The sequence below is a fragment of the Clupea harengus genome, chromosome 19, assembly GCF_900700415.2.
Source record: "Clupea harengus chromosome 19, Ch_v2.0.2, whole genome shotgun sequence".
NCBI classification, from domain to species: domain Eukaryota; kingdom Metazoa; phylum Chordata; class Actinopteri; order Clupeiformes; family Clupeidae; genus Clupea; species Clupea harengus.
Window position 1 is genome coordinate 21,516,039 of NC_045170.1, and position 70,067 is coordinate 21,586,105.

Genomic DNA, 70,067 nt, shown 5'->3' on the forward strand with positions numbered 1-70,067 from the left:
AAGGACACACATTTTTGAGCGCGAGTATCATGGCTGAAATCAACCCTCCGGGCTCTAACTGCTCTCTGTGATTTCTCGAGTGCAAGTGAAACGAGGTGACTAAACGGCCGACATTCAGGTGTGTGTGAGCACGAATGTGTGAGTGTGTGTCCAGCAGCAAGCAGGTGCAGAGCAATGTCAGTAAACACAGCTGAAAGGTCAAATGGATTCAGTTTCTGGAAAGGGGGATGGTTAACATATCCCATGTGTGAAAACACTTTAGCTTTTGGTGGGGGTATATTCAGTATAATTGTTTTTCAATGATGTATTTCCTTACAATTATGTATTTCCTTACAGTGGTAAACTGTGCAATATAAAGCAAAAAAAAACAGACCTGACTTTTGAAAGAAAGGTGTGTTCACTAATTCCCATGGATACATTTGAGATTATATTCATAATCAGACACAAGCATAAGACTCACATATCAAACGTGGATTTTTTTTAGGAAAAAAAATGTTTATTGTGAAATATGAACCCTGGTTCCTCTTTGACAACTGCAAAGAAAAAAAAAAAGAACTAACTAGAAAAAAAACAAGTTAAAACTAACAATAATTACAATCCACTCTATCCATCCATCCTGCGTAATTCTTTCAAAAACTCAGAAAGCTGGCCACATCTGCCTACCACACAAATAACATCTGATGCACTCTGAGGAAGGGGGAAAAAACAAAAGCAAAAAACACAGAAATGAGAAAACAAAATGTCATCATGGAGGCCATGTCCTATAACACATCTCACATAAATTATTTGACTGGAGGCAGAGGAACCACCAATAAGAGTCAGTGCTTGTGCGCGCCTGATGAACGTTTGTGTATTTGTTTGTTTGTGTGTGTTTGTTTGTGAGAAGGGGGAAAGAGGGGGGGGGGGGGCGGGGTTGGGGAAGAGTATGAACACGTTGCCATTTCAGATGTACCCCACACTTCTGGACGTCACGGTTAGAGACGCCTGCTCAACCTGCAGAAATAGACGCTGCAACGGAGCCAAGAACCAATACACAGCCTCTGCCTTCTAGTCTGAACACACACACACCGTAACCCTTTGATGCACCCCAGGGCTTCCACTGACTGCATTAAGGCAAGTTAGACTGGGCGGTTGAGCAGTGAACTGTGAGAGTCAAAGGATGCACATACAACCACCTAGGAGGGGAGACCCAGAATGCATCTGTGTTCTGACTTGACTACAGTAACAAGAGACACAAGACAGACGCATGTCACCCTGGCGTCAGCCGCTTTTACCGGTGACCTTGGCGGCTCTACTCGTGTTGACCGTGAAGAGCTGGGGAAAGCTACAGAAGACAATCGAGCTCAAACTCGGCGACTTTTAAAAGTCACATTATGAAAAGGGGGAGGGGTGACATTAAAAAAAAAAAAAAGAGAGAAAGGCTTGCACTAAAAATGCAACATCCTGGTTTAAAACAAAAGGGGTTTGCAATGATCACAGACTTAAAAGCAAATGGGATATCCTCTCCCCTCCTCACACAATGTGTGTGTGTGTGTGTGTGTGTGTGTGTGTGTGTGTACACAACGTGTATGAGCGTATGTGCATGTGACAGAGAAGAGAACTTTTTTTTGTTTTTCTAAAGCCGTCCGTCCTTTTTTTGTATATAGAACACACACTCTTTATAATTCAAGGTCTTCTCTCAAGGTCACTAAATCTAAAACAAAACACTTCTTATCTGCCCCAGCAATGGTGGGTGTGTGTGTGTGTTGTGTGGTAACTGAGGTACACCACCACTCCCCCACCTCCCCATCATCATCATCCTCCTCTTCCTCCTCCTCCACCTATAATTATCCCCCACCCAGCCCCCACCCACTCGCCCCCTCTCCTCCAACCCTCCTTCTCCTCTCGGGGTCCTAGCGGATGGCTTTGACTGGACTCTTGAAGCTGGAGGCAGCCTGCAGCTGCAGCTGGTAGGCCATGGGATGGATCTTGAAGCCATAGAGCCTGGGTGGGAGCAATACAAGACATACACGTCAATACAAGAGAGTGAGTGTGTTTGTACTCATATTATTTCATCCGGTCTCTCACACAAAGTTTTTGACACATTAATCATAAACTAATGATGACACTGGATTCTCACAGCAGACAAGGTTGTAAACTTGACCAATGGCAAGAACTGCTGGAAGCTCTGTAAGCATACAACCAGTCAGTGGGGATTGAGCAGTTCTTACACTTGTTTAGGTTGTTCTCATTTCTGTTCAGTTTTCCACAGACATAAATAATTGCACGCCTCAAGTTCTCGTGGAGCTAAAAAGGCAGCGGTCACACTTCGTTTGTTAAAAAAGTGCAGCAGATTTGGTATAGAAATGGACTGGAAAGGGCACTAAACTCTGCAAAACTGAGGTGCAATATTTACATCCTCTGAGAGGTACCAAAAACTACATATACATAGATTCAATCAAACACACACACACACACACACACACACACACACACACACACTAACCTGGGCACAAACTGGTTTGCAGGTCTCTTGGGACGGTACTCGGGGTGCACCATGAACAGCATGTGGGGGAAGCCTGTGCCGAAGTAGGCCCCATCCGTGTGGTGGTGCCGAGAGGACTTGGGCGTGTACACATCCATGCACTTGGGACAGTAGAGCTTCACCATGGCTTCTCCAGGGATGTCAGAAAGGCCTGGAAGACGGAAGATCAATCAGTGCACTCATACACACCTAGTGCACAGCATATAGGGCTAGAAAAATCAACATAATGTATTTGATTATCTCACAAATCACAGGTGGAGATAATCATGGGGATGAAACCGGTTACAGAGGCCTGAGATATATACTTACAGGAATTCATACACAAACAACCAAAAAGATTGCAGGTTCACTATAATGCTAACACCAGTTTTGAGGGAACGTTGCATTTGTTTCTCTTTAGTTTACAGAAGAAACAAACGTGTGTCAACATTCCAGAAGAGAACCTGACTGACGGATGGACAAGGAATGTGTGCTGCCTTCACCTATGTAAGCTTTTACAAATGCCTTCCTCAGTACCTCAAGCAAGGGCAATAAACACGTACTTGGGGACATACAACTTTAATCAATCACATGCAGAAGCTGATGTGGCTGGCTGACACCTACCGTTTTATGTCTGGGTCCCACCCCCCCCCCCCCCACCACACCCATTTTCTTTTCTTAATTGAAAGACTGTAAAATGAAGCTAAACTTTTTAGCATGTGTCCGCCCCAACAACCTCGTCAAGAGTATTTGAGTAGTGAAAACTCACCAATGGGCAGCATGGGCTGGTTCTCACAGTAGACTCTGGGGCAGTAGCCAAAGTCGCCCTGCTGGTACTTCTCCAGCTATGAGCACAAAGGAAATATGGAGGAAAGTTAACACTCAGGGAGGGCAGTTTCCATCACACATCTTTCAAATCTGTGTTGCGTCACAAAAGCATTGAGGAAGAGTAAGGATGAACAATCTTGAGGGATAAATATGTGGGAGTCAAAGAAAGACAGAATATAGTTATGAGAGAGAGAGAGAAAGAGAGAGGAGAGAGAGAGAGAGAGAGATCAAAGGGAAGCCCTACCATCTGGGCAATGCCACGGTTGGTGAGGATGTAGCGGGCATGGATCAGCCCGTAGAGCATCTCAGCTGCCTGCTCGATCAGGTCACTCTGGTTAGGGTTATCTTCAAGCTCCTCATCTGCGACAGGGGTAAGGAGAGAAACAATGTTTCTATCCGTCTAATTTGGGGATACTGTAGACTAAACAACAGCCTACAAGGTGTTTCTGTAATTGAACAGCACACTACGAACGTGAGATCTTCAAAAATTCAGAACTTTAATATGAAACACACACAAGGAGAGACGATACACGTCAAACAACACAAAGTGAATGGACAAACCATTGGCCTGGTCTCATCAGAAAACACTCACAGGGTCAAAGTAATACAGTATGCCTCTAATTGCACTTACCTGGCTCCAGGTCCAAAATCATATCAAGAGCCTGCCTATAATGTGGAACCTGTTCATTGAGTCCTGTTAAGTTGAACTTATCCTGAATGTAGTCTTCATCAACCTGTGTGAGGGGGAAGAGAGACAGTCAGATACCACTTCCATATTCTCTGATTCTGAGAATAAGGATAGAAAGAACACACTTATACCCTGAATAGATTCACTGTAATTAGTGAAACGTGGCGTAATGCTAGTAAGTTAAATTACTGCATTTAAAACATATTTCACAAACGTCGGGTAACGTTAGAATTCACAAATGCTGTGGTACACAGGTATCGACTGGCTGCCACAATATCCGCAAGCGTTCACGGTTAACGTTAATGCTATTGGTGACACTTACCTCACAAAAGAATTCGTTTCCCCGTAGTCCACAGAACCAGGAGATCCATGACACTTCCTCTGAACTACTCATCTTGGAAAACTGATAAGAGGAAAGACATACAGCATAGAGTAAATGCACCTGGAACAGACATCAAGACTAGTCGCACAAATGCCATTAGTAGCTAACTAACGTTACGTTCCCTATGAAAGGGGATTACCTGTTACTGGTGTTCCCCAACTAAGCGTTGAAAGGTAGATTCATTTAAATCAAGTAGAAGGAACAATGAATAAGCTAATCGATACAAAAATCAACTTATTCGACTAGTAAAATTAGCCATCGTTAGTGAACATTTAACCTGAGCAAGCTAGCTAGCTAGCTAAGTGAGCCTCGCTAGCTGTAGCGAAAAGCTTAAGCAATAGCTACTTATGATGTCACTTTGAGGTAGATGTAATAGCCACTAAATAACCACAGGATGCCATCTAAACCACATCGACAAAAGGCAAAGTATCAACTGCAACCTGTGAAAATAGCAACGGTGGACTTTACAATGGGATGTTCAATTTATACGCCCTAACCTGCCCTACTGAGTTAGCTGGATAGCTAAATATTCAATATGGCGAACAGTGTGAAGTAGGCCGCAATATATTTGTCCGCCGGTTTGATCAATTTTACTATACTGCTGAAAAATAATGCGTTTGGGAAATATTTATATTTACTATTAAATATACTACCCTAGACAATTCGATTGAAAAAATAATAATCCAAGTCCTACCTCCCGGTTCTCCCGGTATCCGTTTGCTGTAACAAGCTAGTAAAAGTGATTGGCGATTTTCGCCTTTAGCGACAGGATGACGCAAAAAGTGTGGGACTCGACACTCTCCTTTGTGGAACTATGGGAGTTGTAGTTTATAGAATAGAATAGACTTTATTTGTCATTGTGCATTAGATACACAACGAAATGTGTTTGTGCAACCACTAAAAAAAGTGCAGTTGTGCTGGGTGGAGGGTATGAGGGTTGTGTGATTGTTTAGTTCTGTGATGGCCCTTGGGATGAAACTGTTCTGCAGTATAGAGGTGCGGGCTGTAGTGGCCCGGTAGCGCCTGCCAGAGGGTAGCAGGGTGAAGAGATGGTTTGCGGGGTGAGTCTCATCCTTCAAAATGCCACATGCTCGGCGGAGGCAGCGTGTCCTAAAGATGTCGTCCAGGGGAGGCAGTGGAAGTCCAATTATTCTCTCCGAAGACCTTATGACCTGACTGAGGGATTTCCTGTCCTTGTCTGTGCAGTTGACATACCATGCAGTGATACAGTATGTGAGGACACTTTCAATGCAACAGTGGTAAAAAGACTTAAGCAGCTCGGGAGACAGGTTGTTTCTCTTCAGTATTCTCAAGAAGTAGAGCCGCTGCTGTGCTTTCTTGACTGTGGCGGTTGTGTTCATCACCCATTTTAGGTCCTCTGAGAGCATAACCCCCAGGAACTTAAAGCAGGAGGTCCTCTCCACTTCCTCACCATTGATGATGAGGCGTTGCGAGGGTTTGCCTTTTGCCGTCTGAAGTCAACTATGATTTCTTTTGTCTTTTTGACATTCAGCGTCAGGTTGTTTTGCTTACACCATCCTGTCAGTCTGTCAACTTCGTCTCTGTAGGCACTTTCATTTCCGTTGGTGATTTGTCCGACCACAGTCGTGTCATCTGCTAATTTGATTACTGTATTTGAAGTATGGGTGTTGGTGCAGTCATATGTGTAGACGGAGTAGAGCAGGGGACTCAATACACAGCCTTGTGGAGCTCCGGTGCTGAGGGACAGGCTCGAGGATTGGTGAGGACCCAGTCTCACTGTCTGGGGGCGATCTGTTAGGAAATCCTTAATCCACATACACAGACTGTAGCTGAGGCCCAGATCAAGGAGTTTGGTGATCAGCCGGTTGGGGACGATGGTATTAAAAGCCGAGCTGTAATCTATGAAGAGTAGTCTCACGTATGTCTCCTTCTTGTCCAGGTGTGTCAGCGTTGTATGGAGGGCTGTGACGATAGCATCCTCAGTGGACCTGTTTTCCCTGTAAGCATACTGATGCTGGTCCAGGGAGCGAGGGAGGGCAGCCTTAACGCGCTTCGCCACCAGCCTCTCAAAGCACTTGGCGATGATGGGAGTGAGCGCCACAAGCCTATAATCATTTAAAGTGCTGATGTTGCTTTGCTTGGGCACAGGAATAATAGTTGCTGTTTATATCATAATGTAACTTCTAGCCAACCCAGTTCCAACGATGAATTGTAATATCTTTACCTAAAGTGTCAAAGTATTCAACCATTCTATTTTTTCTACTAAAATCAATAATAAATCCATTAAAAACTGCCTGCATGTATATTCAACCCATATACATTAAGACTTGGTGCCTTACCTCAATAACTGCCTTGAATCTAATTGAAGGGAGAAATTACCAGCTTTGCACATTGTTGTTGCGGTGTTTCCCCCCATTCTTCTTGGTAGAATTTATATAGATTTAGATATAGATAGCTATACATCTATAGTGGGATGACTCTTCTGGACTGTGGTACCACAGATTCTTAGTAGGATTTTGATCAGGAATTTGACTGGGCCAAAGCTCGATTTGGTTTCATCTGACCAGAAAAACCCTCTCACATCTTAAGCAACCTCCATCCTTTAATGTTTTTCTTAAACAATAGATTCTTTTTCCACCTTTCCATAAAGGCCAGTTTTATAGAGAACTCTTTAGATTATTGACTCCTACACCTGCACTCCAATTCCAGCCACTAGACTTAGCAGATTTGTCAGGGTGATGGCTAGACTTTGGTGGCCTCCCTCATAAGTTTAAGTCTTCCTCTGATTCTTAGATTTGGTGGACAACCTTTTTTACTAAAAGTCTTAATGGTGTGACTTCAGCACTTTCTTCTAATGGATCTAATGCTGCTCGGTTGGACATCTAAACACTTACTTCCTTGAGTCTTTCCCTCACTTAAACCTTTGAATCACTCTCTTCAGTTTTCTCTGGTATTTCACAACCTTAGACAGTGATTTCTATATCCAGAAGATCTCTACTTTAACCACTGAGAGGCTCTACCTTATTATCGGTTATGGTGGCACCTCTGTATCATTTGATAATAGTTTCAAAATCTGAAACTCAAAATCACAGGGATTTGAATATTTATGCAAGTAGTATATTTCAGTTTTCTTCATTTATTTTGAATGTGTTACAGCCCTGCCTGGCCTCCTCTGATCCTACCCACTGAGTGTACCTATGCTCTCTCCCTCTCTCTCTGCTTCAGGTGGAATGATGTTCAGGTGTGTTCAGGGTTAATGTTCTGCCCGTCTCCTTTCTTCCGTCTGCATTTGGCTTTTTGTTGTCCGTTTTCCATGGCACAACTAGACATTGATTTTATGCTTCACTATACCAATGTTCTTTACATTCTTTATCCATTCTATGACTGATCAATGCAACCATACGTGTGGCCTTTCATGTTTGCCATTGCTCTGAGGTGAGTGTGCAACAAATGTTTGCAGAGAAATAACTAGTTTTGCCTTTGGAAATGTACTAGAACATACAGTGCCCTCCACAATTATTGGCACTGTCATGGTAAAAAGTGACCGGGTGCCAAAAAGACCCCGGGTGATGTAATATTGGCTTTCGAACGACTCTTGAGTGACAGTTGCTATACCAACGTTAGCATTACGTCAGACTACCTCATTAACGCGATTTACCCCAGAGCATCTCGCATTATACTTCGCTACCTGAGACCAGCTTGCCTGTATTTTACCTGCAATAAACCAAGCAAAATAACCATGTGCTTGATGTTTGACTGTGTTAGGAAAGTTGTTGTCTCACAAGTTTGTTATAGTGTCAAAGTAAGTACATTTCAACCGGTTTCGCCGCTAGCATCTCGTTAGCGATTAGCAATTCCTCCGTTAGATGGGGCACATTATTTTGCTTAGTGTATAGCTAGCAAGCTAGTATGAACTCTCCCAAGTCTTTCTAAATAGGCCAATATCAACAAATAATGGTAGATCTTAAATTATTTAAGATGTTAGCAAATGAAATGGCTGGCTTGCTAAAAAGGTAGATGAACAAGCACCGTATATTATTTAAGATGTTAGCAAATTAACTGGCTGGCTTGCTAAAAAGGTAGATGAACAAGCACCGTATAGTATTTAAGATGTTAGCAAATTAACTTGCTGGCTTGCTTAAAAGGTAGATGAACAAGCACCATATATTATTTAAGATGTTATTAAATTAACTGGCTAGCTTGCTTAAAAGGTCTATGAACAAGCACCGTACCGTATATTATTTAAGATGTGAGCAAATTAACTGGCTGGCCTGCTAAAAAGGTAGATGAACAAGCACCGTATATTATTTAAGATGTTAGCAAATTAACTGGCTGGCTTGCTAAAACGGTAGATAAACAAGCACCGTATATCAGTATATTTTCTCCTTGTTATAAAAACGAATTTCTACTCTAAACAATTTCAATTGAAATGCAAATGATGATGTAAACGGCTAAAATGGAACACTTTATTTACCGGGTAAAAATGTGTTTAGCCACAATATATAGCGATTAAAAAAGTAGTATTGACTGCAAATGTTGATGTACATGATACCGGCAGGTGTAGCTAAAACGGAATACTTAATAGTTTTAGGCACAATATTAAGTGACTAACAAGTAGCTGATGGCTTTCGAACGACTCTTGAGACTGACCAAAAAGTGCCCGGGTTATGTAGTGTCCGGGTTACGTAATGCTGGTGTGGGTTTTATACCTGCTAGGGTGCTCATATCTACTAGGGTACGTCATAGAGTCTGTCGCGTTAGTATAGCAACTGTCACTCAAGAGCCGTTCGAAAGCCATCACCCGGGCTCTTTTTGGCACCCGGTCACTTTTTGCCATGACAGCACCCCTATAGGCCGTAAGGTGAACACTGTTTTCGTTTCAACCCGCTCCACAGTCGCGCATCTACACAATCTTTAGCTCATAAAAAAGAACGAGTCGTGCTTAGCTACCAAAAAAAAGTTCGTCGCTGACTTTCCAGTCAATTTTTGGTGCGTGTATGTTTTATGCCGAACTAGTTTCTTCAGAGCGCACAAGGATCTTGGTCGCGAGTGCTGGCACTTTTCGACACGTGATCGTTCTACACCAATGAGGTAGCTGCTTTTTGTCAACAGAATGGCAAGATGGCGGCTCCCGTGGTTAGATTCAACGTTACCGATCAAGAGGAAAACACCCGAACATCCTCAAAAGTGGGCTAAATGGATTCTAAATAGTGCTGTATACATAGCCGCGTCCAAGAAGAACAATGAGGCAAATATACGATAATGTTATGCTTATGTTAAGTAATTTAGATCAAGTTTGACATACCTGGGAATACACCTTACTGACGATCTAACATGGACTGTGAACACCCAGCACACACTGAAGAAATCAAGGCAAAGACTGTACTTCCTACGTCAGCTGAGGAAGTTCAGAGCATCAGCACCCATCAGCTGTGTGTCCTGACAGCATCATCACTTGGTATGGGAACTGTACAGCCTGTGACAGCAGTACCGCATCATCAGAGCACCTCTCCCTACAGACCTACAAGAGAAGACTACGTACCAGGGCCCAAAGTATTGTAAAAGACTCCTAACATCCTGACCATGGACTTTTCTAAACACTGAGGTCAGGCAAACATCTCTGCTGCTACAAGACCAGAACAGAGAGACTGAGAAGGAGCTTCTTTCCTCAAGCATTCCGTATCCTGAACACACACAATGACTATATAAACAGCAATTACACTTTTTTTCACACTTGCACATGGACTGTACACACACTGCACTTTATACTCCCTCTTGCTATTTATGAAAAATATTTCTTGATCTTTCTTTCTTCACACTCGCACAGAAAAAGCTTAACACCAAACGAAATTTCACTACATGCTTTACGTAAGTATTTCTATGTATGTGACAAAAAAACCTCCTTCCTTGTATCAATAAAAGGCAGTAATTGTACTTATACCAATGACCATTTGTTCGTTCGTTCATTCATTCATTCACAAATGAAAACAACACTGATGAACCATAAAAACAATCTTTATGAAAAATATGAAATATGATATATAAAACTGTACAAAACTAAATAAGAAATAACAGATTAAGGACACTCAGTCCTCACTGTCAGTGTCAGGACGGTTATCTTCCAGTTCCTCAGTTTCTTTTGTGTTGGCACAATTACAGCAACGACATAAGTCTGTGCAACACAATCCTGCAGAAAAACAGGAACATCTGCCTGTCTCACAGGCACCTTTGCAGCCGCAGTCAGTGGCCGGGTTTCTGGTCATCCAGGTGATGTGCAAGGTCCCATCCTCTATTTGCCAACCATATCCAGCAGGTGATGGAGCACTTATATTTAGTTTGAGACAGGACCTCATTATTGCAGCCTAGTAGTTTCCCCTTTTGCAATGCTGATGGAGGGCATCAGCAGTAGGGGGAATGCATAATTCTGGCAAGGCTGATGATGCTATACAGAAAGCCTTGTACCTAGCTTCATTTACATTATCGGCAGCTGGCTGATCATATAAGTGGCATACATACTGGCAAAGAAGTGCAAATGTTGACTGCTCCAAGTTAAAGTTAGTACCTAAACTTGTAAAAGCCTTTAGGTACTCATCTTTCTCACATGCAACAGAAAATGTCTTTCTTTTTCCTTTGCCTCCACTTGTGGAGTCACACCCAGAGAATGTGTGAATTCCGATCAAGGCTGAAAACACACTGGTTCCGAGAGCTGATGACACCTTGGTAATGTCAATGATACGTGTCCTGTTGCCAGTCCCTGTGAAAACATATAAACTGCATGGCAAATCTGTCTGCACACTTACAGCAATGACTGCCACATCAGTGTCAGAGTTCTTGATAATGACAGCTTTATGCTCCTGTGCAGCATGTTGTGCATGTAAAAACACCCTTGTGTCACATTCTTCATGATCACACTGCAGGTCTTCAACAACACAAACAGACTGTACACCCTCCTTAACAGTCACACAGTGACATTGATTTGTATGTGCAAGCAGAGGTTTTTGCCCACTATTGTAAGGTCTGCATTTTTCCATACAACATACAGGAATTCGGTATTTGTTCCTTCTGAGAGAAACTTTTTCCATTGGGTTGGGGTCCTCTGATCCGGGCCAAAGATTTGCATGCGTTGTGACCCTGCATCAGCTCTATACATGACCGTTCTAGGTTTTTGATACTGATGGGGGAAATCACGAGTCAGCCTCTTCTTCAACATATCCTGTCTGCAACACAACAAAACAGTGACAATTAAGAGTCACAGGAGTATCATGAAAAGCAGAGAGTGGTGGAGGTGGTACAAGACATTACAGGCTAGAACCTATCTGCCATACAGCACATTTAACACCAAAGATGCCCAAGAAAGGCACACAACGTCACAAACCTCACCACACACACACACACACACACACACACACACACACACACACACACACACACACACACACACACACACACACACACACCTTCTTTTTGTTGCCAAGTGGTACATGTCTGTGCAAACAGCAAGACTTAAAAACAGTTTCTCAGGCCTGTCACACACATGTTGTGTAAAGCTAGACTTGCACATGACAAATAATAAGACTTGAGAGAAAAATGCATTGCAGTTACCTGTAGTTTGAAGCTTCAAGACCTTCATTTGCTTTCACCAGTTCAATGAAGGCCTTCCTCAGCTGGCCCATTCTCTGCACCTCTTGGTTGACAAGCAGCCTTTGGCGAATGATCCTCTCACAGAATAACTTATAGCTGACATCAAACGTGGGCTCATTCCTAGAACACATATAAATGAGAAGGAAAGACATGAATAAGGGTTGTGATTGTGTGCACATACAACAGAATGCAGATTGAATGTTTACTTATATAATGTTAAGTTAGTAGCTCCTTGAAATGCAATTTAATAAATAACTTACTGTTCTTTCTCTGGTTTTTCAGGCCTCGTCAAAAACCTGGTGTACTGATTATAACAGCCTTTGTGGTACTGCACCTCCAGAGCCGAGCCACGTTTGTAGGCTTGTCCTGTATGTATTCCATCGTGTAGTGGTGGAATAATGTACCTCTTCGTGCTTGACTGAAGTAATATGCATAAAACAATGTTTGTTTTTTGATTTATTAAGACATTCCGGTGTATTTTCTTCGTCTTCCGTACTGCTCGATGAAGGCATGGTGGACGCCATCTTGCCATTCTGTTGACAAAAAGCAGCTACCTTATTGGTGTAGCATGATCACGTGTCGAAAAGTGCCAGCACTCGCGACCAAGATCCTTGTGCGCTCTGAAGAAACTAGTTCGGCATAAAACATACACGCACCAAAAATTGACTGGAAAGTCAGCGACGAACTTTTTTTTTGTAGCTAAGCACGACTCTTTCTTTTTTATGAACTAAATATTGTGTAGATGCACGCCTGTGGAGCGGGATTCGATTTCTAAAGGACTTTTCGTGGTTCACCTTGCGGCCTACTAGTGAATATGAGCAAAACAGGCTATAAAAAAATATGTCTTTGCTGTTTATCCTCTTGGTCTTTCACTCAAAATATTCACAAAAATCTTACCTTTTCATTGAAGTAAAACTATTGAAAGAAAAAAAAACTGTTGACATTAAATACATATTTTCCCCCAAAACATGTGTGCCACAATTATTGGCACCCCTTAATTTAATGTTTTGTGCAGCCTCCCTTTGCCAAGATAACAGCTCTGAGTCTTCTCCTATAATGCGTGATGAGGTTGGTGAACACATGGCACGGGATCTTAGACCATTCCTACATGCAGTATCTCTCCAGATCCTTCAGATTCTGAGGTCAACGTTTGTAGACTCGGCTTCAGCTCATCCCACAGATTTTCTATGGGGTTTAGGTCGGGGGACTGTGATGGCCATGGCAAAACCTTTATTCTGCGGTCGGTGAACCATTTTTGTGTTCATTTTGAGGTGTGCTTCGGATCATTGACCTGCTGGAAGGTCCAACCACAGCCCATTTTAAGCTTACTGGAGGGGGCTGTTAGGTTTTCATTTAATATCTGCTGGTATTTGATGGAGTCCATGATACCATGTATCCTAACAAGATGTCTAGGGCCTTTGGAAGAAAAACAGCCCCACAACATCAAAGATCCGCCACCATTCTTCACATTGGGTATGGGGGTCTTTTCTGTATGGCTATCTTTCTGTCTACGCCAAACCCACCTTTGATGTTTGTTGCCAAAAAGCTTTATTTTGGTCTCATCTGACCATATAACTCGGCCCCATTGAAAGTCTGACTTACATTTGGCAAACTGTAGGCGCTTTAGTTTGTAGTTGATTGACAGCAGAGGCTTTTTCTGGCAACCCTCCAAAACAACTTGATGTAGGTGGCGTCTGATGGTAGTTTTGGAGACTTTCTGACCCCAAGACTCAACTCACCTCTACAATTCTCCAGCTGTGATCCTTGGAGATTCTTTTGCCAGTCGAACCATCCTCCTCAGGGTGCGTGGGGTCAATGTACACACACGTCCTCTTCCAGGCTGATTCTTAACATCTCCTGTCACTTTAAACTTCTTAATTATTTCCATGATAGTGGAAATGGGTATTTTCAACTCCTTAGAGATTTTCTTGTGTCCATTTCTTGATTTGTGCAGCTCCACAACTTTCCGTCGCACATTGTCACTGTGTTCTTGGGTCTTTCCCATAGTGATGAATGACTAATAGAATTTGGCCTGAGTCACCTCATATTTGTTCGCCAGTGGAACAGGAAGTCGTGATTGACCTCTTAAGAGTTCCTTATCAAACAGGTGAACTTAAAAATGTAAAACATGACTGGAAATATACTTGTTAGATTTTAAATTATAAGATTTTTCTAGGGGTGCCAATAATTGTGGCACACATGTTTTGGGGAAACATATTTATTTAACGTCAACAGTTTTTTTTTCTTTCAATAAGTTTACTTCAATGAAAAGGTAAGATTTTTGTGAATATTTTGAGTGAAAGACCAAGAGGATAAACAGCAAAGACATATTTTTGTATAGCCTGTTTTGCTCATATTCACTAGGGGTGCCAATAATTGTGGAGGGCACTGTACATGCTTACAATAAAATACTGAGAATATGTGTACGTATGTTTTGTAATTGAGGAAATGGTGACTTTCAAGGGGGGTTGAAGACTTTTGCAAGGCACAGTACTTGTACAGATGTGTTTGGTTTATTCTTGCTTCCTCAGTCATTATTGAATGGCACCTCAGGTTTTTAACTGGTGGGCACATGGAAAAGGAAAAGCATCTGAATTTTGTTTCTTGAATAGAGCACCTTAGGTGTTGTCACTGTGCATCTGCAGCTGTGTACAAATGTTGCCGGCTAGATCTTACACTTCATTTTGTCATAGATATGTGAAAATGGACATTTATGCTTCCTGTGAAGAAATAAATAGAGAACCAATTGCAACAACTAATGCAAATATGTTTTCCTAAATGGGACCTTAATTAAATGGTGTGAAAATGACTACCTACAAATAATAGTATGTGTTTTTTGTAAGCTACAATAATGTATGATTTTCACCTTTTAAATTTATACGTCCCACAGCCCAAAAAAAAAAATGAACCAGACCAGTTCTTCCAGTAAAACAAAAATTTATTAACTTTTTTTCTCTGTATACTTTTATTATAATAAGACACTTCTCTGCTTGTACATTGCTCCCTTGAACTTAAAAAATGGCAACATTTGTATGTGGGAATGTAAGTTGGGGTAGACAAACTTAGATACATACCAATATACATACATGTGTGTATATTACGGTTCCAATAATAAACCAGTTATAACCTAACAGCGTCAACCACTCCAGGGTACCTTGGTAATGCTGGAAATATAGTACAATCTTCGAGTATTTCAAGGAATATATTTTAATTTTATTTTACTTTTTATTTAAACATGGGTACATACAATATGACCACGTCAATAGATAAAAGTTAACGAGGGATGAAGGAATCAGTTAAGAGCCCGCAAGTAATATGGCAACCAATGTATGACAGGCCCCGTAAGCTGCATCCATAGATGTGTTCATGCATGGTAAAACAGTGTTAAAAAGGAAAATAGATGCCCACTTCATTTTGTCTTTTATCCTTATTGTATAAAATGAGAGGGGGGTGGGGTGGGGGGGTCCTTGATGACCAACGATTGGCTAAGTTTTCCCACAGCAAGTACTTCATTTGGAGAAAAATATACACACATTTCAATGTATATGCGTGAATGTATGTAAGGTGAGTGGTACAATTGTATCCTAATATGGCAGAAACAAAAGAACGTATTAAACATGTGTGCATACAACCTCTGCCTCGACAAGGGGAAATGTCACACACGGCCAAGAAAACCGCACATGCGCACACTCATTCGTAAACCCTACTCGACGTCCTAGGAGCTCCCGTAAACATACAAACCCCAACTTACAGCAGTGAGATATTGATACAACGTTGAGGAACAAAGATAATGTAGGATTCTTAATTGTTTATGATGCCCTTTTAGATTTTGGAAATCCTCTTGGCTATGCCCTAAGGCGGAGTGAACTTGTGTTTGTGTGTATGTCAGTGTTTTGTCAACATTGGGGTTTCATCAACGTCCCTTGAACAGCTCTGTAACACTCACTGAAAAGTAATCAAAATATTATCAAAAAGAAAAAAACGGGTCAGTTTTAAGGGATATACATATAACCTTCACAGGAGGGCCCATGAAGTTGAGAATATGAAATATGGAACACTTGGGTTTTAAACAGAGCTGTTTGTTCACTCTGCAGACACTAATGGCAGCAGCCAAGCAGAGAGTTTCCTTTTGTATATATACACAACGGCAGAGCCAAAAACACTCGACAACAGCAACAGTGGCCTGCAGTCCTCCAGCCCCTGCAGAAAGGGGTTGACACCTGCTGCACTATCCAACATTGTGAGGGCATGCATTGGGGGGAGGGAGGGGAGGGGGGACCCAACCCCTAAAGAAACATCATAACAGTTTGCGTCATTCTAGGAGTGCTTACTATTCAGCTGTTATGGATAACAACAAATAACTCTGCAAGAATCTAATAACAATATTGACAGAAATACTTGAGACTCATTCTCCTAAGACAACAAAAAAAAAAGATCTGTGGCTGTTTCAAGAGACTGGAAAAAAACCCTGGAAAAACCTGCCTAGGAAAATGAGTCTGAAGAGAGGGGGAAAAACAAAACTCTTAAAGCCTTCTTACGCCATCAATTCAGTCACCTTTTGCATGCCATCGCTTGAGGACAAGACATTTCCTCTTTGAATGAAATTATAGTCAAACGTTCACGTGTCAAGAAAACTAGAATGGTACGCTGAGGCTGGAAAACAAACAAAAAAGAAACAGGAAAAAAAAAAAAAAGAAAACCAGCCTTCATCGGTCAAAACAGATGAGATAACACTGGAGGAGTCACCCCCCAAACCTTAAGAAGAGAAATCACACCATATATTTCTAGGGAAGAGCAGCGAGGGCGTTGACATCAGAGACAGAATCAGTGTGTGTGGGGAGTGAGCAGTAGTTCTCTGTGGGGTTGGTAGTCACAGTAAGTAATGATGTACTTGTCGAAAAAAATGAAGAAAAAAAAATGAAAGAAAAAAAAAAACCTTGAGAAAGAGCTGGGGTTGTATAAAAAGGTATTTTAATGAATGATCTGCCTTGCAGAAAAGAAGAGAAATAAGCACACAGCCCTAACTCCTAACGGTGGAAAGGAAATGAACATTGAACACAGGCGAAAAGAAAATAAGAAAAAAAAAGAATACCCCACAACACGAGGAGAAAGAAACAAAATATGGTACAAGTGTTCGCAATAAAACAGTAGCCTTTCCCAACCACTCTTGTAGAGAAAAAGAGAAGAATCGGCAGGTCTGCCACCCTCCCACCCCCCTCCCTGGTGGTAACAATACAAAAGTACATCATGGACTTTGGCCCTGTCTATGGGCATCTGAGCCAAGCCTCCCCCAGCCGCATCCACGTGCTCGGCACTCTCACTGGGTCAGGTCAATGCAATCTTGTGCTTGTAAATGCAAACGTGCGACTGTGGATCTCATTTGAACGTTTGTAGCGTCAATCAACAGATGCTTGAGTTTTAAAATGTCTGTAAAATCTAATCAATAGACAGGCTAGAGAGGTGGGTTTGGTGGGGGGGAAGGGGGAAGGGGTGGTAGCAGAGCGTGGATTTACAAAAGGTTTGAGACACAGCAGTGAGAGAGAAAGCAAGACAGAGAGAAGGGAGGGGGGCAAGAATGAATGCGTACACGGTCTCAGTCACTATGTATTGTACAATAATGTGCTAACATGTTAGGGTTGAGTAAAGAAAAAAAACAAAAGAAGAGTTGATGGAGAGAAGACAAGGACTGGAGGAAAGGAGGTGGGAAGGGGGAGAGACACAGGATTCATTTGAAATGTTTCCAAAAAAATTCTCCAAAACAAAACAACAACCAAAGACAAAATTACTTCCTGTTTTTAGGAGAGGGCCAGTTACCGCGCCTCTCACCGCGACTGCCTCCACCATTGCCGGGCCCTCCTCCCATGCCTCCCCCTCCTCCACCCCCCCCACCGGGTGGCCCTCTGGGGCCCCTTCCTCCGCCGCCACCGCCGCCGGCACTGACCCGCCGGTTCTGCCGCTCCATGCCGGGCCGCTGGCTGGAGAAGCTCCTCTTGTTCCCGGCCGCCTCTTTGGACGACAGGTCACGCTCACCGCCACCCCCTCCACCGCGCCCTGAGGGCTGGTGCTGATGATGGTGATGGTGGTGGTGGTGGTGGTGATGGGAGGGGTAGGATTTGCCACCGCCGCCCTCTCGCTCGCGGAACTCCGTGAAGTCACTGCTCTCTGAGGCGGTCTCCCATTCCTCATTGGCGTGATCCGAGTTCTGGTTGGAGACGTCGGGGGACTTGGCGCCCCCGGCTTGGTTGTGGTTGTGTCGGTGCTGCGGGTGGTTCTGAGATGCGTTGCTCTGGTTGTAGTGATGGTGGTGGTGGCTGTTCAAGTTCAGGCTGCCACCTCCACCCCCGACATGGCCGCCGCCGCTGCTGTTGTTGGTGGTGTTGGTTGCAGTAGAGTTGTTGTGGTTGGCGTTGGGCACGGTGGCGTTGGGGTTGCCAGTGCCATCCGTCTCCGCAGGTGAGGAGGAGCGATGTTGCGGGGCGCTGCCATTGATGCGTGCTGCGTTATCGCGCTCCTGCTTGAGCCGGCGGAAGCGGGGCGGCTTGTCCTGCTGATGCTGCGAGCGACCGTGGCGACGGCGCCGAGGGGGGCGCTCGAAGCTCCGTGGCGGGAACGAGCGGCCGTCCTGACCCGAGAGCGTCTGAGGTGGGGGCCCTGTGGAGTTGGAGGTGGGGTTGGCAGACGGGGGCTGGCCCACAACGCCTCCGTTCTCAGCAGTGCTCTGCGGAGGGGGCGCCGCTGTGGCAGGCGGTCCTGGCTGAGGGTTGGTGACCTGGCTCTGAGACTGGTTCTCGCCGCCGGCTTTCTCCTTCTTTTCTCCCCCACCGGTACGACCGGAGTCTTTAGGAGGCGAGGGGTTGGCGGGAGCCTGCTGCTTGCGGACAGTCGTCGAGGACTTGGCCGACCAGCTGTGGGAGGAAGCCGACCCAGAGCCCGAACGGTGACCTCCGGCCATGCTCCCTCCCCCGCCGCGATACATGCCTCCTCCGGCGCCGCCTCCTCCTCCTCCTCCCCGGCCCCTTCTGGAGGGCACTCCTCGAGGGGTGAAGACCCGGGCCTGCGAGCTCCTGGGTTGGCCAGAGGACGACTGCCCGCTCATGGTGGCGTTCTCGGGGCCGGTGCCATTCTTGGCGCTGGGCTTGCGCTGATGCTGCTGCTGCTGCTGCTCCTCCTTCTCCGAGTGCTCACTGCCGCCGCTCTCGCTGCCCGTTTCTGACCCTCGCTGCCTCCTCCGTTTGGGGATCTCCTCGTACTCCGAGCCTTCGCTGCGTGTCTCGCTGCGGTTGCGGGCACGGGCTGGGTTATGCTGCGAGCTACCCTGCCCGTGTCTGCCGCCGCCAGATGGCCCATCATTTTTGTTGTACTCCTGGTGGTAGCCACTGTTTGTGGACGCCCGGAAGTCACGGCTGCTCCGGCCGCCTGCTCTGCCTCTGCTGGTGCCGCCACCACCGCCACTGCTGCTGCCCGCGTAGGCGCCCCGGTACCCACGTCCACGTCCATAGAACTCACCTCGGGCGCGGGTCGCCCGGCTGCCCCTGGAGGCGGAGGGGTGGAACGTGGCGCCGCCACCGACTCCTTCGTGCGAGCGCTCACGATCCCTCCTCGAGGGAGGACCACCTTGGTTGGGAGCAGAGCCATCTGCATCTTTGGGCCCCTTGCCCCCAGGAGCTCGCTCCTTCCCGCCGTTCCTCTGCTTATTGGCTGGGACAGACTCGTCTTTGCCAGAGTTGGCGGAGGACGTCTGGGAGGCCGGGTCCTGCTTCGCTGAGGATGGGCCATCTTGCTCCTTCTCTTTGCCCAGTCCTCCAGCGGTCTTCTCTCCGCCTTCCCCTTCTCCTCCCTCCCTCTTCATCTCCTTCAGCACGGGCCTCTTGATCGGGCCTGCCCTCCTGTTAAGGTTGGCGCCCCCTTGCTGTGACTTGCCGTCGGCTGAAGGGTTTGCCGAGTCCTCTCCTCCCACGGTGGCGCCCGGTCCGGTGTTTCCCTTTCTACCGTGCGGGGGACCTCCGCCCGGGGTGCTGCCTCCTGGTCGCGGGCCCCACTGCGTTTCTGTCTTGTGGTCCCGCCCCCGCTGGCCGCCTTTGGGGTGTTGCTGCTGCTGCTGAGCATGCTGGGACTGAGAGAAGTGGGTGTTGGGGGGCATCTTATCCCCTTTTCTGCCGCCTCCACCACCGTGCCCGACAGTGGAGTCATGCTCCGGCTGTGGGGCCTGTGGATGCTGAGGCTGCTGCTTCCCGCTGCCATCCTCCCTAGCAGAGGTGGACGAGGAAGAGGAGGAACAGGAGGAGGAAAGGGATGGCTGGTGGAGCGAAGGCGAGGGGTCGCTCTTCTTGGGGTCTCCTCCGCGCTCGCGCTCACCGCGCCCGTTCTCCTGTTTGTGGGGGTACAGGGAGAAGTGAGGGTGGTGCCCGGGGTGGTGCTGCTGCTGCTGCTGCTGGAGGTGCCCACTGTTCTCCAGAGGAGACAGGTCTGCGCGGCCGTTGCGGTCATAGTGGGGGTGCGGAGCCCCCCAGATCTGACCCTGCTGCTGGCCTCCCCGGGGCCCCTCATCCTGATGGCCAAAGCCGTGCTGGGAGCCCCCACTGTTACCCCTCTGCTGCTGCTGCTGCTGATGGGCAGCCATTCTGGATCCACCGTCAGGGAAGCCACTGTAGTTTCCTCTACCTCCCATGAAGGGCTGATGATGGGGGCCCCCGACCTGGGTGCCCATGGGTGGTGGCGTCTGGTTGGATGAGCCAGAGGGAGAGTTGGGGGAAACTCCAGGCTGCTGCATGGGGCCTGTTCCACGAACGGGAGGAGTGTCACTCCTGTCAGAGAAGAGGACGACATATTTTCACTACTGTTCATCCAGCAAGAAACAAATCTATGTGATATGTCGCAAATTGAATCCAATATCTCGTATCAAGTAATGAAACATAACAATTGTAATTTAGACAGAATGGCATAATATTCGGTGGCTTCCACTTGAATTAAATAATTTCAAAAATGATGAATAGCCTAAAACAGAATCCATCTAATCTAGTCCTGGAATAGATATGGTAATGTAATACAAGTCCTTAACAACGTTAGGCTACAATGTCAAACAGCTCTAGTGCAAATACAACATAAACATATCAAGTTACACATCACAAAGCCTGGCCAAGCCAATCTGATGTATGCACCATATGTAATTGAATGTTAAAATATGAACATAAAAATAAGAAGTGATATTCTTTAAAATCCTGTTTCCTGTAAATGTTGTCATTGATCTTTCCGACTAGTGCATTAGTATGTTTAATTGTACCATATCGATGCATTATGTTTAAGTCAGTTTAAGGCTCTTACCTTGGGCCCTTGGCCATGTCATCCTCCTCCAGAGCCTGCTTCTGCCTCAGTGGGGAGCTCAGGCCCCTGCCTTCCACTCCGCCAGGGAACACCTCTGGCGCCCAGGCCAGTTTCGGATCCATGGGGGGCGTCCCGCGGTGAGGGTGTCCCCCATGCTGTTGCTGCTGCTGCTGTTGCTGCTGTTGTTGCTGCTGCTGCCGGTCAAACTGGTCTGACCCAGAACCTCCGGAGTCAGAGCGCTCTCGACCCATGAGCCCTGTAACAGGAGATCCCAATTACATGATGTTAGAATGCACGTCTCTAGCAGACAATCCCTTTGGGAGCCCATCAAAATAACTGGAAGCCAGCCAGGCATCTGTTCAGGGGTTCACTGATTTGTTGACACTTAAGTCTATGATTACAGAGCGTTATCGGGGTATCTGCTATATAGCAGGTATTAGACAGGGCTTAGTTTAAGTATTCCATAAAATTACCGCTCACTGCTGCTCTAACTGATGCATGAAAGCTTTGTTAACATTTCATGACAGTCATGAGTACAGCCCCCACATCCAACTGTGACAAATGCTAGCAGTATGGGCACAGATTTACATGATTTGTGGTGATACGTAGGTACATTTGGCACGCGATGGAGAACTTGGCACAACAGTGTCCACCCACCAGTTGGATGCATGTTGGGCGGGTAGTAGTCCATGGGTGGCGGGCGGCCCTGCATCATCCTGGGGTCCATGTAGGGCATCATTACCCAGCGGGGGTCAAAGTTCATGGGCAGGGGCGGCGGGCGGCCCATAGAGCCAGGCGGGTAGATCGGCGGGCCGGTCTGCTTGGGGCCGGTCTGCTGGGCGTTTCCTGGGGAGGGGCCCTGCGGGGCCTGCTGCTGGGACTGCATCTGGCCCTGGGCAGCCTGGTTGTGCTGGTGCTGCCACTGCTGCTGCTGCTTCAGGAGCTGCTCCTGGGAAGGAAACACACACAGGAAGCCGCAGATCAGAGCCCTGCTTTCATAACTGCCATCACCAAGGTTTTGGGGCAGAAACCATATCTGACAGCGTGTCCATTGTGCATAATTTAAAAGGGACTCGGAGCTCTGTTCATCTCCTACATGGTTCTCTCGTCTGTTTGCCAACAAGGTTATGTAACTCCCTGGGTGATGTCAGGAGATTAAAGCACACCGTTGCCAAAGCCATCTGTGATGCAGCAGCGACAACAGTGCAACAGAGCTTAAGGGATGATTTTCATCTCTGTTAAGGTAATAGATGTCTTCATCTGATCCCATCCATACAAATCCATTTTTGAAAGCCCTTCATCAGACTGAGACTAAATACAACTGTTTGTCATGAAACATATCTGTATTTAGGACTAAGAAGTAAATATCAATAATGCTTTCTGAAAACATCTGCTGCCTTTGGCCAAAATGTCTCACTGCTTCTCCACTCCATCTGAAAGTTCTACTCATGATGACTTATGAATAGTAAAACAGACACAAAAACAACTAAGAGATTGTTGGGGCAGCCCTGGTGCAAGCTGTACAGTTGGCATCCAATACACATATTGCCTCAGTGCCTATGGGAACCCCTGGTCATCTCCCAATCCCCCACTCTCACCCACTTATTTTCTGCCATTCTCTTCCTGTCTGAGTAGGGATACAAATCCCAGGGGTCCTGCAATTGTGCAATGGACGTACCTGCTGTTGCCGCTGGAAACGAGGTGGCAGCGACTTCTGGTATTTGGAGTAGCCTTGACCAGGGGGGCCGCTGGGCTGCCGACCCGCACCACCCCCGGCGCTCTCCGCCTTCCCAGAATCCTCTCCTCCTCCACCTCCACCTCTTCCACTGCGGACGTGAGGCACGGCCAGGGAGTCTTCTTTGCTGTCGCCAGGGCCTGCGGTCTCCAGAAGCTTCTGTGGCGGTAGCTGCTGCTGTTGCTGCTGCTGCTGGGGCTGCTGCTGCTGGGACACTGCAGGTGGAGGACTCTGCTGGCTCTCTGTAGAAGGCACAAGTGTCTATCATTATTATGTCTCCCATATTAATATTTTATAAATACTAGAACAGACCTCTTTTAAAAAAAAACTCTGCCAAGAACGGACAGATATTTTTTTTTTTATGTTTTATGTCGCACTTCTACCTCCTAGTGATCAACTTTCAAAACTAAAGTTATCAAAATTCTGACTGTACTTCAATGAACATGCTGTGCTGTGGTACACTGCCTGACCTGTGATGGAGTCGTAGCTGCTGTTGCTGCCAGCCCTCTGTCGGTGAATGGCGACAGTGGAGTTGGCCTGCACAGAGGACAGGGGGGCTTCCTCAAGATCCACGCAGGGCGAGGGGGGCTGGCTGACGTTGGGCGAGGAGGCCGAGGCCGAGAGTGAGGGGCTGGGGCTGCTGGCTGGGGCAGCAGGGGGTGGCGTGGCGCTGTCTGGCTTGGTGCTCTGCTGTTGCTGCTGCTGCTGCTGCTGCTGCTGCTTCTGGTCCAGCCGCTTGAGCTTCTCGGCGCATGCCGCTCGGCGCTCATCCTCCATGCGCCGCTCCTCTTCCTCCCGGCGGCGACGGGCGCGCTCCACGGCGGCAGAGATCTCCGTGGATGACTGCTTCCGCCGTTGGCGCCACGTCTCGTCCTCGTCTTCGCCTGCCGGCTGGGGGAGGAGGCCCCCGGAGGGGGGTGGAGGGGTGGGTCCACCGCCACTGCCGCTGCCACTCTGATGAGAACCCGAGGGCTTCTGGGATGCCAGAGGGCCAGTACCTGGAGGGCCCGTCTGATTGGACGAGCGGTCCTGCGTGTGACAAAGAGAGCACAGTTAAGGTCACAATGTCTCCTATGAAATCCAAGACAACCGAAGTCAAACAGCATTTGCAGTCATGCTGGATGGGAGAGTGGCTGGAGAAGATGGAGGACATGCTTCGGGAGTCAATGCTATGCGAGTCTGGACGCCAATCCCCATGTACCTGTCGGTAGTAGGAGTAAGGCCCCTGTCGGAGGAGAGGCCTTGGTGGGGGGGAGGGCTGCTCCCGAGGGCCACCCAGTCCAGACCTACGGCCCTGCACACAGGTACACAGTACCATCAGCCGCAGACAGGGGGCGCTGTGCTGTGCTGCTCTGCTGTTGTACCAGTAGAGAACACCTCGAGTCCTGCCTGCAGGGACTGCGTGCACTACTCATTGACCCACACCACTGATATATGCAGAGAGGGCATTGGGGGGGGGGGGGGGCCAAACTGGAACGGTCTCCACTCTTTTTTTAGTATTACATACACAGTCATTAAGCACACCAAAGCCAGTCAGTGCAGTTTAAGGGATTTTCAGAGGCGTTTCTGCTGTAAGAAAAGGAAGTCTTTGCACACACACATACAGTACCAGTCAAAAGTTTGGACACACCTTCATTTTTTTGGAGAAGTGTTTTCTTTACTTTTATTATTTTCTACATTGTAGATTAATACTGAAGACATTTAAACTACGAAAGAACACATATGGAATGATGTACTAAACAAAAAAAGTGTTATCTACCATCTAGAAAATAAAAAAAGTAAAGAACAAAACTTCTCAAAAAATGAGAAGGTGTGTCCAAACTTTTGACTGGTACTGTACGCGCAAACAAACAAGCCCACACACGCTGATACAAATTCCCGTGCATGCATACACACGCATACACACACAGACAAACAAACACACATGTGGTACCTGGTAGGGTCCGGCGCTGCCCTGTCCAGCCCAGCTGCCGCCTCCCTCCTCGGCCGAGCCTGGCTTGCTGGAGGGGGGTGTGGGGCTGTCGGCAGCGGCTGGTGTGTTGCGATGGGAGTCCCCTCCGCTGTCGGACGCTCGGGAGCGCGAGGTTGGGGCATGGCCATCCTGAGCACGCTGCTGTTGTGGCTCTCTGTAGGGAACGAACAAACAGCAGGGATGTCAGTGATCAAGACCATCAGGCCATATGTTCATCATATAACTTGTTTTCATATTCAGAATATATTAAATATCAGCAAACACAGGAGACAAAGTAACTTTGCCAGCATTAGGTTTTCAGCAAATGTCATCGAAGAATGTGGAGTGGAAAGATGTTTTCATCCAGTTACAAGTTAGTTACTGTGCACCGGAACGTAGCCAAAGCTTTGACAAAGTAACTAATTATACTGACGAAACTAGACAGCTACATTTCAATATTAACATTTGTAATTCAGTGTTTCCATCCAGTGGGTTGTCAGCACAGGCAAGGTACACATTCATCAGTTTGTGTATCTCTGGGAATGAAACTCATGACCCATGACCTTCGGGGTGTTACACCTGGCTCTACCAGTGCTCATAGGAGCACACAGCCACTGTGTCTCCCTCACATGTCCTCACCGAGTGCCATTCCTGCTGTCGCTCCTCTCCTCCTCCCCGTCCTCCTCTCCTTCATCGTCACTGAACTTCAGCTTGGCGGAGTAGTCAATCTCCTCGTGAGCCCCTGTGGACCGAAGCAGAAGCAGGAGTTAGGAGCGCCAGACGAACCCTTCACTGATCAACTGCCTGAGGATATTAAGCTACTCTCTCTCCCTTGCCCATTAAGACACACTGACTACTGCTCTCTCCCAACCACCATAGCATCCCAGGAGAAAAGCAGCTTACTCTCTACAACGGTGTACATTACAGTCTTAGTTGGCTTCCATTACACTCTCTGCATACATGATCACCTCAGGGAGTTTTGCAGCCCGGCTAGCAGGCATTTTTCCGCTAATTCATCAAACCTCTAGCCTGCAACAAAAAAAGCCTCTGTAGAACACCATGTGGAAAGCTGAGCTCATAGGGGTTGCATGGCAACATATGACACACAACTCGACTGTACAAAAAAAGCTGCAGCTTTCTGAGATATTACAAGAATTTAGTTGAACTAACTTTTGAGAAACGGAAATACAGTACAGCGAAGGGACATTTCTGTTTAGGATGTTAAGTTTCATGTTAAACATGGAAGGGGGTAAAACTGAGAACCTATTAGGACAAAGGGGATTGTTTTGTTTGATGAGTTTGAACCTGTTTATTCCGTGACTATTTAATAAACTGTGTGCATAATATGCATTCAAAGCACAAATGGCATCCACGGCAATATGCATCATGGGGTGTAAAAGAAAAACTTTACAAATACAGAAATATGGAGCATAACACCGCTCTGAACATTCTGTTTTTATAAAGAAAGCACACTTTCCACCAGAGGTAGAGATTATAACACCATGTACCGAAGGGAGAGAACAGTCACCCCACGGTAATAAACCTGCACCCTGACCGCAATGCCGAAGAGCCAGGCTCATTGGTATGACTGTTAAAGCACATACTCAACTGAAGTGAGTAGATTGTGCTTGCTCTAAGGGGGTTCAGGCCCTGGGTTCTGTGAAGTGCCTTGAGACAATTGTATTGTTTTGGCGCCAGATAAATAGAATTGAATTGAATAGTGACTGCATTTATTTTGACTCACCGGCCCAGCCCTCGTCTCCATCCTGGTGGTCCAGTTCGTCCAGCTCTTTCAGGTCGTCCTGCTTGAGGATGGAGGGGCGCTTCACGTGCTCCCCACCTCCCCGGGGGCCTCCAGAGGGCCTCCCATCAGGGCCTGGCCCACCCTGCGGACGAGAGAACCTGTGGGGGAACAGGAGTCACAGTGAGTGCAGGGAAAGAACAAATGGCGATGATCAATCACAAAGTGCTTTAATTTAAAATCTGTGTTGTAGCAAATACGCAGCAGTATTGTTTTTGTTATTTTTATATTTATTAGTGATGCAGATGTTTTTATTGTTTTATAATGAATTGTAGCGTCCATGACGTACCTGTGTGCCTCATTGGGTGGAGGATACCTGTAGGGCCCTTGAGGACCATATGGAGGTGGAAAGGGCAGGTACGGCGGGTACATCTGAGAACAGGAAAGGGTCTCCAGGTAAACAAAGGTGCAAACGTATAACACTGTATTCTACAAAACCCACCATCAACATTTGAATGTTGCACTAAACACTGTGAGAATTTTTGGTCTCAAAATAATGTTTAGGTCCTGCATAGGAATGCTCAGACTGACTATAACTCGGTCCAGGGCACAGCTGACAGACACATCACTGTTGCCACAGAGACGGAAAGCAGATGCTTCAAACATCTGCAGGGACCATTTCCAACAGGACAGAACAACAATGGCCAAGGTAGATTTATGAAAACAGGACATTTTCAGCCAGCTGTACATCTGTGGGCTAAAACTGTCCCAGGCATAACACTAAGGGCATTTACACATAGTTGAAATCAGGCACTTACGAAGGGAGGCATGATTCCGCGGTAGGCAGGGAACTGGGGTCCGCCAGGGGGCTGGGGGAGAGGCAGAGCGGGGCTGCCGGCCGGGGGGTTCCTAGGCGGCCCGTGGGACGAGGGGTTCGGCTGCTGGGTGGCCCCCTCCATCACAAGGGCTCCCCCAGCACCAGCCTCCGCCACCCCCTCCCCAGCAGGGGAGGCCGCCAACGCTCGGCCCCCACCGTCCCGCCAACTCGTCACGTCTGCAGGAGACAGAGACACACAGGTACAGTTAGAATTCACTGATTAGAAACCAAAATAAACAGTCCTTCAAAGCTTGACTGACGGATCTGCCATGACCTTACGATAGGTAAACAGCGGGGTTTTTAAAATGAGATAAAACTAATGACTATCCCAGGGTATCCGGTCTCATAATCCTTTGTGACAAACTCAAACCACTCTAGGCAGCTGTAGCGGCTGAATTAGCACAGAGGAAAAGTTCTAAATATACACCACTTTAGCACATGATAATGAATGTCTAATAAATTCTCACACAAACGCCACCACAAAAAGCTCTCACTAACAGATGAGTATGCCTTCTAAAGCCCACTTTGGAAGGTATCAGTGTGTGTGTGTGTGTGTGTGTGTGTGTGTGTGTGTGTGTGTGTGTGTGTGCGTGCGTGTGTGTGCCTTAAAGTGACTGTGTGTGTCTGAGTGAGTAAGTGTGTGTGTGTGTGTGTGTTGCGGTGTGGTTACTCACTCTGGGGGCGGAGGCTTGGTCCGGGCCCATACCACTGATCTGCAGTGGCCTGTTCTCTGCCAGCTTTGTCCTGGTCGCCAGCCGCTTGCAGGGTGGGAAATTCCTCGCGAGAGAATGGCGACAGTTGGCTTGATCCCTTTCCACCTGCACAACACACAAGACATGGGTCACTGGTGTGTCAAAGAGAACAAGTAACATTGAACTGTTGTATATTCAGATATATACATTCATATATGCGCATAGCAGGTGCACACACACACACACACAAGCGTGCATGGCGTCTAACAGGGTGTGTGACTCACCATCTCCTTGTGCTCCATGTGTAACACTGGCCTGAGCCCAGGACCTTGCCCCTGCGGCCGAAGCTGTAACTGGGGCCTGGAACACACACAGACACACAGTCACGACCAGTCAAATCTCTACAGCTCTGTATTCTGCACACCACAATTCCGTAACTAATTTATTTCTCCATTTTAGGACTATACGCAATCTATAAACAATAAACATTGAAAAATACTTATAACTCTTTTCAAAAATGCAAAACAATACACTAAGTGTAAAATGCAATATACATGAAATCTGTAGTATACAGTAGTAAAGGACGAAAAATACCAACGTACCTCTTGTGCTACCTCTTGAGCCGGAGGGGTTCTCGACTGGGTCACTGCAGGTGTCTGTGAATCCACAGGCTGCTGCGACTCCGGCTGCGGTGCTGACAATGCATCGGTACTGAGGGTAGGGAGAGAGAGAGAGAGAGAAAGAAATCAGTGTTCCCGTCAAACAGTGGCAACCCCTAACAAACAGGCCCATTGAAGGTCTTGGAATACACCATCCATCTCACTTTACCTCATCAGCATCTAAAGGCTATGGCTACGGATAGAGGGTTCATACCCCACAGAGGCAGATGTAAGCAGTTTATTATGATGGATCATATCACTCATGTTGGGTGGATCAGATCATTTGTGAGACAGGAAGGGGTAGGGCTCTTCAGTGTGATCATTTCACTCGCATGTGCGAGTAGAACAATAAAAAATAAAAGTATAAAGAAATCTAAATATAATATTTAGGCGCACTGGTGCAAGTGGCTTCTTACATCGTCAATATTGGTCTACGAAAATACACCATGATGTCAAAATGCTCTGGTGCAAATACAACATAAAAAAACTACATCTCCCAAACACCAATATAAGTTCTGCGTCACGCTACAAGTGACTACCTCAAGTGAGAAATCAGCCTCATAAATTGCAAGGTATTACTTATTTCTTCAAATCACCAAATGGACCGGAATAATAGTGCGTTCCATTTACCTCGGAAGTCGGAACTGGGAAATGACATCACACCCGAGTTAACCGCGTACCAGTAACAAGTCGGAAAACAAATGCAATACCAATTGTTGGTAGCAACTGTTACCAGATTTTAGCGATACCAGTTGGTATAATATAAAAATAACGCAGCTTCCTGGGTTGTTATTATTTCTGTTAGTGCATATCTAATGGTTAAAATATCTGGGGCATATCTGGCATCCAATGTAAAGCTGAGACCGAGCTTATTTCCATAAACGCAGGATACACGCTTGATAATGACAAGCGGTATGATTACAGACATCCACTGAAGTATGATAAAGTAGTTGATCTCAAATAACACATTTTCAAAGAAACAATCATACGTTGTAATATATAAAATATAGGCATTTTGGGAGGTTCACATGATTTGAACTGTATGTTACTTTAGACATGCATACATACATACATACATACATACATACATACATGTTACTTTGACCCAACATGGAGGGGCAAAAGTAAGACTGCAGTTGTTTCACTGTTACTCAAATTATACCTAAATGGTTTAGTCCAGGTCTCTAAAAGCAAATGTTTTTGACAGAGGACAGATGTAAGATACTTTGTAAAATACATTAAAGAGTTATTCTCGTCCTGGTTCTACCCCCATGATGTTCTGCAAGTTAAGGATGCCCCCTGTCCCTTGCAGGCTCTACTGTCTCATTTCTTTGTGTCCGGAAACCCGTGTATGAGGCGCAATGCAGTGGTCAAACACAAGGCATCTGTTTACGCTGTTGGGTTGCATTCTGCACACTGTACAAGCCGCTGTTTGCAGGCCAGTGGTCATGACAAATCAGGAAACTGTTCAGTAATTGAAAATCAAATTGAACAAAGTCTAACAATCTGAAATATGCACCATATTAAGTTGAACATAAAATAAAAGGAAACATAAAATATGAACATAACAATATGATAAACTCAAAATAAAGTAGGCCCTAATACCCTTTACCCTAACCCTTATCTGGAGGAACCGTAGCGGTCACTCACCTCTTTGGGTCTGCTTGTTCCTGCTTGCTTGCCCATCCTGTGCCGTCTTTGGGAACGAGCGTGACGTTGGGGTCGTTGCCTTTGTTCTCCGCCTTCAGACTGGGAAGGTTGGCAGGGGGGGGCATGCGCCGTGCAGAGGACACTTTACCAAGAGACTGCAAGCCATGACGAGGGGCAACTAATGGCAGAGGGAGAAAGAATTAGAGAGAGCAAGACAGAGAGAGTCTCAATAGCACAGAGAGGGCTGTAACATGATACGGCCAGGCGAGGAGGAGCAGGCGCATAAGAGACCGGGGGGTGGGGGTGGGGGTGGGGGGTGGCAGCAGGAAACCAAGAGGCACGGGAGAAAATATCAGGAGTAGAAATGGGTAGTTTGGCACGTTTGCGTCTCTAACCCCCCACTGTCTGAATATTTAAAATGTCTCACTATGGCTTATATGTCAACATCCAGAGCACAGCTGAAGTTCAAGCAAAATTTTGACTGATTCTCCTCATGGCTGTACAGGGTTGTGAAGGACCGTAGTGGACCACCATAGCACCTAGAGCTGAACCTCCAACTGAAATCTCTGAGCGAGTCAGCTCCGTATTTAGCATAGCTGTGCTCAACTCCATAATTGTTTCTAAGGGAAGCTTAGACATTGGGACCGTATCAGGAGGAAAATGAGGCATGCTAGAGCTGTTAAAGACTCCATCATTATACCCGACCCAGATAACATAGCAGCCGATTCTGCAATCTGGTATGGACGTGGCCCGATGGGACTGCACTGGGAGGGGAAAGCTCCCGATCACAAGCAGACCTCTGTCTCAGTGTGAGCCCTCTCTGCCCAGCCTCATGCAGTGGAGGCCCCTCAGCTACAAAGGGGAACCAGGTTAGGGGAGACTGCTTTTTCCTGCCTGCTTTAGCAACTTCAAATAATCTCTTTTGCTCCTCTCTGCTGACCCGTCCTGTGTCACCACGGCACCTCATTGTACTATGAAGTGTAATTAAGTCTGAGCTTGATTTTCTCTGCCATATCAGAATTTCTCATGCACTCAGCTCCAGTAGATTAAATCAGTCATTATCATCTGTGCAATAAGATAGTTCAGCTGAAGTGTATTGAATCCTACTCAAGATAACTGCTGGCTTTTTGGAGGGAAAAAAAAGTCCCACCCCCTCAAATACCTCCCTATGTACCAGCTGTAACCCATGCCATGGATTGTGGCAGGTTATGTTCTGGCAACAAAAAAAACCCCACACAATTCATATTTTCTTCCATCATATTTTATCAAGCTATCTGTGTGCTCTGAGAACATTAACACAACTATGAACTAGGCCTAACTATAGGCTCCTGTACATCAAACCCACACATATCATGAACTGTTCACAAAAACTATGTGATATTATTTTATACAGATATGTTAATTATATTATCAACTAAATTACTACATTTAAAACTGGAGACAATATGAACAGCTTCAATCTATGCAATTATGTACCGGCAGGGATCCGTGGCGCTGAAAATCAAGGAGTATACTAAAGGGTGGTGGACTTCAGCAGACAAACAGCAAAACTGACAGTTGACACAGATTGTTCTTGTACTTTCACACCATACCATTTGTCTTCCTTTAGTTATAGGAACATATGACTCAATTACTATTACAGTCCCTCTGTAACCTTTGATTCAGCGTTTAGGTATATAGTTAATACAGAAAGGGAAAGAAAGGAAGGAAGAGAAAAGAAAAAATGGAGGGAGGAAGCTGGCATCCACTTCCACTGTCATTTCCTGTCAACTTCAAACAATGGAGTGGCCATGGCAGACCAGCTAAAAGTACTCATGAGGACTCATAAGGACTCACCAACTGGCTTCTGTGTTTCAAGGCTCTTTCCTTTGTAGGTATCAAACAGGTTGAGAGATGCATACTTGGTTTTGCCATCCTTCCCCTTTGCCGTTTGCCCAGAACGCTCTGACATTGCGCTGTCCGCTCATTGAGTATGGTGAGCCTTGAGACTGAAATGAGAGCGGAGGGAGCAGGTAAAACACCACTAAGACACTTGCATATTACTCTTGAGTATGACAAAAAGGTATCATAATATAACAGTAACACTAAGAACTACATCTATTTCACTATAGAAGGTACTGTAAAGATTTTTTATTCCAAATTGTCCAATGTACAAGACAAACAGTTCATGGAAAACGGTAAGAAGTGGTGTTGCCATGGCAATGCATTATAAATGATGTTCCTCTGTGCCTGCCTTGAGCAGGGTTGCCTCCATGGCAACACCAGGACTGGGTATGTTTTACTGCTTGCCAATAAAATCAATGGCCCTGACATCTTGCAGATTTATAACACAGGTTTTCCCCTCTCAGTGTCAAGTGACACAGGTATGTTACAGTGTGTATTGACCTATGTTTACCATTATTACAAGTAACTCAGTTTCATCTAATGAAATGGAGTAAGTAACGTTCATCAGTTTGCCTACATAAAAACTTCCAATCCAAACCACAAGGCAGTAAAAACTTAAGTATGGCTAGTTAGTGCATTTCTGGTTAAAAACACATTTCAAAGACTTAAATGACATAAAACTACATAAAGGACAGCTTGGTCAAATAAGTCGAAATGCCATTTTAGTGAATCAAAACACAATTGTGTTATGGGCTACACAATCGGAAGCTATTGCATTATGTAAGTACCTGACTACATGTCACTACCATAGGTAGAAAATCTACACTTGTCCTGGTCAGACGTGAGATTCAGTGTATGTGTGAAAAATACACACCAAGCATCTGCTAGGTATACAGATTACCAAACGCCTACCAACAATAAATACTTGTGAACAATATGAACAACGAAACGAGCAATTAAAATGTCCTATCGTCCTCACGCTCTAAACTTATAGAACATGGACTAACCGAAGAGATTAGGAAATTAGGTCGTGGGATGGCCGGCAAACAGCGCTACATATTACGTAGAGATTAGCTAACCAACATTAGCGAGTCATCACTTTTCACAAGGCCCACATGTTCTTAAACCTAACAATGCCTTAGTAAAACGGATTGCTCGATATCAAAATACAGTAGCTGGCTAACTAATGTACGCACAAATGAAAACACTTAAATGTATAAACGTATATACGGAAATTATCAAATGCTGTCATGTGAAACACTCCAGCTAGCGGGGTTACTGTTAAATTAGCTAATGGTTAAGGTAGCCACGGAGCTAGCTAGCTCCAATGTAAGCCTAACTGGCTAGGAATAGATAGTTGATTGTGAATTACGTTGTACCCCTACACTCGTTCGTAAATCAGTATATTGTAATTTACAAACCATAAAGTTAAACTCTCGTATTAAAGCCTATAGGTAGGTTAAATCAACTGCGTGACCATGAAAGTAAAACTAGCTAGCTAATGTTAGGATCCAGTATCGGCAACAATTTAGCAACGCACCTAGCTAGCACCCAGTCTACGGCCTCCATATTTCGTGTTGAGGACGGGGGCTGCGATTCGTTTCATAATACATGTGAACCTTATTTAGTGTTTATAGATTTAAGACAATATGTGATCATCCAAATAGTCGTTACTTCGTTAAAATGTGTGTTACAATTTGGGTTATCAAAATATTTAACATCATATTTTGATAACAGACCAATTCGTTTTTATTAGAGAGAACAAAACAAAATGGCGGCATTAACGTTATATGGTAACGTTAGCTAGGCCGAACGGTGTTTTTAACAACAAACCGGTTGCTGGTTTGCTGACCTAACGTTAACCCAAACAGCTAGCAACATGTGCAGGTGCCAGATGATGGCTAATAGCACAGAATAAAACGCAAATGAAACATGCATGCAATTATTTGATCACCATATTACGCAAAAGTATTTGGATTACATCTCTGCACATTGTATTTGGGTCACTCCACCCAATGCGTAACGTTAGCTACATTTCACTCAACATACTCAGTAGCTAGCAATCCAACGATAGTTAACGTTATCTGGCAGTAGTTGAATAACACAGTTGAATAACATGTAAACTAGCTAGACAATGCCCAACAAACAACATCATCAAACAATATACTGCTCAGTTATGTAAATAGAACCAATCGAAAGCAAGTGATTTGAGTAGGCAGTGGATGCTGGCCCATTGCTATCGTAGCAAGTCAGTAACGTTAAGCTGTAACGTTAACATTATTTTAGTCTACTTCAATTTGATATACGGAAGCAACATTGACGTAACTCAACTGAGAGCTACAATATCGCATGCTACAAACCGAAATAGAAGCTTTGGTTACTGACCTGGTCTTGTCCCGACTTGTCTCGAGGTTGTATCGCTGAATAAAAAACAGTTAGCGTTAGCTGGCCGGCTACCTAACGTAATCAAACAGCAATGACACACGTTAGCATAAACCTCGAGCTAGCTAGCTATTTGACGTTAGCTATGCTAGCAAGCTACCAATTCTGAACAGCTATCGGCTCAATAGCCGTAGCTAAGGAAACCCCGACTTAAAACAGAAATGTATTTTTGAATAACTTATGAAATTAAGGGATTTAGACGGATGTATGTGATGCGCTTACTTGTACTCCTTTTTTCTTTTTCCACAAAACAAATGAAAAAGAAAAAGAAAATGTTACAGAGCGGGGTTGATCCGTCACTACAAGAGCCGTCAACGGCTACTAGAGACGGTAGCGCAGAAGGGGGTGGGGTACAGATTTTGGAGGCGGGGTTAATTTTACATAGTAAGTTCCAAACCCCAGTCTTGAAAAAATCTGGTTCATGTTTCATTACCATGGATTTAAATCACGCCCTACAGTAGCTAAGGTTTTTATGTCATTCGTATTTGTTTTCTCATGTTTCGACCTTCTCATGTTTCGACTGTGATATAAGGTTCAAGATATTAATCAGTTTAAATTAAATAAAACATTTAATTTTCGCCTGATCTTGACCTGATAACCCATGGTGGCCTCGGCAAATTACTTCGTCTTCTGGCATGAAAAAGGAACGATATTTTTTTCCGTCAACTAAAATTACAACATTGTGTTTGTGGTGTGAATGGCCTGGTTGCATTCCTTTTCCTAATACTTCCTCCCTCTGTTGTCCCAGGTCACAGCACAACAGATCCTGACAGATTCAGGAGCACCCAATGACTATGTAGAGGTCTCTACACACATTCGAAGGGAGCACCATCCGTATGCATCAGGGGGACTCCCAGACCAGTGCTTTGTTAACTGGGGCCTCTCACAACCCCAGTCAATTTTCTGAGACAAGCATCCTTCCTAGGCAATAATAATCATATGAGACGAATTTGTAATCTTGTCCTGGCAACTTTTACATAGTCTTTACATGCAGACCTGTCTTACCAGTGGAGAAAAGAGAACCTGTTTGAGGAGCACAATCACATGATTGAGTCATGTCATGTTAAGGAAATACTGAAAACTGCTTTCACACCTTCCAAGTCTTCCTTTCGGTCCTTCTTGTTTGCAGCTTCTTAGAACTGAGCGTTGGAAAAAATGGGTCGCTGCATTTGGATACTAAATGTTTTGAGTTTGTGGGCATGTCAGAGACTACAGCTCCATAGACTCCAGACTGGGATAGTCTCGACTCAAGACCACTTCCTCTGTGGTACAATGAGGCGAAAGTCAGGATTTCCACTTACTGGGATGTATTTTCAGTTCCAGGGTTCGGTAGCAACTGGTTTTAGTGGTACTGGCAAGGTGCGAAAAATCCAAATTGCGTGTTTTACATGTCGAAGAACTATCCTCCTGGATTTTGCACCCGAGCTTCGTACAATATTCTTCGACCCAAATGACTGGGCTGACCTTTTCAAGGCCTCAGGTGCAAAGTAAGTGATGCCTTATATTCTTCCATATCCCAGTTTAGGTTGCATTTCTGAGCTGTGTTTTTATTTTTTTCAAAAATGTCCCTTTTGTTCAACCATCTTCTCCTGTCGCAGTATGAAACATCACAAGGGCTTTATAAACGGGGGATCCCCGTTACAGTCTTTGAGGTAGTATTTGGCTCCACAACCTCCACCTCCAGTATAGGCATTTGCCCAGTTTGCATAAAAACCAGCTTTTAGAATAATCTCTGTCATTGATGATGACACATTACTTAAGTATCTCAGAAAAATATATGGCATTTTTTTATTCACATCTGAATGTAGGATTAGAATTTATTTTTAGACAATTAGATCCATGGACAGAAAAGCTAACAAAATATGCTAATAATGCTTTCTGTAATGTTTTCCTCCATCTGCACCTTTGCTGACCATTTGTCTCCCCAAGAATTGTTCGTGCTGATACAGTGACAGTGGTCCATTTGACCATTAGGGAAAGAGCATCCCAAAGTGAAATGAGGGAGGATTTCAGATAATCAAACAGGCAGTACTTTACTGTTGAGTGTAAAGATGCATTTAACTGAATCACCCCCACTAGGTCTAGCACTACCAGGGCAACCTCAAGACGACAGTTCACCAATTTCTAAACAATTAAACAGAAGGACACTGACGTTAACTGTCATTGTAACTTCAATCTCAAAAAAAGGGCCTGGTAGGTCAATTACGGCTTATTAACCACGATAACAAGATGTTGTGAAAAAATAAAAAGAATGCAAGCAGAAAGCAAGTCCCTCCAAACCAATGAAGTGAGACAGTACCAGCTTTGCACATGATTCTGCAGTGTTATTTCCCCATTCTTCTTAGTAACTTTTATATAGAACATCTAGGTTGATGGGGTGGTGGTCCTGGACTGCAATGCCACAGATTGTCAGTAGGATCAGGGCTTTGGCTTTGGCTTTGGCTGAGCCATTCAAAAAGCCATTCAAGAATATTCACTTTCCTTTTTTTTTAAAGCCCCTCCAATGTTGCTTTTGCCTTGTGCCTTGGGTAATTGTCCTTTCCCCACATCTTTAGCAACCTCAACGTGTGCTTTAATGTGGATCCTCGAAAACAATGGCTTCTTTTTTCCACCCTTCAATAGAGGCCAATTATATGTATGTCTCTTAAGATTGTGGATTTCTACACCAGCACCCCAGTTCCAGCCACTGAGGTTTGTAGATTTTTCAGGGTGATGGCTGGACTGTGATGGCCTCCCACACCAATTTATATCTTCCTTGGATGCTTGCTTTGTGGTGCAACCTTTTGTAGCATCTGGGTGGTGTGATGCTTTCTTTTAATGGATCCAATAGTGCTAATTTAAACACTTGGATATTTTCTTCACTTAAGTATTTCAATCACATTGTTTAGGTTTCGTTCCCTCTGTTATTTCACAACCTGGTTGATGATCCCTAGAAGGGTTAGTTTTATATCCAGAAGGAGATCTCTACTTTAACCACTTGTAGGTATTACCTAATTATGATCAAGTGGGGTGAAATAGGATACACCACTGTGTGATTTATGGTTAATTTGTCATCTGCCTTAATCTGGATCTCAAAAGCACAATGGGTTGCATGGTTATGCATGGGTATTTATTTTAAATGTTAGCAGACAAATAACACATTATTTAATTAGAGCTTTAATTTTCGTCATACAAAATACTAATTGGGAAAATACGTAAGTAAGTAAATAAGTATCTTCGGTAATTGGGGAAATGGTGATGACTTTTAGGGGTGCTGAATACTTTTGCAAGCCTGTAAAAACGGTATACGTGCCAAAGGTGCGGTTCTATTCCATAATGTCCAGGAGATGGCGGTATACATCTTTTCCACACATCTACATGCAGACCTGTCTTACCAGCGAAGAAAAGATAACCTGTTTTGATGAGCACAATCACATGATTGAGTCATGTCATCTTAAGGAAATACTGCAAACTGCTTTCACACCTTCCAAGTCTTCTATTCGGTCGTTCACCTTTGCAGCTTCTTAGAACTGAGCGTTGGACAAGATGGGTCGCTGCATTTGGATACTAAGTGTTTTGAGTTTGTGGCTATGCATGTCAGAGACTACAGCTCCATACACTCCAGACTGGGATAGTATCGACTCAAGACCACTTCCTAAGTGGTACGATGAGGCGAAAATCGGGATTTTCGTGCACTGGGGTGTATTTTCAGTTCCAGGGTTCGGTAGCGAGTGGTTTTGGTGGTACTGGCAAGGTGATAAAAATCCAAATTACGTGTCTTACATGTTGAAGAACTATCCTCCTGGATTTACATACGCGGATTTTGCACCTGAGCTTCGCGCAATATTTTTCGACCCAAATGAATGGGCTGACCTTTTCGAGGCCTCAGGTGCCAAGTAAGTGATGCCTTATGTTCTTCCATATCCCGGTTTAGGTTGCATTTCTGAGCTGTGTTTTCATTATTTTGTGTCACTTCCCTTTTGTTCCACCATCTTCTCCCTTCCCAGGTATGTGGTGCTGACGACGAAACATCACGAGGGCTTTACAAACTGGGGATCACCGTTCTCCTGGAACTGGAATTCTGTGGACACAGGGCCGCACAGAGACATTACTGGGGAATTGGCGGATGCAATACGGAAGAAGTTGGTCTAAGTTGAACTTTTCTATACCTTCTGTTATTGCTGTTGTCCTATTTGGTGAATGGTAGTTTATCATGTGATTGCTTCCTCATAGATCTCTTCACTATGGTGTGTACAACTCCTTGTATGAGTGGTTCAATCCCATGTACCTAAGTGATAAGAAGAATGGCTTTAAAACTCAGGAGTTTCCGCAAAACAAACTTTTGCCAGAGCTCTATAACCTGGTTGTAAGGTAAGGCCGTTCACCCAAGGTTGAATATTAAAATAAAGTGCAAAGTGCAGTGTGAAAGATCAATGATAAATACTCATACAATTGTGCTTTGTACTGACACTCAACTTCTTTATAAAGTAAAGCTTGAGTCGTTGTCTGGCACTGCTTGTAGTTCATGTCATGCCTATATGTTTAAATCAGGTATAAACCCGACCTGATCTGGTCAGATGGAGATTGGGAGGCCCCAGACACTTACTGGAACTCTACAGAATTCTTGGCCTGGCTCTACAACGAAAGCCCAGTCAAGGTGAATCCAGTATTGTCATTTAGACATTCAGGACACAAGTATTGGGGCCAGGCACTGCAAACCTTCATTCAAAGCATTTACAATTGGTATTAGATACAGTGTGGGCAGTGGCAGCAGATTTTCAGTACATTTAGGCTACATACGGTCATTTGATGGATTTCATAGTGACCTACAAGTAAGGGACAATGCAAGCAAATGGTTGATAATGGAAAAAAAAACAACATTAAAAGCAAAGTGTTTAGAAATATATGTCAGTTTGTTAGGAATTAAGTGCCAGAGAAGAGAACCTACAATCTACAGTTAGTATGCTTCATGAGGCACACTGTCTTGGCACAGGACATCTCCTCTCTAATTTATGTGTAGCTTTGATAACAGCATAATAAAGAACTAGGGGAAGTGTGAGTATAATGTGCTTGTGTACTGTATACGTCACTTATCCCTTCACAGTGGTTTGTTGTTTCTTGTTCCGTTCCAGGACGTTGTCGTGACCAATGACAGATGGGGGGCAGGATGTGCATGCAAACATGGAGGTTACTTCAACTGCGCTGACAAGTTTACTCCTGGATCGGTACCCAATCACAAATGGGAAAAATGCACGTCGGTGGACACGCACTCTTGGGGTTACAGAAGGAACATGCGGATTGATGAGCTGATGTCGCTGCCAGATATCATAAAGGTGATTTTGGCCGAATGCAGAGTGTCTTAAAATAATACTTTGAAGCTGCTGTAACAGAAAGATGCTTTTTGGAATTGTGATGGAGTGCCGTCATGAGTATGTGCTCTGACTGCCATACCATATGTGCTCTGACTGCCATACCATGCATTGTAATTACCATCACAAAAACAGATGCTGAAAGTTCAAACCAAAAAAAAAACAATCCAATACAATTCCATTAACCAGTATTCCCCACTTCCCACTCTTGTTTGTGTTGATGATAAAGGACCTGGTGTACACAGTGGCCTTAGGAGGGAACTACCTGCTGAACGTGGGGCCCACTCCTGACGGCACGATCCCTGCAGTGTTCCAGGAGCGGTTGTTGGGCCTAGGGGGCTGGCTGAAGGTCAACGGGGAGGCCATCTACGCCACCAAACCCTGGCGGGTGCAGAGCGAAAACGACACTTTACCCGTGCGGTGAGGATCTTCCATTTCTAGGTTCATGGCACTATAATAACGTGACGATAACAACATCAATAATAACATTAAGGAGTGGATTATATGCCTTTTATCATGCGTTAAATTCCCACGGAGCCCACATCCTGAAAAAATGTACGCTTTGGATGCTTTTGGATGCTTTGACAAATTGCTACTTGTTTTACATGTTTGTTCTTTCTTTGCAGTAATTTTTCTACCAAAGTCTGACCTCTGCAGTACAAATTGGGATAATGTCCAGCAGCCCTTATCCATTATTTCTGTGTTTTTAGGTACACTTCTACAGACTCGAGTGTGTACGCCATTATCCTCACGAAACCTGAATTAAAGTTGAAACTCTCTGTACCAAAGATTACAGAAAAGACGGTGGTAAGTCCAGACTGACATCTCCAGACTTTACCTTTCAGTAAAATCGAGGGTTAAATCTAGCCTGGCCCAGCCAAACCCAAATTAATTCTGTGAATATATGGGTTCTGGCCATGCTTTATGGGGAATTGTTTCCTGTTGTTGCATTCTAATAGGAGTAGACTTTGGGTTCATTTTGAAACCACTGGACTGGACCAGCCTTTAACCAATCGGTATTGACTTCTATGGGATTGCTTTACTTCCTACTTCTCCACTAACGGTGCAAGCTAATGTATTAGCCTTTTAACAAACCCTGTTGGCAGTAAGGAAACAATGTCTTTGGCCTTGATGAACAAATGTACACATTCTTCTTGCTCTGGTTTCCAATCTTTAACGTTTGCTAGCGTTGCTATACCTATTCCTGTTTGTATGCTTCGTCTAGCTCTAACACTGCTGCCATTGTTTGCAATGTACATTGCAAACAAATGCTTCACTTCAACAGTATCGCACTTAGCCACCAACACTGGTCGCTGATAGGTCCGCTTTTCAGAGTGGCTGAGCAATTCATTTTGCGAAAAGGGATTCCACACTATAATCTCAGCGAAAACTGAGCAGAGAGCAATCGGCAGGCGGAGACAGGCTAGGTTAAATCTACATCATTGCCTTATTTATTATACCTGTGCTGTCTGCCATGATCTAAATTGTCCTCTGTCGATGTTCAGGTGACTATGTTGGGTGTCTCTGCCAAGCTTCAATGGGTAGCTTTGGACCCTACTGGAGTGATCGTAGACCTGCCTGAAATCCCGGACTCCCCTGGCAAAGGCTGGACCCTGAAGCTGGAGGGAGCTTTATGAGCTACACGACCTGTAAAGCTGTTGGGAAGATGCAATCTAAGGGAATTTTCTGTCTCTAAAATGGTCTGATCTGAATGATTGAGAACGACAGGCCATTGCTAATGACTGATTATGATCCGCCCACTATGAATCACGGAGCCTTAATTAAATTAGTTTTATATACATGTATTAATGATAACTATGATATTCTGTTTGTACAGGATGTTGTTTTTGCACTGCAGATTTGGGGCTTTATCTGTCTTTTTTTTTAATAAACCTCATTTGTCATTCTCTTATACAGTTACAGTTATTTTCTCTTATACTGTTTATTGTGTAGAGCACAATATCTATTGAACAGGTATACATTTCAATTTGAATGTGTGAATAAGGGGTAGAAGTGTGTTTGAGAGGGCTTCTATGGGTCCCAAGGTGTTTTACAGGAATAAAGCGATCCATATGGAAATGTACCGTGGGACAGAAAGCCAGTTAATTTAAATTCTGGGCTCCTGTGTCAATGCAAAAATGGGAGAGAAATATGTATGAGGGGTTTGGGAAGCAAAAGAGGAGCTTCCTGTGTAGAAAATGCCTCTCCAAAACTCCAGTGGTAATGATCTGTCTACTTATATGAATTTAATTATATTTCAATGAAGTGATTAGTATTTGATTATCTAAATTAAAATTAATTGATTTTTCATTTCAGTGGATTGAGGGATGGAGTGGTTTGTATTCGATTGAATTGCAGGAAGAATTTGCATGGGTGATCTTGTTAAAAATGTTTGGATACATGTTGAGTTATGGGGTTTATTTTGTTGTACAAAACCACAGAACCATCAAGTTTATTATCAGCACTACTCACTTGCCAGTGAATAGATATTCAAGTGCATGGTAAAAAAAAAATTCAATACATACGTACATTTAATGTACCAATAATAATTGTAGTCCTATACTGCATTAGTCCTTTGATGCATACTCAGCACTAAACTCTCTAAATTGTAAGAATGAGAGGTCCTAGTCAAGCCACTTATGTGTCAAAGACACAGGTATTACTTGAGGTCAGGAAGAATAGGACAAGGAAGCTGCCATATTTTAATAACTTATGTTAGCATGCGTTATTTGAGCAAGGAAGCGCATCGTTGTTTGTGTTTGTTTTTGTGTTTTTTTTGTGTTTTGTGTTTTTATTTCAGGTGAAGTGCAAATACTCAAAAAAAAAGTGACCACCTCATAACAAGGTCCCACATTTATATGTTTATTTATATGGATATATTTATATTATTTATATATTTATACATATAGAAAATCTATGTATTTTGCATTTGTTTCACAGAAGAAAACAGAGATAGATCACAGCATATCAACACAATGCTCACATGGACAGAAGCTTTGAGAGAGACTACTAAAAGGAGAGGGAGCAAATTCAAAGGAAAAGTTTTCATCCTAAATCTGTATCCACAGTTCAGCTCTTCATACCTCCTCTGTATATCACATCTTTGTCAACATTACAATCATGCTGTTCTTCATAGTAAAGTCAAACTCATTCGGTCATTCTTCAGGTTGAGACGGGAGCTAACAGTGGAACAGACTTGGTTCTGATCTGACCCAGGGTCTGATACCATCTGGGTTTGGAGCAAGCTCATTCCTCAATGTGGTTTTACTTGGACTTCCTCCTAGCTCCCCCCCACACACCTTTCCTGTGGCACATTGGTGTTTAAGTCCCACATTCAAAACCTTTGTCTGACTTTTTGAAGAAAAATCTGAATAATAATAGTAATAAAGGAATAGGAAAAAACCTGCATCGACTGTCACTTGACAAACCTCTTGACTTAATAAAGAAAGAGAGAAAAGCATACATTCAAAAAAGAAAGCAAAAACAAAAGACTGAACAGACTGAAACAAAACAGAAAAAAATGATGTCATCAATATCAGCCTCTCTCAGCGCATTTTGAGCTTCAAATATCCAAATCATATCATATCTCCCACCAGCATACAGGAGATCAAACATCCTCTCTGGTTCTCCGTGAAAAAGTATAGAAATGATGTGTGAATGACCATATTCATTGCTATGTGTTTTACTGGACAGCAATGTTGTTTTCAATACAAGACGAATGTGGTCAATCATTTGGATTAGGTCCTGCCTGAGCAGTGCACAAACTGGCCGAGCGCTTTGAGTCCTACAGCAGCACGCACTTCGGTTTCTCCTGGCTCTAGTTTGTTTGTTCACAGAACCTTTTGAGTCGTTGCCAGTACATTTGTCGATGCTAAACAGAAGTTCAGAATGATTTATAAGTAGCAACATAATCTATCAATGCCATAGCTCAGACACACAGGAGCTTTGTGGGCTCGAACTTGAAATGGGAGAGCTTTTGTTGTTGATTTATTAATCTGGCTGTTGTCAGGAGACAACAGAAAAATACATTTTATAAACATTCTCAGTTCTTTCTCAGGCAGGTAAGGAGATGGCGTTCCTAAGATCTCAACACACCTGAAATTTTAGCCGCCCTGATTTAGCAGCTTTCAACCACAGTCTTCACTGTTCAGTTGATTTAAAATTTTAAACAGCAGAGCTGTAATCATGCTCCCTTTACAGAGCCTGATTGACAAATTGCTACTTTAGTTGCAGGTAAGAGGTACAGTGTTTTTCATCAAAACCTCCGTTAGATCAATCTATCATATAATTATTAATTCTTTCATTTTACACATTAAGTATTCTCATGTTTTCAATCAGGCTAAAGGCTAAATAAGTATTCTCCTTCTCAAAATGACTCTTTTTTTAAGTTATTCTTCACATATTGCACAAACAATGCAGCAATATAAATTCATAACGATTCAAAAAGGTATCTCTAAAGAGGGCAAGTGCAAACCTGCAACTCCCCCTCCACACCCTCCCACACTTACACAAAATGTTTACAAACATATATGTCATTAACCTTCAAGCTTATGTCTAAGGATGTGTACACTACTACGACAAGAGGCATCAGTGCCTTACCTTACAACATATTTCATTTTACTGTCCCTGCCCCACCCTCATGTTTGCCCTGACAAGTCCATGTCTTTTATCAAGAAGGAAACAAAACCACTTTCCTCTTAAATAATAACAGAGAATTATGTGTGAATGATGAAATGTATCCTGTATGTTTTGCTCGACAGCAATTTTGCGTTCATTACAAGATGATTTGGATCAGGTCCCACCTGGGCAGTGCACATATTGGCCGAGTGCTTTTTTTTGTAAATGCTAAACAAAAGTTCAGAAGGAGTAATAAGTAGCAAAATAACCAAACAATGCCATAGCACACACGCAAAGTTGCACGTGAAGTCTAGCTGGAAATCTAGGCGCTTTTGTTGTCGGCTTATTTATCTGGCTGTTGTCAGAGGACAGCAGAAAAATACATCCAATAAACATTCTCTGCTCTTTCTAAGGCAGGTAAGGAGATGGCGTTCATGAGACCCCAACACACCCCAAGTCATGCTGTGATGTAGCAGCTCTCAACCACAGTCTTCACTGTTCAGTTGATTTTCTATTCGAGCGGAGCTGTAACTGTGCTGCTCGATAGGGCCTGATGGACAAGTTGCTCATTTAGTCGAAGGTAAGAGGTTTAGTGTTTTCCGTCTATCCATCATGTTTCCATTCAGGCTTGCTGCCAAGGCAGCCTGTATCTGTGAAATGCACTACAGAAGTATTCTCCTTCTCGAGGGGAGACACTCGCTTTGTGTCTGCAGTTATTCCTGAAGAAATATAAATTCATAACGATTTAAAAAGGTGTCTCTAAAGAGGGCAGGTTCAAACCTGCATCCCACCCTCCCACACTTACACAAAATGTTTACAAATATATACATCATTAACGTTCAAGCTTATGTGTACACAACTACGACAAGAGGCATCAGTGCCTTACAGTACAATAGATTTCATTTAACTGTCCGCCCCAACCCCAACCCCACCCTCATATTTGCCCTAACAAGCCCATGTCTTTAATCAAGGAGGAAACAAAACCACTTTCCTCTTAAATAACAACAGAGTACCCCCGGGTCCCCAATCGTCTCAGGGGACACGAGAGGGGGGCGGCCGGGGGGGATTTGTCTTTAAAGGAAGAGAAAGTGGCGTGGTCCAGGACTCCTCACCGCCAGGAGCAAGCGTCCTCTCCCCAGGCCTCATGGGTGGACCTTGAAGGCGAGGAGCTGCTCCGAGTGCATGTTGTTGAGGGAGCGCAGGTCGGGCAGCTTGAGCAGCAGCTTGGTGAAGATGGTGGCCTCGTTGGGGTGGTTCTTGGTGACGAGACTGCGCAGCGCGCGGATCAGGGTCTCCTGAAGCGCCTCCACTGAGTTTACATTCTCGATGCCAGATCGATCTGACGGTGAGCACAAAGAAAAGAGAAAAAACACAAAACACAAAAGCCAGTTTTTTTCAGCATCTTAAAGAAAAGTATTTGCAGGAATATTTTCTACCCTTCACCCCTCAAAATATGGTCTAAACTCTAAAAAGGTTTTAAAAAACTCTTGCTCTTTGTAAAGCATCTTGACAAGTATATAAGATAAATAAAGATAACTAAGATTAGTAAAACTGAAATTTATTATTTAGCGATCAATCTCATGCCAATCTCATACCTTTGTGGGTGCATGTATGTGTGTGTGTGTGTGGGTGTGTGTGTGTGGTGTGTGTGTGTGTGTGTGTGTGTGTACCTGCAGAAACAAGCACCACTGCGGTGAAAAGACTCATCTCCTCCTCGCTCAGGTTGAGTGCCAGCAGCTTCTCGCTGAAGTCAAACATGGAGTTGAGCAGGTCTCCAGCCCCCATGGAGCGCAGGGCCTCCACGCTATACTTCTTACCGCTCAGGAACGTCACCGTGCGCTCCTTCACGTCGAACAGTGACACAAAGCGGACTACCAGGACCTGGACACAACCGAAATAAAAAAAACAAGGTCACCATGGCAATTATGATGGTTCTGTGTATTTCAGAGGAATCGCATGTTCCGAAACGCTATCATAATAAAGGAAGAAACTCTTAATAAGTAATTATAGAGTTTTATTGGTTTGCAGGATCCTGTGATTTCTTTCTTTCTTCTAAAACCTGAACAGTCTCAAGTTCAACGTCAAATAATAAAACCATGTCATTTGTCATACATAATACTCCATCATATCAAAATTCCAGGAAGTGTTTACTTAAGTGTTAAATTAAATCCAATTTAAATGTCTTTCAGTACAAACATCTATTAATAATGGTGATCGTTACCTCGAAAGTGCCAGCTTTCAGCAGGCTGACTTGGTCGTGCTGGGAGAGGTCTTGGAAGCCCGGGATGCGCTTGGCAAACTCCACCACCTCTCGCACAGCTGGGGTGAAGCTCATGGAGAAATCCTCCCAGATGCTGTGGCCTGACTTCTGCGGGTCCACGTAGGGGGAGGTGTTCATGGGACACACCTGGGAGGGAGGTGAAAGGAATGAGGTGGAGATGGAGAAAAAAGCAAATACAGGGATGAGATTAGGCAGGCATATACACATGTATTGTCTCCTTGACACACACACACACACACACACACACACACACACACACACACACACACATACACACACACACACACATACACATACACAGATATCTGGTATTACTGTACTTACTAGATACATTCTGTTGCCCCCTCTCCATGCTGGTCCTGTGAAGCCATTGCTGCTGGTCATCGCTCTGTTGTGTGTAGCTCTATGGGACATGCCATGTCCTGTGACAGGACAATGGCCACCAGGGGCAGCGTTGGTCATCTGCACCGGGCAGTGACTGGGAGTGTTGTCCATCACATGGGGCCCTTCGGAGATCTCAGGCTGAGAGCTGGAGGTGAGTTTGTTGTTGTGGCCTGTTACCGTGGCAACGTTGTTCCTGAAGTTCCAGGCATCCTGCCTCTCCTCCATGGTCTTGCTGTCGTCGTGGATGCGCTCGGTGGCGCTTGGCGACCGCCGCGGCTCAGCCGACGGGCTGCCCTGCTCCTGGTTGTACATAAAGGTCTCCTGGTGGGCCCGCGTCAACGTGCCAATCACCTCCTCCTCCCCGCTATCAGCCCCGCTGGACGAAGAGGAGGAGTTTGAGCTGGTGTCCATGGAGATGGAAGGCTCGGGCTTTGGGTCAGCGCTGGATTCGGATTGGCTGCTGCATGGGGACGAGCCTGGCAAGGAGGAGGAAGTGGGAGCAGGCAAAGGGTCTTCCGCTGGGACCTCCATGGGACAGGGGGGCGACGCGTTGATGAGAGGCGCCGACGGCGTCTGGTTGCCGTGGAGCTGGTTGTGTAGCTGGCTGTTGTTCATCATGTTGTTCATGGCACTCTGCATTTCCAGAAGCATCCTCTGCTTCTCCCGCTTGGGGATACGGCCAAACCGCACAGCTAGGGGGCAGAAAAGTCACCATTTAATTATTTAAGCATTACAATCCTCAATGTGAAACAACTACAAATACATATTCACTTAAGCCATAAAACTCGCCAACATACCAACAACTGTTAACCACTACTCACTTCTTTGAACATGAGGGTTAGAGAAAAAGAGAAGAGTGCCATAGTATGATTATCACAGACAGTTTATTACATTAAAACTAGTTCCACATTCAGAGAAAGGGCAGCCATTTTGCTGAACTACCACAAGTGCTTCCATTTTGGCAACCTACCGCACAGGGCCGCTGCTAGTCATTTGGGTGCCCTAAGCAGAATTGATTTGTGGTACCCCCCTCTCCAGAATTGTTTTACTATTTATATTATTAATGAATTAATAATAATGTAAAGCTTTTCACTAAATTAATATAAACCAATAACACAAAGTCACGCAAATGTGAAAGCAAATACATTTATGAGACTTATATCTTACAGGGAATATAGATATTCTTTATTCAGTTGATAAACATATTTTTTTCAGTTAACAACTTTTTTCTCTTTTCTTCTCCTTACTCTGGTTGTCTTTCCACCATGTCTTTCATAAATTGTAGCCTATAGCCTATAGAGAGGAGAGGGCACCACAATCCTTCATGTTCTTATTCCTGTGAAATATATAGTGTATAGCTTATATTCGTTTAATGGTGTAGTAGTCTGCAAAATAGATTGTGAATCCTTATTATGCATTTAAATCTATTTTAATGTATTTATTTTTTGGTGCACAGTATGTGCCCTGCCTGTGTGTAGTGACGGCCCTGGTACCGCGGGAAAGTTCAACTTCCTGCTGGTGAAAAATGAGGGTCAGAGAGAGGGGAAGAGAGGGAGAGAGAGAGGGAGAGAGAGAGAGAGAGAGAGAGAGAGGGAGAGAGAGAGGGGGGGGAGAGAGAGAGAGAGAGGGGGAGAGAGAGGGAGAGAGACGTTGCGAATGAGGACTCACAATCTCTGGACATGCCTACCAGCAGGCACTTCTTAAAGCGGCACTGCTGACAGCGGTTCCTGTTGATCCGCATGATGGAGCAGGTCTCGTTTTTAAGGCACTTCTTGTACTGGATGTTCTGTTGGATGCTCCTCCGGAAGAAGCCCTAGAGAACATAAAAGAAGAACATAAGAATGGACCAAGGAGGAGAGAGAGCGAGAGTGTGTGTGTGTGTGTGTGTGTGTGTGTGTGTGTGTGTGTGTGTGTGTGTGTGTGTGTGTGTGCGTGTGTGTGTGTGTGTGTGTGTGTGTGTGTGTGCGTGTGTGTGTGTGTGTGTGTGTGTGTGAGACAAGGGAGAAGGCTGCTAGTAGTAGGCTGTAGTGAGGTTGTGCAGATGGTCACCCAAAAAGCAACAGGCCTTGGCATGAGCCTTAGGGTAACTTCAGAGAACAGGTGTGAGAGCTCTCTGATGCTCACCCACAGAGTCTGTTTTATTGGGGGCTATGTTCCAGTAACCAACTAGGCCAGCGAGCGGTGGGGTTGGCCCATATAAATAAAACTGAACTACTTAGAAACAAGCTATCAGCTCCCGAGGGGCCCGGCCCGGCCCGGAGCACGCAACATGATGCAGGTGGAAATGGCCCACTTACAAGATCCTCCCGCTGCTGATGAACTGCGGCTGATTTTTTTGCTTAGAATGGAACAATTCAATTCAATTGTATTTATATAGTGCCAAATCAATACAATTTTCTCAAGGCGTTTCATAATAGACTTGGCAATTTGAAGTTAGGGTTTTGCTTCTGATACAGTGAACCCTGTCCTTCATAGACCATCGGAAATGCTGGATTAAAATTACTACATAAGCTCTAGCTGAAGCTCCAGCGATGTTAGTGCTGGTGCAGTGAAGCTCTGTACATTTGGCTTATAACGACCATATGTCCACTTCATACTGCACATGACAAAGAGGCCTGTCATATAGTAGAACACATCACATGGATAAGGATTATTGCATGAATGCAATATGAACCCGTTTCTCACCTTGCAGCCCTCGCAGGCGTGAACGCCATAATGGAACCCTGAGGCTACGTCACCGCAGACTTTACACAAAAGCACCAGGCCATTGATTTCTGGAGTGGTACAAAGACAAAACGGAACAGAAAACAATTTTATAACAATAAAAGTTAATGCATATCAGAAATTTCCGAAAACTGATGTTTCATGATGCTATGTTACTGTCAGACCAGAGATACAGGATTTATATATGAATGCATTAAATATGAATATAGAAGATGTCCACAGAAAAAACTCCTAGTGTTCCTGTAGCTCAACTGATAAAGCAGGGTGCCAACGACACAAATACCATGGGCACTATAACCCTGTACTGTACGTGGCACTGGACAAAAGCATCTGTTAAATGAATAAATGTGAAAGCCGGCATCCACCAAATGCATTTTCTGTCACTCACTTGTGATGCCGCATTTTGCGGTGGAAGTGGAGCGCGTCTTCCCGGTGCTGTGATTGGCCGACCGTGATGTGGCCGGGGCAGAGTCCCTCTGCTGGCCCTGCCGTTGGCCTGGTGACGGGGCTCGTGGCGAGGAGGAGGAGGACTGGTAGCTGCTATTGGAACAGTCGCTGTGACATGAATCCGGGCCGGTGCTTGAGGAGCTGATGTACGCTATGACACCCCCTGCTGGAGAAAACATGACACAACAGGAGGCACGCTGCCTGGGTTAGTGATTCCGGAAGTGGGGTGGGGTGATATCTGTGGTTTAGTTGACTGTGGAATTTGAGGTACCTAGGTTGGTTAATTATACACTTATACATAGGTTACAGGAGTTCAAAACAGATGCATTTATGTTGAAGTAAATAAAAAGCCCAAAAACACTGAGCCATGCAAAGACACACAAAAAAAACACACACCACTCAATTAGCCTGTATTCACCCACTAACAGAATCTTTGCCATGGCACAAAACCACTGGCTTCCATAAAGTGGTGTCTAAAATAATAGAGATTTCCCACAATGCAGTGTGGTAGCTGGACTCAGCAGGAAAAAGTTGACCAGACAGACTACTTGTTTTCAGCCCTGCCTGACCTGATTTTCCATCCACTTTATTCCCAATGGTTAGATAACGCTGTTACATAATGCCTGTCTCAGAAAGGGTGGAGACTGCTTCGGCTAATGGCAACTCAACTCAAACAAACGTCAGAAAGCTGGTGACTGTAATAGTCAACCTTAAGCTTATCAATATGTTTTAATAAAGGTCGACATATATTTGCAAGGTACCTGAATTCTCAAAAGAGATCAAGAGAAGAAATTACTGAATCTATATCTGTTGGAGTACCGTCCGTTATGTAATGGTATCTCATTAGACTGAGAATCTCTTGTGAAATGAAACTCAAATGAAAATGAATCATATATTGAAACTGTCTGTTAAGTCTGATGTGTACTTTGCTGTATAGTTATACCTTCGCAAAATTGAAAGTGAACACAGTGGATTGTGGAAATCGTTTCAAATCATTTCTCTGATGTAAATGTGGGATTCAGGTCTACCAAAATTACAATATCGAGGTGCCAGATAAACATCAATACCATTGATGAGACATTCTTGTCTGGGAAATTGAAATTGTGGTGCTTGCAGTTTGGGTTTCAATAAGCTAATACCAGCCTGGAGATGACTTTATCAAGCAGTGAAGAACATTGCTCCAACTGTTGCTCCACCAGAAGGAGTGCATTACACAAAGTGCATTATAGCATAGGGTTATCATTGGGCAGGTAGAGAGTGGAAGAGCCTGTGCTCTTTGGGTTAGGTGACAGTTGGAAAGCATGGGGCAAGGCTACATTTCTAAAGATGAGGCAGATGGTAACCAGCCTTGTTCACAATAAGAGGAAACTAGATGAGCAGCAGCAGCTTGTCAGGCAAACTAAGAGCAATGGATGAACTAGCATAATGTTGAGAAGTGGAAGGTCAGCTGGAGAGGATAGTAGGCTATAGATGCTAGGCATTCAATGTATTGTTGGAGCCACTTATGATGTCCTCCCAACTCCACAAAACCTCAGTCAGTGGGTGGGTGAAGACGAAAACAGCAAGTTGTGTATGGGTGGATTGGAGATTGCTGGTGCCAGTATGGTGTTACCCTCTCACCCCATACCCTGGATAGCCTGTGGCATGCCATAGTATAATGAGATTGATGTTGAGTGATGTTGAATAATACGGCATGAGTGTAGCTGATGTATGTATATGATACAGGACAGAACAGCATCTAGTCTAAGGCAAGACAGTGATAATCCATGGATATCGATTTCCTTTTCATAGAAATGCAAGCAACACCCATCTGCTATATTAAAATAACTAAAATCCTTCTTCTTTCATTCCAAAGTCTGACTGCATCTAGGTACACGTAATGTGCATAAATACATACATAACAAAGGCACTGAAAAGCGGTTGGCAGACGTACTACCCTATCAATCGTCATTCTTTATTGAACACGCCCCCACGTGGACCCGGTATGTTTTCTTGACAGTCGGAGTGAAAACTAGGTCAGCCACAGCACAGCCAATGAATACCTCACGTGTATCCGCACCTCGGTGCCACACCAGCTAGCTTTTCCAAAATTATGCAACCTACGAGTCACGGCACCTCTCGGCCAATCAGGGCCGACGCACGGCAAGCGTAAACAGAGATGCACATGGCTAGATGGACCAGTCCATGTGAGATAGGGACCTGCAATTACTCCTGAACCTTATGCCATCGTAATGCCAACAGTGTCGTATACACTCTTAATGTAGTTACATTTAAAGGGTCTATGATGCATCAAATACGGACAGATATTGCTCCACGTGGAAACATACATCATTAAAGCAACAATGTCATTCGATTCTGTGACAAAACTGTACCAGCAGAATATGATATTCGTCCTAGACCTAGCGTTACACTGGCCATCGTCCTATATGGTTTAAGGAAGCCTCGGTCTCTTTCATTCATCATTCTTCTGTGCATCTGTTCAAATATAACCGTAACCTACCTGCTTTTGTGGAATCCATGTCCTCCAACGACCGAGACCCTCTTGGTCACCTGTATTTAAATGCCGTTTTTCTTGAGTTCTCAGCAACCTGAAAAGTCGCTGCTAGACGCTGTGAAATAAATCAAACAGTCTATTGTAGCCCACTGTAAAAACACCCGTGGAATAGCATATATTTGCCTTGCATGTAGACTATGAAGGCGAACAATTCAGTGTATCAGTTTTCTGAGCAATCCAATGGATGTCAGGTTAATTAAATACTAAGGAAGTCTTCAGTCCGTCCACAGACGAAATGACAGACTGTTCTATAGAAAGCTGCTTGCCCTAAAAACGGTTGCTGAACAATAAAAGACCGTAGAAAAATAATTTTCTCTGTCAATCTCTATGGCCCAGAATGGCAAAGCAACTCCACTGAGCACGACTCGCTTGCACTGACAACACTAACTACAGTAAATCCCTCGCTTGCTACCATGTGACCCATTTCATCGGCTCCTCCTTCCGCAACCCTTGCGTTTGTGTCAATGTAACCCACTGACACACTTTTTATAGTTTTATCTTAACTCATGATCCTCGAAGGGCATCTTTGCGACACTACGAATTTGGGTAAATGTCTGTACTGTGAAGTAGGCTACCTCAGATATTATTAATAAGAGAATAACTTGTCAGTGCTCAGGTACTCCAAGTAACTAGTAATACTACACTAATAAGACCAACCATAAGCTAAAACGTATTATATCAGAATATATTTTGAGTACATAGTGATCACTAGAATGTGGTTGGGCACGACTGAATTAGAGGTAAATTGGTCAGGGCAGCTTTAAGCCTTACAGTTTAAGGTCAAAGTGACCCCCACCTCAAAATATCACCACCCTTTGTCCCACATTGAGTTTATTTAGGACTGCCCAAGGGTTCTACCAGATTGTTCTATAGCCCAGCCCTCTCCCACTTCCTCACCATCCTGCCGGTAATTCTACAAGGTGGCCATTCAGCTTGCCCTCTGGCTTCAATCTCCTGTTCTGTTTTAGATAGGTTAGGTCACAAAGCTCAGGGTTAATGTTGACCCTCTGCTAAAAATACACAATACAGTCCAGTGTGGGAAAGACAATGAGATAGTCTTTTTGGGGGTTTGTTTTTGACCAGTTGGGCACATCCTTGCATGGAAGGTCATGACCTAGCAGGGACATGGGAGTAGTGGGTGGGTTTTCTTCCATGAAGAGTAGATGTTGCTTGGTGGGAACGGAGGTTACATTCCTGGTGGGATAGCGAAATCTTGAACAACCCCTACCCCCTTTGCAGTTGCCCCAGAAGAGCCTAATGTAAAACCTTTCATTTATCGATTTACATGACAAGTACTTTCACAGAGACACCCCAGCAACAGGTTAGGGACAGCTCTGTTGAGAGAAACCTCATGAGGGTGTGTCCTTTGTTGAAATGACTTTGAAATAAAAAAGAGACTAGCTCTGACTGAACAGAACCGATACCTCTGCCACCAGTAATAGGTCCAAACGCAAAGAATGATGATTAAGCGCCCTGAGACAATTGTATTGTTTTGTCGCTATAATAAGATTGAATTGAATTGAATTGAATGATAAAGATTGGCTTTAATAGTACATCATCCAGCTGGTTCTGTAGTTACACATTGTCCAAGCCAATTGGCAGAGATCTGTCAAGGACGGCTGTTATCATAGAGAGATAAAAGAAATGCCATAAAAGAGAAGCACGAGTGTGGAATGAAAAACTGTACATGGTTAGAGTGGTTTATAACATTATAAAGAAAGGATATCACTGGTCCCACCCAATTAAGGTTGGAAAGAGAACATATTCTGTGCTGTAGTGAATCCTACCTAATGTGTACATGGAACAAAATATTAACCCTTGCAATGGATAGTTGCACAAAAGGTTGACCTTGAGCCAGACTAATTGTCTAAAGACAACCTGTACTAGGAAAAATATATCTTATTCTTTATTTCTTCACTTACATCTGACTGTTATGAAAGGCTAAGTTTCTAGGTGTCATGTCATATCTCCATCTCTGAAACAATGTAATAGTCCAGTCCAAATTATTCTTTTTCCTTTTTGTCCCTTTCCATGTCAGATATAAGTGATGGCTAGAAGAGCCCAACGTTTTAGTTACATAAAGCAATCCTTGCCTGGACTGTGTATGCTCCGATTATGCCTGGTATCATGGACACTGTGTATTTCAAATGAACTTCTAAGGACAATGCGGTATGCAGACAAATACTATGATTACCATCACAGAGAATACCCTGTTTCAACAATTATATAGCTAGGGCATGACCATAATTGCCTCAAGATAAAAGTCATATAAAAGATAAGGTGTTTATAGAGGTGCATAACTCTTGATTGCACTCATTTAAAAATAGCCACGCTATATAGGCCAACTGGTCCCTGAGACTGACCTAGAGTAGTCTCTTTTTCACGATGATCACTCCTCTGACCCAGATCAGAGCATTTCACGCATGTGCTCACAGCACAATGCAGTAGTCTAGTCTCTGATGAGCATATCTATCCTCATTGGCTGTTATGTTGCAGGCTGAAGTATGGTGCAATAGAAAGATCCTAGGCTTAGGTCCAAGGCATCTGACGTATTTGTTACAAATCAATGGTATTGCACACATTTTGAAAAAGGGTTGGTTAAAAACACCACAAATTATAAGCTGGACTTAATGTAACCAAAAAACATAAACACAGATTCTCATGTTACTAGACAGAGTATTTCATTATTCAGAAATCAGTATTCAGTAACGTACGTGATTCGGTTTCGGGAAAGGTTGTTGATATTTGAGCTCAACAGCCAACATCAGATTAGACCATTGGTTGAGATTGTTTATGGCTCGGGCTGAACCATTATGTTTGTTTCCCATTTACAGAGCCAGTACTAGTACTGTGCACGAACACTGTTTCTTTGAGCACAAACAATGATTGTATATACTATTTGAATATGGCTTTCTATCTTTAAATGAAACCTGAAATCTAATCTAATCTAAACCTGTTGACCTGTAGTCCTGTTAAAATAACAAAACAAAACACTTTGGTGTTCACATGGCAAATTTAGAGGCCCTGAACCTTGTTTCAATTGTACTGCCTTGTTTCAACGTATACACTTTGATATCTGCTCTTATTAAAACATCATGAATAATAAAAATGCCTTTCATACCTAATAATCTATAGAGGTATCTTCAATGAGAACTGCCAAATAATATTCCTGTCCTTGAGAAAAACTTTATTACCCCTCTTGAAAGGAATGTTCTGTGAAATAGGTCCCTTTCATCACTCATGCCACTGCCATGAAAGAAAATCTATTAGCTGATACATGACAGGGAATCCTGTTATGCCTGAAATATCCATATGAAATGGATTCTTCAGCAAACTCAGTGAACTCTTGCACATAGAACCGGGTGTAGTGGGATATACATAGGCCAGAAAAGGCTGAAAGGTTTTTGGTGAAAAAGAATAATTTCGAGATAAGAAGCAGAATGTAGCATCACTCATATTTAGTCACAAGGCCAATAGAAATAAGAGCCACAATTAAGAATGATTTCACAATTATATATTTTTTAACTAGAAGTACTGCATAGCGGTGCCTAATATGACTGAGAATGAGAATGGATGGATTGTGAAATCAAGGGCCCTCTGGGCACAAAAGCCTAGATTAGAGTAACATCACATCAACACATGGTTCAATATTATAAAACGTTATATTAGTGTATTTGAATTGCCAACAAAAAGCACATTAATTGACAAAATAAAAAGACACCTGTATAGCCCACCATACAGGATTTACAAGACTAATACCACAGGCAACAGTTGTGTCTGTTCATCTTGTTATTGGCCCAGCATGACTTGCAACTGACCCAGCCTGACCTTTCACAATCATTCAAATGGTATTCCAAATCACTATCCGATCACCACTTGAGGCCCTTATCTGAATCTGAAAATCTCACTTATTTTCTTGTTATCCCTATTTGTATATGTTTTATTTCTCAAGTGTGTTTTGGCAATACTGCTTCTTATGGTCATGTCAATAAAGGAAGTATATTTGAAATGAATTGAACTGAGAGAGAGAAAAAGTGAGAGAGAGAGAGAGAAACAGAGAAGCCTTCACTTGACAAACTGTGAGTTCACCGTAGGCTAATTATTGGTGTAAGGGCTATCTACCTTGGGTTGCTATATAGTCACATCAGTAAAAACTTATTTTTGGTAGCAAGATAATTAAATACATTTCGTAATACCCACGCTTAATGATTTACCTTGAGTTCTCTTCTTGAAATAGCCAAGAAGGCTAGATTGTTTTTGTTTTTTTTAAACCAGAGCTCTTCATCTGGTCTGTGCAGCGCTTGATTACTAGCCCCTCCTTCAGCAGTTCAAGACAAGTTCCACTCTGTTACACAGTCTGTCTGTTGTTTTGATATAAACACCTCCATTTTCAGGGCGAAAATACTCTAGTGCTAGTCTTAAAATATTCTGGGCCCTGACAGATCGGACCTAACAACGCCACTGGATCAGACTAGCTCTAGACCACTTCTTTTCAGGCCCATGTATCCTTTGTGTATTGCTAGGGGCCTTTTAAGGTCTCTAAAGTGTCAGGCCTGTATCAGCTGGGCTTACTTGTTGCAGGATTTTAGGGCCCCTGGGCCTGTGATAGGCCTGTGCGGTAATCCAGGCCAGAGAAGGAGCAAGACTTAAGACATAAGAGGATATTTTCCATTGAAAAAGAGTGTGTCTTGAATGATAAAGTTTCTGGCAAAAATTGACTAAAAATGTTGTTGTACTGTATATCTTATTCTAGAGGCCAACTTGCTAGAACCATTTTGTAATTTCTGGCTAAACGGCTGTTGAGCAATTGCCCAAAAAGTGCTTTGAGCCTACCACACTTCAGGGGCCACTCACTCAAAGGGACACATCCACCAAGGGACACAAACTGAGGGACGAGGGACACAAATATTCTGTATCAGCCATGTGGTGTTCCAACCATCCCAGGTTTCATATGGGTCAGTGAAGTATATATCGTCGACCAAAAATCAGAAAAGAAAAACAACGTTTTGAAAACATGTGATGTTATTGATGATAATAAAGATTGTAATGGGCTAATTTTGCACAAGTCTGCATTTATATTAGAAATATGTGAAGTGTAATGTGAAAAACACACTGTTATCGTATACACTGAAATATATACATGAATTTTTTTCCCATATGGGCAGGAGAGTAACTATAGGCAGTGCAGCCAGTCCAACTGCAATGGGGCCTACAGTCATGAGAAGAGGACAACTTCTATAGCATCCAGACTCATTGGAGCACAAGCTAAGCGGTTAACATTTGACAAATAGTAACGCAAACAATACAATATGCACCCTTCCCCTGACAACTCTATCTCATTAAGGGTCTCCAGTTTTTTATTTCTCTTTTTTTATGACAAGGTTTAAAAACACATATTAAACATTTGATGATATTTCAAAAACATTTATGGTTAATCTGTAACAAAGATGAAATAACTAATTTCCACACTCACAAAGGCAGCTGGAATGATGGTGTATTCAACTGAAAAACTCAAAAAAGTGTATGGACATATCAAAGACAACCAAGGGGACAAATATCTCTTTTAAAGCAGCTCTTTCACTGCACTTGAGGTCACTGGCAAGATAACTGGCTGTGTACACAGCACAGAGAATACAAAAAGTGTTCTCTGACAGAAGCATGGTTGAGTGTGGAAGTGTACACTGAATAACAAGCATTCAAGTGTAAATTATGTGAATACATACAATTAATTATAGCATGTATAGACCAAAGACGCAGGACACTGGGGGAAAAAAGAGAAACATAGGCTGTATTTCTGAATACCTAATTGCAATCAGTGGATGTGACCATCGTTACTCGTGTTCCATGATGAATGCATGTTAGAGAATAGACAGGGCTCGGGTGGAGAAAACAGAATAGTTAATTGCTATGATTCCAATGATACGGCCTGAAACAAATCATCAAAGAAACCTCTTTTGTTAGAATACAAAAGCACACAGCCTACCTGGTGGATGCTAATCAGCCCTTATGACTAGTCATCTCTCTAGGATGTATATAGGATCCCATCGATATTCTTTGTGCATGAAAGATTGCCAGAGCATTGCCACATTATTTAAAACTTAATCAATAGCATAAAGCCTCCTTCATACCAGTGATACACCAGAAAAGACACCTTTAGAGAGTAATGTCTGGGCGACCAAGGAAATATTGGTAGATAGAAAATAGATCAAAACAGTTAACGGTTGCCGAATGTACAGTGGGGAAAATAAGTATTTGAACCCCTGCCGATTTTGCAAGTTTGGCCACTTGCAAAGAAATGTGTGATCTATAATTGTAATGGTAGGTGTATTTTAACAGTGAGAAATAGAATATCAACAAACAAATCCAGAAAACTGCATTTTATAACATTTATCACTTTATTTGTATTTGATGTAGAAAATAAGTATTTGAACCCCCAAGCAAACAGCAAGAATTCTGGCCCCCAATGACCAGTTATGTGCCCAAGAAGCACACAGATTAGTCCACATTAGGCCTAACAAGGTACACCTGATCTCAACTGGTGACGTGTATAAAAGAAACCTGTCCAAAGAATCATACTTCACACCTTCAACCTCACCACCATGGGCAAGACCAAAGAGTTGACCAAGGACGTCAGAGATAAGATTGTACACCTGCACAAGGCTGGAATGGGTTACAAAACCAAGCAGCTTGGTGAGAAGCAGACAACTATTGGTGCGATTATTCGTAAATGGAAGCAACACCAAACAACTGTCAATCGCTCTAGGTCTGGGCTCCATGCAAGATATCCCCTCGTGCGGTGTCGGTGATCATCCGAAAGGTGCAGCATAACCCCAGAACTACTCAGAGGGAGCTTGTGAATGATCTCAAGGCAGCTGGGACCACAGTCACCAAGAAAACCATTGGCAACACACTACGCCGTAATGGTTTAAAGTATTGCAGCACTCGCAAGGTCCCCCTGCTCAAGGAAGCACATGTACAGGGCCGTCTGAAGTTTGCCAATGAACACTTGAATGATTCTAAGGAGGATTGGGAGACAGGATGTGGTCAGATGAGACCAAAATCAAGCTCTTTGGCATCAACTCGACTTGCCGCGTTTGAAGGGGGAAGGATGCTGAATATGACCCCAAGAACACCATCCCCACCGTCAAGCATGGAGGTGGAAACATTATGCTTTGGGGCTGTTTCTCTGCCAAGGGTACAGGACGACTCCACCGCATCAAGGGGACTATGGATGGGGCCATGTAACGTGGAATATTGGGCTTGAACCTCATTCCCTCATTCCCTCCCATTGAAAACGCAACCTTAAGGATTTGGAGAGGATCTGGACCAAAATCCCTCCTGAGATGTGTGTAAACCTGGTGACCAACTAAAAGAAAAGTCTGACGTCTGTGCTTGCCAAAAAGAGTTATTCCACCAAGTACTAAGTCATGTTTTGCTAGGGGTTCAAATACTTATTTTCTGCATCAAATACAAATTAAGTCATAAATGTTATAAAATGCAGTTTTCTGGATTTTTTGGTTGATATTCTGTTTCTCACTGTTAAAATACACCTACTATTACAATTATAGATCACACATTTCTTTGCAAGTGGCCAAACTTGCGAAATCTGCAGGGGTTCAAATACTTATTTTCCCCACTGTATTCCTTAGTGCCCCGGTTTCAGGTTTAATACTAGATTAATTCTCTTGGTATCATCACTTCACCTCCTGACAGAGGGGTGTAAGACTGTTAGCATCTAGTATATAATCTGTCTAGTATATAATCTGTTTTGTATAATCCTGAGGATTGTGGTCTACTTGTGAAGTGTTTCCAACAGTTGGAACTTGAAGTGTTGATTAGTCACAGCTCATCACTTTTAATGCTGACAGACACACGGGCCACAGCATTTTTCGAGTTTGTTTCAGCTAATGTATTTTAGAAGATGGTTATCTGTTTTTTTCAGTGATACATTTATGGGGGACGTGCATGTGTTATCACCTGTCTAACAGGCCAAATTTGATTTGCATATCGAATATATTCGTAGACTTAGTTTAACAAACTCTCACTGAATTACTGAAAGTGGCAATGGCTTTCAATTCCTGTTTAAAGACACTTGCATGTTATTGCACTTGATATGGGCACTATATCACGTTGAGTTGTGCTCCCATGTTTCATCAACTGTAATAACGGATCCTGTATTTTCTCCATGCTCAGTAATACGCTTGTTTGTCTCATATTTGTTTCTGTGCACATATTCAGTTCTGCAGCCATAGACATGCAGAATCCACACTGCACTGACAGATTTCCTGACATGAACCATAGACATGCAGAATCCACACTGCACTGACAGATTTCCTGACATGAACCATAGACATGCAGAATCCACACTGCACTGACAGATTTCCTTATATGAACCAAAGACATGCAGAATTCACACTGCACTGACTGACTTCCCTACATGAACCATATGCAGAATCCACACTGCACTGACTGATTTCCTGACATGAACTGAACTCATTCCTCAAATTAATTTTGATGTTGTTCCATTTATATATTTGAGGAGTATTTATGTAGGCCTATATATATATATATATATATATAGACCTATACAACTTAATTTTGTCGGTACTATTTAACTTAATTTCTGCGATTAAGTTGAAATAATAATATTAAATGTTCAAACAATATTGAGCAAATTGACTGTATATAGTCTAGTTAGTCATTGATTAAGCACTTCAATTTACAACTAACCAAACCGGCTACACACCCAAACTATCGACTGGCTGACCTAGTCGCTTGCTCCCTCTGAAGTGACCCACATCCCTCCCCAAAGGTTTGTCTCTCTTCTTCGCTAGCCTTGATTTTAATGGACATCTATAATTCACACAAGATAATCTGTGTTCAAACTTCAGAAGAAGCTATCAAACAACAGCATTTGAATTTAAATATATTCCCTTTGTGTTAAATTCTTCATTCATTCCGTGATTTTACATTGTAGTGGCAAAAACAGTTTCGAGTTTTTTCCTTTAAACCCCTAGATCCTATTCCTATGTCCTAGTTGATTTTACCACCATGGAGAAAGCAGGAGAAGCAATGTCAAGACTCGCAGTTCTGTCCAATAATCCAATGCAAAGGGAGTTTGACCATCCAATGTTGCCGGTTTTATTGAAGAAAAATTGTCACAAAAGTAAGGATGCAATTGCAGTTTTAAAGTCCAAATAACTAAAGGCTGCAACAAGCTGAATAGGCCCAAACGGAGACAGCGTGGTTCACGGCCTCAGCACTGAGGTCAATGACGGTATTTGCGCCCGCCTTCTCCTCGTCATGCGCGTTTGGCAGCCATTTCAAGAGTGGGACTGTCACCACCTATAGAGGGCGCACACTCGCAATTCCACAAAAAAGGGGAAAAAAATTTACTTCAGGTATTTTTTTAATCGATTGACAGCACTATATATGTAGGCATTATGATATACAGGTGCATCTCAATAAATTAGAATATCATCAAAAAGTTGATTTATTTCAGTAATTCGATTCAAAAAGTGAAACTCATATATTATATAGATTCATTACACACAGACTGATATATTTCAAGTGTTTATTTATTTTAATTTTGATGGTTCTAACTGACAGCTAAAGAAAACTCAAAATTCAGTATCTCAGAAAATTAGAATATTACTTAAGACCAATAAAAAAAAGGATTTTTAACGCAGAAATGTTGGACTACTGAAAAGTATGAACATGTACAGCACTCAATACTTGGTCTGGGCTCCTTTTGCATGAATTACTGCAGCAATGCGGCGTGGCATGGAGGTGATCAGTCTGTGGCACTGCTGAGGTGTTATGGAAGCCCAGGTTGCTCTGATAGCTCTTCTGCGTTGTTGGGTCTGGTGTCTCGCATCTTCCTCTTTACAATACCCCATAGATTCTGTATGGGTTTTAGGTCAGGCGAGTTTGCTGGCCAATCAAGCACAGGGATACCATGGTCCTTAAACCAGGTACTGGTACCTTTGGCAGTGTGTGCAGGTGCCAAGTCCTGCTGGTAAATGAAATCCGCATCTCCATAAAGCTGGTCAGCAGAGGGAAGCATGAAGTGCTCTAAAACTTCCTGGTAGATGGCTGCGCTGACCTTGGACCTGAGAAAACACAGTTGACCAACACCAGCAGATGACATGGCACCCCAAACCATCACTGACTGTGGAAACTTTACACTGGACCTCAAGCAACTTGGATTCTGTGCCTCTCCTCTCTTCCTCCAGACTCTGGGACCTTGATTTTCAAAGGAAATGCAAAATGTACTTTCATCTGAGAAGAGAACTTTGGACCACTGAGCAACAGTCCAGTCCTTTTTGTCCTTATCCCAGGTAAGATGCCTCTGATGTTGTCTCTGGTTCAAGAGTGGCTTGACACAAGGAATGCGACAGTTGAAGCCCATGTCCTGGACACGTCTGTGTGTGGTGGCTCTTGAAGCACTGACTCCAGCTGCAGTCCACTCCTTGTGAATCTCCCCCATAATCCTCTCAAGGCTGCGGTTATCCCTGTTGCTTGTGCACCTTTTTCTACCACATTTTTTCCTTCCATTCAACTTTCCGCTTGGATACAGCACTCTGTGAACAGCCAGCTTCTTTAGCAATGACCTTTTGTGTCTTACCCTCCTTGTGCATGGTGTCAATGATCGCCTTCTGGACAACTGTCAAGTCAGCAGTCTTCCCCATGATTGTGTAGCCTACTGAACCAGACTGAGAGACCATTTAAAGGCTCAGGACACCTTTGAAGGTGTTTTGAGTTAATAAGCTGATTAGAGTGAGACACCACGAGTCTTCAATATTGAACTTTTTCACAATATTCTAATTTTCTGAGATACTGAATTTGGGGTTTTCATTAGCTGTCAGTTATAATCATCAAAATTAAAAGAAATAAACACTTGAAATACATCAGTCTGTGTGTAATGAATCTATATAATATATGAGTTTCACTTTTTGAATCAAATTACTGAAATAAATCAACTTTTTGATGATATTCTAATTTATTGAGATGCACCTGTATATAAATGCATGCTATATAAAAAGCTGCACGCAGTATAGCCTGAATCCATAACAATCTCAGTTTAAATCTGAATTAATCTATGGGCACTACACAGTAATTTACCTTCAGTAGAATGACTGGGAGCAAACAAACCATCGAACCACTGCAAATTCACTCATGCACAAATGTGAACATGATAAACATGAAAGCAGTGATGGACATCAGTAGACCCTAAAGCATTTTAGCTTGCCTCAACTGTAAACAGACGCAAATAACACCAGCTATCAGTGCTGCATGAATATGTAACATACACATATTTCAGTCAGGCTGGAGAGCCCTGACTTTGTTGTATTTAGGCAGAAAACCCATGCACAACTTGCGGTCATTCATATATTCACACTCATCCATACAAATACAGGCCTGAAAGGGAATCACTCATTGGGACCAACACTTAGTATGTATGTGAGTCTATTCCTGCATAAATTTCCTCAAGCCTTACATATAGATGTATGCATCACTTTCACAAAATACTGCACTCCTCAGACAGCGATAGGCCAGAGTTCATGTAGCATGGGGGAAAAAGTTTTTATTTTTTTATTTATCGCACTAACCAATATGTGCACAAGATCTGGCCACACAAGACTGATAGGGTTGGGGGCAGAGAGGGCACTTTATATCTTCGGTCATATACTACAGCTTCTATTACAAGAGGTCATACTGCTAATCTCATTCAGCCTTGGTAACCTCACAGACTGCACACATTATGCCAAAGTCACCAACCACATCAGAGAAAACATAACAGGACACTGGAATGACCATCATAAAAAGAATCATTTTTATTTTGGCGACATGTACAGACTGAGCTAGGTCGCTGCTTAGCGGTAACGATGCAGTTGGATGGTGTTGCGTCTTCTCCAGGCGGCACGGCGAGAGCCTCCAATGGTGTGGTGGAACTTGTGGCCCTTGCCCAGGCCGCGGCTCTTCTTGCCTGCCGATGTCAGGCCACGCATCTCCCTGTGCTTGTGCACCGCCTTGGTGATCCATTGGGTGTCGGGATTGCGCCTGATGGCCTTGTGGAAGGTGTCGATCAGGATCACCTCAAAGAATTTGTACGTGGAGTCTTCACCCACCCAGTAAGAGGCCAGCACCCGGAGACCTCCGCAATGACGGCCAGCACGCTCCTATAAAGAAGAAATAACTTCCTGTTAATTGGTCCTATTCCTGATACAAATCCAGCACTTGACTACATATACTAAAACTTGACAAAAGCATGAAAACATTTGTATTATACTGCACTTCTGAGTAGTCTCAGAATCATAGAGGTAGAGATCTACGCGTGATTTCAGTCCTGCTCCTGCAAAACTATGTAATATGTACTTCTGCTTACACCTGCAGGTGGACGTAAACAGGGTGGATTTTTCTGTCCACCTCATGCCACCTCCCATGACATTTGTCATGCATAAAAAACACTGATCATGTGCCTTTTTATGGAGGCTAAAACATGAATACATTCTGTAGTTAAAACAAAAATGCGACATCTATTTTATTTTGTACATATATTTATGTTTTGTGGGAGTCCCGCAAGTCATGCCCGTCTCCTGCACACCCGCATCAGTTTCTTCTCGCTTGCATCCACACTCTGCAATCAAAACTAGTCCCATATCGCACTCTTGTGGACCTGCGGTATGGAGTGTGAGTGCAGGTGTCTAAGCCAAGTTATAAAGGTGGTGGATGAATGAACTGATGCTAATCCTGTTATGAAATAGTCGAGCTAGAAGTTAGATTTCTGGTACAACAGAGAATTCTTAGATCTCTTACACACACCCCACATGGTGCACGGCCATCGAACAGTCCCTCAGCACATCACCACTATCCACTGAACATATGAATGAAAGCAACCAATCTACAACACAACTAAACTTAGTCTGACCAGATTTAGTGATGGCATAGGTGGTATTTTAAACTACCAGAGGAAAACTGAGACTGAAATTAAGTCTTTATACTAAATCCACATCAGAAGTGTTATGCATCATCTCCCCTACAGATCAGAGGAATTGTACAAGCATAAGTACCACAAGACTTAACACATGGGTTTAAACATGCAGTTCCACAAACAAATTTCACAAGGAAGACAAAACAACCAGGTTCATACCTCAGCAACTGACTGAAGGCTGCGGGCAAACTTGATCTGGTTGACACCATGGTGCACAGGCTTTCCGTAGGTGGCACCCTTGGGAACGGGGCGCTTGCGGCCACCACGGCGCACACGAATACGGTAGATAACGTAGCCTATAAAAGGGAAACAGGAAAACGACATTTTACACCACACTTGAAGCTGTCAAAGTTTATGGACAAACTTTCAACAATGGCCCAGTCAAAAGGCACATCCATTAGCTGTACACTTAAACGTGATCAACACATTACATAACTTCACCACCTATATCCACAACTACCTGTTAGCATCTACATAAAGGCAGCATCAGTTGGTACACCCTTGGCTGAAAATTATTTCAGGCACCATGATTGGTCAGAAACACATACATACAGGATAGAGCCATTACCCACCTTGCTTAGCCTTGTATCCCAGACGACGGGCTTTGTCGGGTCTGGTGGGTCTAGGAGCACGGTGGAGGCTGGAGAGCTGGCGGTACTGCCAACATCTAACACGAAGCAGAAAACGCATCACGTCGGACTGCTTCTTCCTCCATAACTCCTGCATATACTTGTACGCTCCCATGTTGTATCAGCTACGAAAAGAAACACACACACCATTTACATGACTTTCAAGGTAACATACGATATGCATTTTGTAGGTACAACAGAGCGATCTGGCTATAAGCTACTGCGATGTTCAGTCCATGACACAAACAAACGCTAGCCTACAGGAAGTTACCACATTATCATGATAAATATGATTTCATGACAATGTGATTACGGAATGAGACTGTCACATCTGATATGACAATGCGGCCGTCAAACGTTGACCAAAGACAGTTATTTGCACTGTAGCAAGTAAAGAACTAACGTTAGCTATATTAACCAACAAGCTAGGCCCTACGAGAAGCATGCATCATTTGGTCTACCTGGCTAACCAACTAACTCAGAGATAAACAATGACCAAAAATAGAGATAGACTAGAGACCGCAGCATTTCGAAAATGGTAATGATAACATTAACTCTTCTACGAGAACATATGTCATTGTTCTTTTAACAACTAATACAGTACAATATCGTCTGGTGTAGTAACTGTACAGTGGTCAGCCAGCTAACCGGGCTACATAGCTTCACACAGCATCAGCTAAACTATTAATAAATCAACATCATAGACACACAAACTAAAAAATAAAGAATGGACGGATATGTTAAGGAACTCCGTTGTACATGCACATAATACGTAGTTCGGATTATATTGTATAGACTATGATTTTACAGGGATTGGATTTTCAGAAAAGCTATAGAATCTCGCTTACATGATGGCGTACCAGCCGGAAAGAAAGAGAAAGATCCCAGCATGCCTTTTGAAACAGGCAGTGACGACTGTCCCTGTTTTGGGTTCCTGGGAAATGTAGGCAAACTTTTCGATATAGTTTTTGAACATACAATATTAAAAACATCGCATTATTATATTAAGTTATACTTCAGACGTATCATTATGATTATTATCTTATGATTTACGAGTGCTGGCTACAGCCTAATGGGACCCTTTTTTGTTTGTTTAACTTACTGCGCTTTGTAATTGCTTTGTGAGTTGAATACACAAATAGCACAGGTTTACAGTTTTTAGTTGTTTTAGTGGGAGTAGTTTAGTTTCTACCTCCCTCTGATAGATAATAAAAATCATCATATAATATCAACGAGCCGTCTGATACGACGGATGTGACGTCGTTCAATAACATTGACAGGGCTGTAGGAAACGGGATGAATTTAAGGGAACTCTAATTTGTCATATAACATTTGCTACCTTGAAACATAGGGAATGTTATATACACGAACGTCGTACTTTCTATGGATTGTATGAAAAATCACAGCATTTTCAACTGCAAGAGAACTGTCCTCGAGTGTCTAAAAAACTACGTTACTTAACGTTAACTAGGTAGCTCATGTGTTAGCTCCTTCAAAAAAGTGACAGACGTCTGTTCGTACTACCTTCGCAGTAAGTGATCAGTATACATGTGGTTTGATTTTTGATAGATGAATTCACAATAGTAACCTTCATTCGACTGTTTGTGTGCTAATAAGTGTTTAGATGGAACTATCCAAAGCCTAGCTTGTTAGCTACATTTCACAGCATACTAACGTTGGTTACATTTCCTGTATTGACAGTATCCTAGTTAGAATTCCCTTAAAATGCAGCATTAGACTCAACCAGGTGACCTTGGTTACATGGTTTCATACATCCACTCGAATACAACACATTTAAGTTATCTTAACGTAGCCGAAACATAAACGAGAGTTGTGTTTTTCTCTTCAATGTCAAGGACATTACATCACAATGGGGAAAGGTTGTAAAGTTGTGGTCTGTGGCTTGGCATCGGTAGGAAAGACTGCAATTTTAGAACACCTTCTATACGGAAATCACACCGTTGGTGAGTATTTTCAGATTCTTTATAGGACCTATTATGTCTTTAGAATTATTGCTTCGAGTATAGAATGACAGATGGTTCGTAAATGATTCTGCTGATATTCTCCACCTGATAGTCTTGCAATCATGTGACAGACAGCTACTGTCATACGCATGTTATATCAATAGATTGTTATACAAGATGAAATACCAGATTTTCCTAAATCGGTATCTAAGTCAGTTAAATGGATTTTAACCCTGCTAGGTTCGGAATCAAATCAAACCCAGGAGGATGTCTACGTAGCCTCAGTCGAGACAGACCGTGGAGTGCGAGAGCAGTTGCGTCTATACGACACCAGAGGGCTCCATGATGGTGTTGATCTACCCAAACATTATTTCTCCGTGGCCGACGGGTTTGTGCTGGTGTACAGTGTTGACAGCGTAGAGTCCTTCAAAAAAGTCGATGCTCTAAAGAAAGAAATCGATAAGTCCAGGGACAAAAAAGAGGTATGTACGATTGTGTTTTCTGTGTTATTCTCTCTAACGCCCACACTCTAGTTCTCCACTGGTGAGCATATCATGATTAATATAGTCATGGCAAACTGGTACATTCACATTTTCAAAGCATCAATGGATGTGCTTAGTGACCACCCTCCTGTTTGATGGTAGGTGACTGTCATCGTGCTGGGGAACAAGACAGACCTGCGCGAGCGTCGTCAGGTGGAGTCAGACGTGGCGCAACAGTGGGCGCGCGGCGAGAAGGTGAAACTCTGGGAGGTGAGCGTGGCCGAACGCAGCTCTCTGATCGAGCCCTTCACCACCCTCACCAGCCGCCTTACGCAGCCGCAGAGCAAGTCCGCCTTCCCGTTGCCCGGCCGCAAGAGCAAGGGTACAACGTCCAACGACATCTGAGCCCAAATGCGAACTCTGGGAGAGGCAGGGGAAAGTGCTGGCAGTTGAGACCCTTAACACTATATACTCTTTCAGCTTGTGCACTCAGAAGCTCAACCGAACACAATGGAATGGCAGGAGCATAATGAACAGAAGAGGTTGTTGGCCATGATGGGCCATCTTCAGTTGACGGTTATCGATTTTCAATGTGTTCTTCGTTTAGCAAGGCTGTCGGTTGCACTCTGCTAATAATTGATTTAAGATGTCTTTGTATTAAATATTT

General features: G+C 43.7%; 6 protein-coding genes across 7 annotated transcripts in view; 2 read left to right on the forward strand and 4 right to left on the reverse strand.

Moving 5' to 3' along the window:
• Nucleotides 1-474: 474 nt before the first annotated feature.
• Nucleotides 475-5,205, reverse strand: csnk2b (casein kinase 2, beta polypeptide). Its single transcript, XM_012831495.3, has 7 exons — nt 5,096-5,205; nt 4,342-4,422; nt 3,963-4,065; nt 3,576-3,691; nt 3,273-3,348; nt 2,486-2,675; nt 475-1,983 (listed from the first exon to the last, which is right to left on the reverse strand). Exons 2-7 carry the CDS (start codon nt 4,411-4,413, stop codon nt 1,893-1,895), a joined length of 648 nt encoding a protein of 215 aa, XP_012686949.1. The 5' UTR covers nt 4,414-4,422; nt 5,096-5,205; the 3' UTR covers nt 475-1,892.
• A 9,739-nt stretch (nt 5,206-14,944) lies between these two features.
• On the reverse strand, nt 14,945-35,344 carry prrc2a (proline-rich coiled-coil 2A). Its single transcript, XM_012831468.3, has 17 exons — nt 35,199-35,344; nt 34,920-34,954; nt 32,487-32,638; nt 30,651-30,828; nt 28,944-29,052; nt 28,626-28,701; nt 28,324-28,467; nt 27,591-27,826; nt 27,122-27,204; nt 26,776-26,933; nt 25,671-25,773; nt 25,014-25,206; nt 23,551-24,109; nt 23,024-23,322; nt 22,003-22,294; nt 21,346-21,601; nt 14,945-20,828 (listed from the first exon to the last, which is right to left on the reverse strand). The coding sequence occupies exons 3-17, from the start codon at nt 32,599-32,601 to the stop codon at nt 17,807-17,809; spliced, it is 5,823 nt and encodes a 1,940-aa protein (XP_012686922.2). The 5' UTR covers nt 32,602-32,638; nt 34,920-34,954; nt 35,199-35,344; the 3' UTR covers nt 14,945-17,806.
• A 2,994-nt stretch (nt 35,345-38,338) lies between these two features.
• LOC105903690 (alpha-L-fucosidase 1) lies at nt 38,339-42,236 on the forward strand. The gene is made up of 8 exons (XM_012831470.3): nt 38,339-38,851; nt 38,963-39,097; nt 39,189-39,326; nt 39,507-39,612; nt 40,088-40,288; nt 40,554-40,744; nt 41,035-41,131; nt 41,830-42,236. Exons 1-8 carry the CDS (start codon nt 38,502-38,504, stop codon nt 41,959-41,961), a joined length of 1,350 nt encoding a protein of 449 aa, XP_012686924.1. The 5' UTR covers nt 38,339-38,501; the 3' UTR covers nt 41,962-42,236.
• Nucleotides 42,237-42,727: 491 nt separating this feature from the next.
• On the reverse strand, nt 42,728-53,828 carry nr1d2b (nuclear receptor subfamily 1, group D, member 2b). Of its 2 annotated transcripts, none has more exons than XM_031586365.2 (8): nt 53,278-53,828; nt 50,719-50,940; nt 50,292-50,380; nt 49,275-49,419; nt 47,547-48,298; nt 47,163-47,348; nt 46,612-46,822; nt 42,728-46,280 (listed from the first exon to the last, which is right to left on the reverse strand). In XM_031586365.2, the coding sequence occupies exons 1-8, from the start codon at nt 53,294-53,296 to the stop codon at nt 46,084-46,086; spliced, it is 1,821 nt and encodes a 606-aa protein (XP_031442225.1). In that variant the 5' UTR covers nt 53,297-53,828; the 3' UTR covers nt 42,728-46,083. The 2 variants fall into 2 exon arrangements, with proteins under 2 accessions (XP_031442225.1, XP_012686964.1); XM_012831510.3 differs by having other exon boundaries at nt 50,719-50,943; nt 53,278-53,827.
• Nucleotides 53,829-65,144: 11,316 nt separating this feature from the next.
• rpl15 (ribosomal protein L15) lies at nt 65,145-67,891 on the reverse strand. The gene is made up of 4 exons (XM_012831491.2): nt 67,803-67,891; nt 66,898-67,079; nt 66,485-66,621; nt 65,145-65,513 (listed from the first exon to the last, which is right to left on the reverse strand). Exons 2-4 carry the CDS (start codon nt 67,067-67,069, stop codon nt 65,208-65,210), a joined length of 615 nt encoding a protein of 204 aa, XP_012686945.1. The 5' UTR covers nt 67,070-67,079; nt 67,803-67,891; the 3' UTR covers nt 65,145-65,207.
• Nucleotides 67,892-68,202: 311 nt separating this feature from the next.
• The window catches only part of nkiras1 (NFKB inhibitor interacting Ras-like 1), a 2,275-nt gene continuing 410 nt past the window's right edge, over nt 68,203-70,067 (forward strand). The window contains exons 1-4 of the mRNA XM_012831480.2: nt 68,203-68,485; nt 68,811-68,918; nt 69,159-69,400; nt 69,563-70,067. The exon at nt 69,563-70,067 is cut by the window's right edge and continues 410 nt beyond it. Of these exons, the coding sequence (XP_012686934.1) occupies nt 68,825-68,918; nt 69,159-69,400; nt 69,563-69,805 (579 nt within the window). The 5' untranslated portion in view covers nt 68,203-68,485; nt 68,811-68,824 and the 3' untranslated portion in view covers nt 69,806-70,067. The remainder of the gene's footprint in view (nt 68,486-68,810; nt 68,919-69,158; nt 69,401-69,562) is intronic.

Bases quoted from the DNA above. Each gene is read 5' to 3' on its own strand.
- csnk2b (XM_012831495.3), bottom strand. From the start codon at position 4,413: ATGAGTAGTTCAGAGGAAGTGTCATGGATCTCCTGGTTCTGTGGACTA. The intron at 4,066-4,341 runs GTAAGTGTCACC...CCCCTCACACAG, and splicing joins GAAACGAATTCTTTTGTGAG to GTTGATGAAGACTACATTCA. The intron at 1,984-2,485 runs GTTAGTGTGTGT...GCTCCCACCCAG, and splicing joins GCAAACCAGTTTGTGCCCAG to GCTCTATGGCTTCAAGATCC.
- prrc2a (XM_012831468.3), bottom strand. From the start codon at position 32,601: ATGTCAGAGCGTTCTGGGCAAACGGCAAAGGGGAAGGATGGCAAAACC. The intron at 27,827-28,323 runs GTGAGTAACCAC...TGTCTCCTGCAG, and splicing joins ACCAAGCCTCCGCCCCCAGA to ACGTGACGAGTTGGCGGGAC. The intron at 24,110-25,013 runs GTACCACATGTG...TGTCACACGCAG, and splicing joins GCAGCGCCGGACCCTACCAG to GACCGCTCGTCCAATCAGAC.
- LOC105903690 (XM_012831470.3), top strand. From the start codon at position 38,502: ATGGGTCGCTGCATTTGGATACTAAGTGTTTTGAGTTTGTGGCTATGC. The intron at 39,613-40,087 runs GTGAATCCAGTA...GTTCCGTTCCAG, and splicing joins ACAACGAAAGCCCAGTCAAG to GACGTTGTCGTGACCAATGA. The intron at 40,289-40,553 runs GTGATTTTGGCC...TTGATGATAAAG, and splicing joins CGCTGCCAGATATCATAAAG to GACCTGGTGTACACAGTGGC.
- nr1d2b (XM_012831510.3), bottom strand. The intron at 47,349-47,546 runs GTAAGTACAGTA...CCTCCCTCCCAG, and splicing joins GGGGCAACAGAATGTATCTA to GTGTGTCCCATGAACACCTC. The intron at 46,281-46,611 runs GTACACACACAC...GCTCACCGTCAG, and splicing joins AGTGGTGCTTGTTTCTGCAG to ATCGATCTGGCATCGAGAAT.
- rpl15 (XM_012831491.2), bottom strand. From the start codon at position 67,069: ATGGGAGCGTACAAGTATATGCAGGAGTTATGGAGGAAGAAGCAGTCC. The intron at 66,622-66,897 runs GTGGGTAATGGC...TCCCTTTTATAG, and splicing joins GGGATACAAGGCTAAGCAAG to GCTACGTTATCTACCGTATT. The intron at 65,514-66,484 runs GTATGAACCTGG...TCTTCTTTATAG, and splicing joins GCCTTCAGTCAGTTGCTGAG to GAGCGTGCTGGCCGTCATTG.